This window comes from Glandiceps talaboti, chromosome 7, assembly GCF_964340395.1.
Source record: "Glandiceps talaboti chromosome 7, keGlaTala1.1, whole genome shotgun sequence".
NCBI lineage: Eukaryota > Metazoa > Hemichordata > Enteropneusta > Spengelidae > Glandiceps > Glandiceps talaboti.
This window is the reverse complement of record NC_135555.1, coordinates 16,398,343-16,466,245: the sequence shown is the minus strand read 5'-3', so window position 1 is coordinate 16,466,245 and position 67,903 is coordinate 16,398,343. Positions and strand designations below refer to the sequence as shown.

The 67,903-nt window shown below is 34.1% G+C and overlaps 1 protein-coding gene across 1 annotated transcript; it reads right to left on the bottom strand.

The window, feature by feature from the left end:
* Positions 1 to 8,167: 8,167 nt before the first annotated feature.
* LOC144437156 (dynein regulatory complex subunit 4-like) lies at positions 8,168 to 35,187 on the bottom strand. Its single transcript, XM_078126020.1, has 10 exons — positions 35,120 to 35,187; positions 33,070 to 33,189; positions 31,550 to 31,747; positions 30,637 to 30,843; positions 29,802 to 30,062; positions 28,929 to 29,096; positions 28,018 to 28,104; positions 27,472 to 27,681; positions 17,640 to 17,705; positions 8,168 to 9,212 (listed from the first exon to the last, which is right to left on the bottom strand). Exons 1-10 carry the CDS (start codon positions 35,120 to 35,122, stop codon positions 9,063 to 9,065), a joined length of 1,470 nt encoding a protein of 489 aa, XP_077982146.1. The 5' UTR covers positions 35,123 to 35,187; the 3' UTR covers positions 8,168 to 9,062.
* Positions 35,188 to 67,903: the final 32,716 nt, after the last annotated feature.

Genomic DNA, 67,903 nt, shown 5'->3' with positions numbered 1-67,903 from the left:
CAATAAATCCAGCTTCATCCCCATTACATTAATCACATATTAATTACCACTTTTAAAAATTCGGAATTTTGTTTTTTTTTATAAATGATTTCATTTTTGTGTCAAATAACATTAATTCTTTACAATATAAATATGAAATTAAATGAACATGTATGTGATACATTGATTAAAAAAAACATGAAGCTCTATATCCTCGACAAAAGCTATAGTAGACCTAATTCTCTTTTTTGTTTCCCATTTTTATAATGAAAAATAGCGACTGTGATCTGAGGTAAGTTTCAAAGCTAACAATCATATAATGTGATGTTGACAACTTCCATTCCACAGCAGGTGAACTCTCTATACAATTGGCGATTTTAACGGGATAAAGAAAACTCCACAAAAACAGAGATGACGATAATATTGCTATCAATATTGCTTACTCATAACATTAAATAGATGTTTGTTTACTATTTCATCGACTCAGATTTCCAATATTGGAGATTTGGTCAAATAAAATATCACAAAATCTCTATACAATTGGCGATTTGAACGCGATAAAGAATACGCCACAAAAACAGGGCTGACGAAATTATATTGCTATCAATATTGCTTACTCATAACATTAAAATAGATGTTTGTTTATTATTTCATCAACACAGATTTTCAATATTGAGATTTAACTGGTCAAATAAAATATTACAAAAAACAAACATGGTTAGTTTATAGTTTTTTCTTCATCAATATTAGACTTCTAAAACGATTGCCAGACGGAACGCAAACACAGCAACGATTTCACGGCTCCGTCCCGGCATTGTTACTGCCTGCAATAAGCGGCGCCGCCACTTGGATATTGTTTGCACGTTATCTATATCGCGTTAATTGTATAGTGCCGACAAACCATGGCCTCTCTCGCGATACAAAAGGCGTAACAGTTGTCGCTTCTCAACGGCCTTGTGGATGCAACTTGAACGGGTGCATAACGTTAGAAAGATAGCGCTGAACCCTTTTGGAAATGCCGTCATAGAGAAATACCGACGAAATAAAAATGTCGGTAAAAAGAAAAAAAATAGCTGATAGAGCGATAAGAACTCCAATGACTCAATATTCATGATGGTATGTGTATTAAAATACTTCATTTTATTTCCTGTTCCTGTACTACACTGATTTCTGAGACACTAGAGAACCTTTTCGTTTTATTGGTGATTTTCATTGTCGACAATTTCAATCAGGGCGTTATTTGTCCATCAACAACTCATACACTCTTTCGAAGCAGTATTATGTGTGCGAGTGGAAAGAGGAGTCGGTGGGGGTCTGGGGGATGGGGAATGGGGGAGGGAGGACGGCATGGGTTTGAATGAAGGAGTGATGCGCATCTGTTTGGCATGCATTGACGAATGGTTCACAACAATTTGAAAAGCTTAGTGTAATAATGGAGAAATAGTAGAACCGTCCGCACAATAATGATATACATGTACGGTGAATGGACGCACGAATTTAAAAAAAGAAAATGAAAGATAGTGAATATATGAAGATAACGTAGTACGGAATACGATCCGTCGGGAACTTGACTATAAAAGTCATATCTGAATAGATAGAATACATGTATTGATTTTGTTGTTGTCAAAATGCAAGGATTATAGAAAAATAATTACATATATTTCTAAGACTCTGTGGGTGGTTTATTTCAATAGAGCAGTCCAATTGATGAGATCATGTCAGTAATATCATAACATGACAGTGAAATGTAGTGAATTAACTGTTAGTTGTGGTGTGAGGAGAGGAGCAGGTCTCACAGTAGTAAAGGGAGAACTGAGTGTGGCAAGGTGTTGGGGATGATGATATGGTAGAGTGGAAATGTTTGCCTCAATCCATGGGGGTTGTCATTTGTGTGCTCATCTCGTCTTTGGCGTTCTAACCTTCAGCGCAGCCAGTAGATTCAAACACATGCATTGATTTAATATTACAAACATAAACTCACTGTGGTGGTAATAGTGGGAAACAAAATTTGATCAATTTGATTACTACATAAACATTCCTAGTCTCTGGTTGGATTTGAACCTAGGACCTCCTGACTACTAATCTTGACTGAGCTCTAATAACTATGCCGCTGGAGATGTTAAAATGTTTTTGTTAAAATGTTTTTTCCCCATAAGAAATATTTGAACGGGGGGGGGGGCATATTTCAGACAGAGGGAAATTGAGAGAGGGTCGTTTTTTAGCACAGTGGACTAGGGGGATGGTCACATTTTATTCCATAGAGTGACCGGGCTTGATTTCACCTGGCCCTCTCCCTTGTAATTACTGAAGGCTCCCTTAGGAAAGGAAATGTTCATCGGGTTAAATATGTACTATACAGTATATTGTGTATGTTCCACTGTTGTGGGTGATCACAGTCCACCCGTCTCAACCCCCCCCCCCCACTCCACAACCATCAATGGATATTTTAACACACAAGGTGAATATACGATGGACTACTAGGCTACGATCGGACGCTTCCGAAATAAAATACAACGCAAATTAAATAATAATAATAATAAAAATAATAATAATGTGCTTTATTCATTTTACCGTGACCACTGGCCTAACGCACAGAAATCAAATATATACATGCAAATGTAGAGGTTTGTTGTGACAACTTGAACAGGAATGGCACATACAAATCCACATAATAATAGTAAATACAACCAAAATTAGTCTATCATACTTTGACGTAGACGAAAAGCAAAAAAATACAAACTTTGCTAAATTATTCTGAGTATGAACATGATTTGTTCTCATTACAGAATAAAATTTAAATTGCGAAGGAGGCCGAAAGAACTTGAATATTGTGGGATACGCGAATTACATGACCGGGAGATACAATAAAACGAGAAGTCATGCATGGCCTGGATATCATGGAATAAAGGACTTACTGACTATGGTGGTTGAATATGGTGGTTGAATACAGTTCACTAAAAGTGACATATGTCGTGGTTTTCATCAACTTTGAATGAACTTTGAACGCACGCATGGTATATCAAACCTGTTTAAAGTGAAATGGTCACGTGGTCAAATATGACGGCTGACAGGTTGAAAAGTTTAAAGAGATGGTTTCCATGGAAATAACAGTACACGTGGCTTTATATAACACTGTAATTAAGTGATGGCGAATGGATGTTGTATATTATAAAATGAATATATGTGGGGAAAAGTTATTTCCACAAACACTTTGTGATGATATAGTACGAGTGAGCTGCGATCTTTACATCTATGGCAAAGCACGGGTAATATAATATGCAGTCGCAACGAATCACCCTCGTTATGCTCCGTGGTGTAACGAGGTCAACCTACCCAACTACCCATCCATTCATACCCCTCATGTTTGTACCCTGTAAAACGGGCGAAATAAATTACTTCGCTTCCACGTGGTTTAAAGAGGGCAAAGCATAATAACCACCACTATTATTCACCCCTGTAAATCACGCCAACCTGGGTATTTTTTATTGCCTTGTTTTTTTTTTCTTCAGATGAACAGCAAGCCAACACCACGATGATTAACGAGATAGTTGCTTAAGCGAGGTGAACCATTGAAAGAAGCCAAATGAAAGTGGGTAAAAAACAAGCTGGAGGGAGGAGTGAATTTATTGCGGTAGTGAACACCCAGTGAAGAGCGCAATAAAACTAAAACACGAAATCAATATATCGGGGCCTTCACATATCCCAAGGGATGAGTGCGTCAATCAAAATTAAACCTGTAAGAGGAGATGAATCAATATGTACCGTGCTCAAGTAATCAAAACAAGGAGTTTGTGGAGTGGAAGCCTGTATTCATGAAGTTGGATGGCAGAAATTAATTCAAAATGCCTAAAGGCCATGCGACAACAATTCTGTCGTTTCGATTACCGGACTTTACGTACGTAGTTTCCACTGCTGCGCCTGTATCATCGTCGCAAACCACGGCCTGTTTTACGGCACCGTTCATATAACGCGCCGTCCTACATGCACGGGTTATTTCGTAGTAAGGCTAAAGAAATAATAGCTCGGGTTGATGGTTTGCGAGAATGTAAAGCAATACTATATAGATGAAGGAATGTAAAACAGATGACAGCGTGAATCTTACTAGTAACTCAATTTATTTGACTATCAAAATATCCACTAGATATTGTCAGATGCCCCCAGAATACATTAGCAGGAACATCTATCTCACAGCACAGCAAAAACATATGTCGTTCCGATTCAGAGCTCTGGTTCCGATACATACACACACACATCGTTCAAAAATAGGCAGGGCTCAGGTGACATTTTATATTACCATTTTTGTTTACTTTTGTTTTTTTGCGTTTATTCTTGCCGTTTTTGAGATAATTTTTGTGTGTATACCAATGTATGTATGTATGTATGTATGTATGTATGTATGTATGTATGTATGTATGTATGTATGTATGTATGTATGTATGTATGTATGTATGTATGTATGTGTGTGTGTATGTATGTATGTATGTATGTGTGTGTGTGTGTTTGTGTGTATGTGTGTATGTATGTATGTATGTATGTATGTATGTATGTATGTATGTATGTATGTGTATGTATGTATGTATGTATGTATGTATGTATGTATGTATGTATGTATGTATGTATGTATGTGTATGTATGTAAGTATGTATGTATGTATGTATGTATGTATGTATGTACACAAACGTTGGTTGTCATGTTTCCATGTATTTGTTTACATTTATATCTGTTTTTCACATTTTCAGATCTTTACGATTGGATCTCAAAAGGCGTTGAAATGGTGCAGTATATCATATAATATTGTTTAACTCTTAATAATAGTGACATAATAGTCAGTTCCTTGTACCATAAAAAACACGTTACAAAGTATAAACCACTATTGTTTGCATTATCCACCTACCTCGTTAAAGTGTCATGCAAGCAAGATCAAGATCAATACCCAATTTTAGTATGCATAATATAGTTACAATTCAATGTCATACCTTTGTTATTTGTGTTCTAAATGTATATACAAGCGATCCATCACTTTTTATTACCAAATAAACCAGAAACAGTTATTTAATAGAAACCATTCATCTTAAGTTTTATTTATATGCCCACTTTTTTGAAAACACGGCGTCTTTAACTCATTACTATTCACAATAACACTATATATTATAATTAGCTGGTGTCGATTTTCATTTCAATGTATTAGAAGTACGTTTATTGTGGTATTAAATCACCCAGTGCCTTATTGGTTCTCACTCTCTCTTAATTTACGCCCCATATTCTCTCTCTCTCTCTCTCTCTCTCTCTCTCTCTCTCTCTCTCTCTCTCTCTCTCTCTCTCTCTCTCCTCTCTCTCTCTCTCTCTCTCTCTCTCTCTCTCTCTCTCTCTCTCTCTCTCTCTCTCTCTCAAAAATAAAATAAATAGATAAATAAATAAATGTCAGTTAGGATAGCGGAATAGTGTAAGTAGCCATAGTCCATGAAGTTTACAGGTAGGTTAGGAAGTTGTGAACGAGATGCTAATGGTCTCCCTCTGTGACCGTACTCAATCAAGAGAAATATCGAATCCCCATTGGTTATCAGCATCATAATCTTCAAAATATCAAGGGGAGGGAGGGAAGAGAGAGAGAGAGAGAGAGAGAGAGAGAGAGAGAGAGAGAGAGAGAGAGAGAGAGAGAGAGAGAGAGAGAGAGAGAGAGAGAGAGAGAGAGACTGACTCAAGGCCTTCTCACTTTCAGCTATAACGTAACCTACTCATGTATGTAATACGCACATGTACTTGTGTGACCTTGTTCAAAATGTTGTATGCGATCGATAACTACTTTCGAGGAGAACTAGATATTTCCGATCACGATGTGTATCTGGGTAGTTTCTACAAATGTGTACATAAGCAATGCAATGCAGACGATTTCAATAATACGAACACATTGATGATTTAAGAAAAGGCGGCCTAGAAAATCAAACGCAAAGCTCATTAATATGGTCCTTTCGAAAACACCATACAGATCTTCACGGGCTATATCGAGTAACGATTGAATCTGGGGGTCCCACATATGCATGGCGGTGCATGCGCATCATTGGGACGAAGTCTTGCTTTAGCAGAAACTAGGTTATACAGCATTGCCAGTCCCCAAGTGAGTTGTCACGTTCCAAAAACAACAACAGAACTAACACCTTTTATGAGGCAAGTGTCCACACTTTCGCCATCATCATTGCTTATGTCCATTGGGACTAATTTCACTTCTGCATGCTTAGGACCCTTGGGCTATGTGCATGTGGCCTTACAACCTAACGTGCCAACACCTCACGGTCATTGGGCGGAAATAATAATGATATTCCGTATCTCTTATCGATCAATATTGTTATGTCCTCGCCAACGACATTGTAATATCAATAATTTAATATTAATAATTGAAAACGATTTTTGTCTAACTGTCCTTGAGAATATAATAACGTAACTTAAAAGCTGGCTGTATTGTCCGAAGCGATCGATCTTTGTGAAATGGGGACGCATTGATTCGTGACACCAGTCACGTACTGTACGTGTAACTGACAGCTAGTAATGAGTCATTTCTTGACCGCCCGTCCACGTTCCAGGTCCCCTATAGATTCCACACTTTAGAATAAACAGTAGTACTCGAATGAACAATTGATATACAAAACAGGCAAACAGAAAACAACAATTTATCATTGGTAAAAGGCGCCTTAGAGTCTCAGATAATTTTAGTAATACATGCATTCACTCACTCACTCACTCACTCACTCACTCACTCACTCACTCATTTCGCAAACATGTAAGAGAGAGAGAGAGAGAGAGATAGAGAGAGAGAGAGAGAGAGAGAGAGAGAGAGAGAGAGAGAGAGAGAGAGAGAGAGAGAGAGAGAGAGAGAGAGAGAGAGAGAGAGAGAGAGAGAGAGAGACTGTACGGTGTCAAGAAAGATAAACTCAAAGGGTTTCAAAAATTCCTGACTAGTTTTCGTCGTTTTTTTTATTTAATTTTCACTCATTAATTTACAAAATTACCCTCCCCACCCCATATCTCTCTCTCTCTCTCTCTCTCTCTCTCTCTCTCTCTCTCTCTCTCTCTCTCTCTCTCTCTCTCTCTCTCTCTCTCTCTCTCTCTCTCTCTCTCTCTCTCGCGTTGACTTGCTTGTGTTTTTTGACACATCCTTCTGTATAGTTCTTGGAAATGTGACGTAATGTAACATTTCTTTATCATTTAGTATTCATCGGCAGATACTTAAGTATACATAATTCATATCCGTTAGTTAGCATGGCAATGTTGGAATGATAGAGTTTACCTTGAAACATTTGATGGTAGCATTTATCTGTTCAAACATATTGGATGTATATGCACATAGTTAGATATGAAATTGGTTTAGTATGCAAATTGTGAGACTGAATTGTGTGAAGTGAAATTCCCGGTTAGTGCTTTTGTTACGTTGTTGTCGTTGTTGGAGGAGGTAACAAACACTATGCACCGTGGCGACTGGTGTGGCTGCTACGACACAACATCTAACAGTATAGTGACATGGTAGAGTACTACTACTAATAGTCAAGAGTTTACAAATCATGTCATCTCTTCTCTGATACTTCTATCACAAACTTGTCAGATTCAAATCCTTACACCACTCAGACTGTTGTAACACAGTTTATTCAAACTGCAGTATCACATTAAAAAGCAGCTTTACAACGTATACTTAATTTCGTTGTACGTCCGATTCCAATGTGGGCTCTAACAAAGTCTGAACATATCGCTACCACCAGAATTGCATTTAACTGGCCAACCATCCAAGAGCGACACAACCACATCTGCAATAATCTTGTCCAAAAAAATGTGTGACTAACAAAGTATCATCATACCTTTCTGAACTTGTATCAACCAATGATACCGTTCATCAATACAACACAAGGACCAAATTCCACATTCCGAAAGCCCACCCCCGATCCTTCAGATATAGGGCATTCACCATTGCAAATAGTTCATCAGTCTAATGACTAGTGCATTCTCCCACTCCTCTCGGTGTTCAATATTGTTGCATAATTTGTATCTGTCATATATATATATTTGTATTTGTAATATTTTGCATGAAAACCCATATTACCGATGCATTGCCCTTTATAAACAAATAAATAACAGTCATACCCTATAGAGGATCTCACATTCACAAACCAACCAGACATGACACTACCTTTCTCTTTCTTCAAACAAATGTTCATCTTTATTCAGGGAGAGTCACCTTTCAACAATCAAAAGTTGCTTACATTTAAAACAAGAAATATCCCAAGAGTAAAAATCCACGCAAGTTACGGAAGGAAAATCCAGATGTGTAAACTTATCAATGGTGAGTTTGTATTCTGAACACAACTTCTACTAATATAATAATATATATACAGGTAGGTATTTGAACATCACATATTTCATACTAGTATAAATAGTATTTAAAATTTGTTTCATAAACTTGCACGCCCTGATTTTACAGCTTCTAATATTAGTATATGCAGGTGATTAACTATTTCGGGTTCTGGCTTTGTTATCCCGCAAACTGTACAAAAAAAAATTGATGGTTTTATATAATATCATAATATTTTTTATACCCTCATCTTTTCTTGTTTTGTAAGTTACCATTTCTCCTTCTGTTTCAGCTCAATTATTCGGCTTCAAGTTTGAGGGTATCAGTCTTTTTTTTAAAGTGTTATGTAAGAAGTGATTTACATCAAGAATGTATGGGTACAATATATAGGACGGATATGATTACAAAACACTAAAATCACAACAACAAAAAATCATGAAAAGATCAAGTTGGAGGAAAACTACTTTACTTGGAAATAAAAATGTACAAAGAATGATTTTCTAGCTTTTTTTCAAGTTTCAGTATTTACACTTTGGGGGAAAAAAATGCGGAATGTATTTTTCTTCAAAATTTGCTTTCAACAGCATTAAGTTCGAAAATAGATAAAACTGGGACAAAGCATAAGCTGAAATACAGGTTCTGTTTTTTTGGGGGTGTAAATTTGACAAAATATTTACTGCGGAAGGTGGACATCTAACTGTACAACTCCAAATGGGAAATCTTCATTATCATTTGGTACGGAATGTTCCTATGTTGGAGCTGCCACCAGCCCAGCGGGTCCCTGTCCTAGCTGCTGACCACCCACCGTACTCTCAAGAGGTTTGAAACCAAGCTCGTCTGTGGGCACACCGAACTGTTGTAGTTTGGACTCGTATGTACGCATCAAATCATTGTGAGCCTGTAATGGACGGAAAGAAAGAAAAACATTAACTTTTTTAGTGAACTGGGTCTTTAAGTCATCTCTTTTGAAAACTATCATCATATAAATAATCCTGGTCTATTTGAAATTCATGTACCTATTTTAAGTTATTAATTGCTACATGTCTCTTTTGACATACAAGTATGCTGGTCGTGAGAAGAGAACAATACACGGAAGCCTATGAGCAGGCAGAAGCGAGATAAGTATCAACATATTGCAGTATTGCTATAATCCTGCCCCTTTGTTAATAATATTCACAACTCTAAATAAGTCAAGGTCATCAAAGATTTGCTTACTTTTTTTTGTATTCGTACTAAAACTCTTAACACTAAAAGTGTCAAATGCGATTTATTTTTGAAGACTAAGGTGATATAAATACACGTATTAGTATACATGTATGTGAAATCCTACTCATTTGAAAATACTCTCGGATCCCCACCCCCTCATTTTTTGAGATTAAGATTAAATACAATATTTCAAAATAGCGGCAAAGCTTAAAGTATTAAGTGATGACTGACTTTTGAAAGTGAATCTTTTATACAAACTGGCTGAGCTTAAATAAATCTTAACACATTCCTGAATACAATTTCTATATTGATAATACATTAATTATAATCCATGGTAGATTTCCAGAAATATGTTCTCAAGGAAAATGAGCTCTTTTGATTTTCAGTTCACAATGACTTGCATTCAGTTAGGTACAGAATAATCAATGAAGAGTTCTTGAATTCTCTGGAATTTAACTTAGATTATATAGTACTTTGGTGATGACCCATTTTTCAGAATATTATAATTTGCTTTTGCTCCGTTTTATATTCATTTTCTACATAACCTACTCAAGGTCTCCTGTAAAACTTATGCACTATGTCTATCACATCAGTGTTCAAGATTACATCTAAGATTTAGACGCTTCAATTATGAAATTGGTTTTTATTTTTAGAACCAGTTATTTTCACTGGCGGAAATATCCAGATAGGCTTCTTGTTCTTAAACATATAATAATTTGAACCCACAGATGATATACGTGAACTGACAAGATGCAAATGTTAATCCTGTTGTTTTCCTTAGCCCTAAAAAAAAAAATTGTTTGGTTTCTGTTACCCAATCAACCTAGTTTTTCACTGCCGACCCTAACCTTTTTAAAAATGTATCCGAGAAAAAAATATATTAAAATCGCAATCTCGAAATAGTAGATGCGGAAACTGACATCAACTTAAAAGGACAATATAAAACTGTTCTTCCAATCTGTAATGGCTATACATCTGAAGAGAAGAAACCAGTAACACAGAGACCATATGGAAAACAACAGAAAACCTAACTACCTGAACTAGACACTCACATTTGACCCCCCCCCAAAAAAAAAAAACCCTACCAAACCTATTCTAAAATTGAGCTTAATCGGAACCATACAATTTTTATTTGTTAGGCCTCATAACTACATTAACCATGCACCAGACCCATCCAACTACATGTATCGTTAATATTTAATATACTGAAACTGTGGTGACGTAATAGTATATCAACCATATCAAATTTCCATCCACTATTTTTTCCTCATAATCAACATGATAATTATCAAACAATTTTCACATTTATTTTTTTGAACCAGTAGATGATATACATTCGAACTACATGAATATGCAATTTCGTATCCACTTTTTTCGCTTACTACCAACCCAGGAATATTCAAACAATTTTGAATTTTTTTTTTAAACAAAAAGATCATAAAATTAAACTATATGCAAATATTAATCAAGACTTTTCCTTATAACAGAAACGGCAAACATTCAAACGACGTTAACATTTAATTTTTTGAATCATTAGCTATATAGATCACATATACTTGAACCCACGATATGCAAATTTTTGTCCACTTATTCCTCATAATTAACACCACAAATACTATAATAACTTTGACATTTACTTTTTTGACACATCCAAGCTAACAAGATACAAATGTTCATTCACAGTTTTTCCCTTATGACAAACACCAGGAACATAAAAATAACTTTTAGTTTTTTGAGCCAGTAGATGACATACATGAACTAACATTATACTAATTTCTATCCCCCCCCCCCCCATAGTCAGCATCAGAAATATTGAAATAAACTTCGATATTTAATCATTTGAATCAGTAGATGAGAAAAGTGAATATGATCTAAAATCTTTACTTAAAGCTCTTTCCTTTTCAACCACTGCAATAATTATCCAAACATCTTCAATATATTTAATTTTTGAACAAGCAGATGCCATATTTGAACTCACTAGGTACACATTTTAACACAGTTATTTTCTTATAATTGACATTAGATATATCCAAATTACTGCAAAGATTAATGATTCTGATGAAATTTAATATAAATATGTACATTATGAGGAAATAAGTGGGCTTACATTTACATCGAATGATGGGAGTTATGTTTACACACTATCTAAACAATTTGACAAAAAAGACAACTAGAGAAAAAAAAATTTGATGACTCCCATCCTGTTAAGATTTCGAAATCTTAAAATGGCAAATAAGTGACTCCAGTTGCCAGATGGTTAATAACAGTGGGTCAAAAAAACCCCAAAAACAAATTTAATGCGGAGACTGAAATGTCATAGCATTTAAACGATAATTGTTGTAGGTTTTGTTCCCACTGAGTTCAGGCTGATACTTGGGGAAACTAAACAAGGTATGTGATATCTCCATTAAACAAATTCCATTTTGCTTAACTCCCACGCAGGATAGATTTCACCTAATGAATGTTCTTATGTCAGGGAAGAAAAGTGCGATGTATTACTGTTGAACTATCGTAGTGTATTTCTTAGGAAAAGGGAATACTGGGTTATTAAACTGCTTTATCAGAGTTCGGCTGAGAATATAGGTTTGTGGGATGTAACAGGAAGTTTTTCTTACAAATACAACAGTGATGTCATCGAATTCACTAACTTATACTTTTATCATAAAAAGGTATGTGTAATGCTGATAGTGAGTGTGTGTGTGTATCTCTCTCTCTCTCTCTCTCTCTCTCTCTCTCTCTCTCTTTCTCTCTCTCTCAATATACACACACATATATATATAACTTTACACTGAGGTTCTGTCTATAAATAATAATGTAGAGATCCATCAATGAAGAGGAGCTCAGTGTCTGAAAATGTGGGCTAGAAATGTATTGTTTACAGTATTATATTTATTAGACTTAATTCCAAGGTGTAAGGATGTTGTGTCATTACTCAGGGTTTCACGCTTCTTCTCCGATAATCAGATGACTATTAAATTGAGATTGTTAAGGTCCATATGTACTGTACATTTATTTTATAACAACGACTATACAGACACTTTACGTGTACATTATTATACTTTGACAATCTCAATTTAACAGTCATCTGGTGATTGCAAAAGAAGTGTGAAACTCCAAGTAACAACAGACTTATACCTTGGATTATATCTATTATGCTTCTAATAATTGCATTGAGCACTTTCTCTCAGCGAGACAAATGATATGAAAACATACAACCAGTTGTATATGGAGAGAGGAGAGAGTGTGGGAGTGTTCGATAGAGCGACATGATGAAAGACAGAGGGACAGCTACAGAGACAAAGAGGGAGTGAGAGACATTGGGACAGACTGTTAATCACAGACACATACCCTGTGGGGAAAAACCTCACATATTTTTTTAGTCTATGATTTACTGTGAGATTACAGAACAACGGTATCTCTAAGTATCTCTTTCACTGACCCATAAATAAAAATCCAAAGTACAACTGTCTGTACTAATTTATCTCATAATAAAGGCCTAACCATGCTTCTTTTAGTCTGTTTACAAGTCGACTTGACATCTATTAACCCTAACTGCTAACCACCCTATCTCTATTAAGACCTTGACTTGTTCCTAGGGCTCTGCATGGTAGGATCAGCCCATTTCATACAGAAATAGGGGTGAGGAGGTTAATTAACTGGAAGTCTGTCTCTCTGCATCAGTTAATAGTGGGAATAGAAACTATAATGAATGTTAACAGTTGGGTATAAATCTGTCTTAGCGTTTTGGTACTCGACAGGACTTTCTTATTTGAGAGCAGTTTCCACCAAGCTAAAAATTTCATTAACCTTTGGTGTGAACTTTGCTCGGAATACATGCTTCTTATATATATATACAAGTGTTTGAATGTTTATCTTACAGCAGAGTAAGTTCTATATTAACATAATTTCGTTCCGCAAGTTATATTTGAGAAGACTTTTAGATGTCATTCACCATTATTTTTCTTCGTTCAGCCAAGGAAAATATGAGTGACCTAAGGGGCCTTGTCACTACATGTCACTTGATGAGTAGTGACAACCATTAGGTTATAAGTATTTTCTGGCTGGACGAAGAAAAATATTGGTGAATAACATAATTATACAAGAATCAGTAATATCGAAGAAAAATCATGGGAAGTAATGGCAATTTTGAAAGTTTTGAATATTTCGAACACAGTAGAACTTCTGACATAGACACGCACTGTCGTTACATTGAATGACCAGGGTATACATTCTATATTTTTGGCTTATGCATGATATAAATATCAGTATCGGTTTATAAAAAATAAATGTTTGTGATAAGTTTACCACTGAGTAGCTCTCAGGTTATCTGCTGATAGTTACTTTACCTTCACATAAATAATATTATTTGAAAAATATGTGATTTTGTTAATTTTTTCAGGAACTATGTTATCTAAATGTTTGCATACTATAAATTCTTATGTCCTGGTGTGCTAAGACTCATTCACATGACATATTTTCAATATCGTGACTTTTCATCCCTGAAGACCTGATGACTGAGGTTGAAAGCTACGATTTACTCAAGCATTTTGGTGCAGGACACCAGACCTTTACATTACAAGCTGCTAGACTATGCTATAAAACCCCCTTTTACCTTCTACCAACTTATCACATCTTTACCGATCTAGTGTTATGGGATGTGAGATCAGTGAATCTGTGATAAGTTGGTAGAACAAGCGACCTATCGGTCAGAATAGCTCCGCTGTTTTTTTTTTAATTTAATTTTTTATTTTGGTGACATGTAGAAGTGGTTCAGGTCTTCAGCTCTTCGAGTCACTATGCAGTTTTGTTTTAGCGATGCAATAAAGTGGTTAGTGGTTTCATATGATGTCTCACTATAAAACACATTTTACACAGAAGTTGGTAATGTATTGTACTTTTATACCATAGTCACCATTTTATAACAAAAATCTACTCTTATGAAAAATTGCACAAAATCTCAGAAAAAAATGACTGGGAAATGCACACAAGAAAAAGAAAAAAAGAGGATTTTGAGGTTGGCTATAAGTAATTCCAGTGTCTTACAGCTGTAACCCTGGAAAATTTTAATGAAGAATGAAATAAACTAGGGATCTAAAATAATTTTGAGGCAATTTGAATTTCAATTTTCTAACAAATTTACAAAGTCAACAACATTCAACTTGTTCTAGTTGTGGTAGATATATATAGGGAAGAAATGTATTAATCGCCATCTTAGTTTCCGTACGGCGACAATCTCAAGTACCCGGAAGAGAGTCATTCTCAGCCATACGTTACAGTGGTAACACTCGTTCATGTTCGGTTACCTTTCACAAAGAAAACACAACGAAATGGTTGAAATGATCTTTTTTTAATTTCTTTTCATCACAACAACAAAATCTGCGTGATCAAAAGTGTTGTAAACTAAACCAGAAAGAATTATCGGACTGGCTAAACTTCCCGATGAACTGGAAGGTCCTACTACTTCCAAATCTCTCTCTATTGTCTATGTTCCAAGTAAGCCTCGATAGTACTATAGTACGTGAGAAAATCGTCTCAAACTAGCGATACAACTTTCAAAATATAACTTGACATGTCTTCATTTGTTAGAGTTATACAATTCAAGACGGGTTTTCACTCGAAAACAACAATTCTGTGAATAATGACACTCTGAACGCAGCGATTTCTCGGACGATGTTACCACTGTAACGTATGGCTGACAACGACTTGCTTCCGGGTTAGTCCCTCGTGCATACGGGTGGATTGTCGGCGATTAATACATACATGTACATCGTCTGATATTTTAATTCACAGTGTTTTTTGTGACCGGCGCCTGTCAGCAGACTCTGCCATTTTTTTCATCATTCCATTGTATTTAAACCTTGTACTTGACATTTCGCAATATTTATAATTCTCAACAAAATAACTCAACATGCCTCACTTCGCTCGTACTCAAAGCAGCCCCGCACGTAGTCCTGCTTGCATACAGAGGAATTCGGGACTCGATTCTGACAATTGTCCCTCCCCCTCCGGTGTTTAGAGTCAAGTCAGTAATACAGACTCGTGCACCCGAGGACTACATGTACCCCGCGCGGTATGATCACTGACACTGATGACATGATGAGAGAGAACCTTTTCGGATTTACATGTAAAACGGGGAAAGATACGCAAAACATAATGCAAAGTCTGAAGCCAAATTAAAGTTGTAATTATTTTAATTATTTTTACTTGCCAAATATTTGCATTTTGGAAAGGCAAGACACGTTCATGTCGTTTAACTTTACATGTGAACTGTCGGCCATATTTAAACTTCAACCGCATGCCTGGCATGCCCTTCCTTACGCAAGTTGTCTGAATTCTGGTTCACTGTCATTCCAAATTGCACGACAATATAGAATTAACCACAAGTTACATGTTATCTGAAAACATCACACTTTTATAGTGGGTCTGAAGTGTGATTTTAGTGAGTACTAAGAACGTCCTGTGTTGATACTCAAGATACTTGCTGTGGGAAATCGCTCGGTCGAATGAGGTCACCTTCAGCTTCTGGTCGAATCAGGATAGAGTATGCAAATGAGGATGTTGCGGATTGGCTGATAATGTAGAAGGGTGCAGAATTGGATTTGAAGTTTACAACCCTGTTTCGAACAAACGCTTGTCATTTGGGCGCCCAATGCGTAGAATTATGACTATAGCACATATTACATTGCTTGTTTGACGTCAATAGTGTCTTTTGAAAAGTGGCAGTTTACTTAAAGTCTCGTCGACTGATTTCCAATATGGCGTCGGTCATTATGCTCATTAACATATTCATTTTTTTTTCAAATTACAAAAAAAAAATCATAAAAAATAAAAATGAGGATGTGCTGACTTGAAATTAACAAATCTGAGTAAGCTACCCCCTGCGCATCAACACGCCAGATATCAAAGCAATCTAATAAGAGGTTTTCAAGGAGTTGATGAAAATGACATTTTATGAAAAAAAATCATAAAAAATTGAAAATGGCACAGATCAACTTGGCATGAACAAATCTGAATAGCCTCCCCCCAGGGAACATGCACACCAAATATCGAAGAATTCCGACTGTCACTTATGGAGTAGATAGTAAAAATATAAAAGTTTGACGGACACCTATGATTCACTCTACTCTCTATACCTCAATACCCACCTATACCTAAAGCTACGCTTTCAGCTTTCGCTGACAGCGGAGCTAAAAATTGGGAATTTTGTAGCATAGCCTAATGACGCATTATGTAACAAAGTACTAAGTTGTTTGTAAATATTTTCAAAACATTTCTCAATACAAACTGTAGTAATGTTAGAATGTACAGTGAACTCTTTGATCGACCAGAATCTATCTGTCACTGTAATACTGTATCAAACCTAACCCAGAGGAAGCTCTTCAATCACTTTGACAACTTTGAGGAGAATAATATAAACGATCGAGAAAATGGAGTACTTTTTGTCACCAGAGTTCAAATAAACAAACATGTATGTCAGAGAGTTTTGTAAGGTACCATAGAAAAGTGACAGTTTGTTGTGTTATCGCTCATTGTCAAAGATTATATGATAGGTGTCACCTGGTTTAGAAAAAGGGTCGGGGATATGTCTTTTAAGTATGAATTTTGACTGCTTGAATTTAGGTTATTTGACATCTTTCTAAAATATTTATGTGTATGTTTCTGTGTGTGAATTGAGCAAATCCACAGAACCGCACATTATTAAAATATTGAATTTAACTAAATGCACTTTTACCGTCTATTCTCATACAGAAAATAACAATATATAATTTATGTATGTTTGTGAATTTGGACTGACATGATTTAGGAAACCCAGTACTGGGAAGAGAAACATCATCATGGGTACAAAGTAAGAAGAATCAATTTATGTGTATATGAAAATAAATTTCCTATCAACTTTATGATTAAGTTTTAAAGTATCAGTCAGCAGTTGGACAAATTTAAAATCAAAGGTATTGATATTTTACTATTTTTTCAGGCACCAATATTGGCACCATTATTATTGCATTGCACTATACAATGTTACAGGTTACCCAGGACACGTGCCTGTCAATGGTGTGGTGCTAATAAAAAAAAATAAAAAAAAAATAAAAATAAAAAAATAAAAAAAGTTTCTTCTTACCTTGCATACTCTGGCTAATTCATACTGTAGATCCTTGATAGCGCTGTTCTTAGAGTCTAAGACATCCTGCAAATAATAAAAGATATGCACAGATGAATAAATAAGTAACTACTGGACATGCATATCATTATATTTCTACAAATTCATTATTCAAATTGCCCTCTGGTCAAGTAGGTAACGACTGCTTTATATCAACATACCATGGTATATCCATATTACACCAGAAGAGTACATGCTGAATATATTTAAATATACAGCTGGGGCTAATACCCTCATTTTGTTAATTTATGCACCCCTGTAAAACATGAATGGTTTCACCCAGCGCTACTTATGCAAACTATGGAACAGTCACCTACATTTTAACAGTCCTGACACACTTTCCATACTGGACATTCTGACCCGACATAGTTTTTCGTCATCACTATTTAGGGTTGTCAGCGATGACAAACAGAGCATGAAACAAGATAGCTTTTCTCTTAAATACCAGAGGATCTTTTTTACTCAGGAACTCAGAAACATGTATGTACAATTGTTGAATCTGCATGATATCAACTGATGAAATTTCCAATTCCAAAAATAAAATCCTTTAAAATCCAGGCCTTGTAAAGTTTACATACTCAAACATTTTGCATACGTAAATTGAAGTCATTGATGCGCCATCTCTAATCATAGGGGGCTTTATGAACTCGAATATGTATATTTCTGGGGGTGACACAACGAAGGACAGCCTGGCGGTAATCTGTCTTTGCAACGCTCTAAATCCGATGACATATGTATGTCTGGTATATTGAATGAATTGTATGCACAATCATAAGCCTTAAATCTAATGAATTTCAACCAATATCATTTACTTAGTTCTTGCCTATAACGTGTTCTATTGAATTACTCAATTTGCATCCTGCATTTTGATGTCGTGTCATGCAGACTAGATTTTCTTTTCATACCGAGAACATAATACAAGCGCTCTTTTAAAGCCATAATTATATAGATATTAATATATTCAGTATTCTGTTTACTTTGTTATATCTGGGGAGGCATATTTGAATAACAAAGAGATTTTTTATCTGACACGCCATATCTAGCTTATTTCTAAAAGTATTTATTAATATTGTTAATTAATTCACACCCTTTATTCTAATCTCTGTATGCATTATTAAAATGTTTGTATAGCAATGCATGTTATCACATATATTCTGATGTGTTCTATAATCAAATATGATGAAATATCGTTAATAGGATATGTGTATACAGCATTTTGTAAAAATATACATCAGTTACATATTATGGAATTCAAAATGTGAAGCAACAGTTACCCCCCCCCCCCCCCCAAAAAAAAAAAAAAAAAAAAAAAAAAAAAAAATTAAAATAAATAAAATTTGCATATTGTTACACAAACTGATGAACTGCATCTCAAAAAAACAACATCTGCCAGTGTTTTGATTTGATCTTGTCACTTGACCTTCAGGTTAACATTTAGGGTCATAACATCGGATGAAGTCATGCACATATTTGGTTAATGTCTGTATGACAATCAGATGCATTTTTAGTGAACACAACAACAAATGTCTCCTTTCTTTAGAGACACTGTAAGTACTGTGCTCTAGATGTAAATGAAGAAAATAGAGGATGGCTGTAGAATAGTGCGTCAACCCACCGGCTGTTCAATGAAGATATATGGCCTGGCACAGCCCCTGGGCAAATGGATTGCAGAGAGAAAGTGATATTCTGGTGCACTAGAAATGAAGACAACTAGAGCTAGCTGTATATATTGGGATTATATTGCAGATTGTAATGAAGCCCACATGTTAGGCACATGTTTTCAAACATCTATTTCAGCTCAGGAGCCCTAATTTTCGAGACTACTACGTTATGCATTTTAGACATAAATCACAGTCCATCACTTTGCTTCCATCAATTAGCATACATTGACCTTCTTTTATATTCATTCTTGGTGCTGTGTTATGTGTATTGAGTACTGAATTCAGCTTGATGTATTTAAACACACGCTATTCTGTGAATCTCCATAAATACATACATTGTAATACAAGTAATATTTCACCAACAATCCAAAGTTAGATCAAGTATACAGCAAACTGGTAAAAATGTCAGGGTGAACTTTTTAGCACTATTAACCTAAATTCAGTTCCAGGGGTAATTTAAAAGCTACTCTACACTGCATAAAAATATCTCTTCTCCTATTTCATACTGCTATGTATTAAATAATCAAGTGTGTTTGTTCCGCCGCATGAGGTCTGACTTCAGCCCTTAAAAAAAATGCATTAACCTATATATTTGCAACAAGATAGTTGGTCTCGTGAGTCCGTGTAATATTTGCTACTACTGTTAATTGTAGCTGTATACCATACTGTGCGTGTACTGGGAGGTTTTATTATATCACAGTGTCCTATTAAATTCTACCATGCATATACCCTGGCAAACCTTGAAAACGACTTAGCGTTGCAATTAATATGTACAGTTGAAAATTTTGACAGACTGACAATCATCATAATAGTAGAATATATGCTTTCAGATTTTCAACAGGATACTGTTATTTTCAAGTTTGTTTCCATTGTCATGACAACATTATGGATTGAGGACAAGTACATGACTGAATGAATTCTCTGTACAAAAAGTCACGCATCTATCTCAGCTAGCAGTTGATTACTCCACATTTTCATACCCAAGCGGGCATTCATTTTGAAGATAAACGCCCCCTTTTTTTGGAATGACCCTGCCAGGTGTGATCACTTGACCTCTCCAGGACACGACTGATAACCAACCCACTCAGCTATTTAAGAGTATTTTTTAGTCAAGTGAGGTTTTCCTGATTCCTATCTCAAATATCACTTGTATCCAAGCAACCACTGACAAGCCTTCAAAAACCAAATATATTTATAATGTAATATTGACAGGCCAACAACATAGTCTGACCGTGAGTAAATGGGGACTCCCCGTTCTGACAGGGCAACAGTTTTGTTGTAACACACATAAACTACAAAGCCCAGACATTTCGTAAACAAACTTAGGGTATTTCCATTAGGGCAGAGCATCTGTGATTTTTTAAAATGATTCTGAGTCACTACTGCTACATGATATGTCAAAATGTCATATTTAAATGATGTGGTGACAATCTTCCCACAGGGTAGCCTAGAAGGGATGCGGGCCTTAAGTAAAGCCCCTACTATGTTTTCTGAGCGAAGTTCAGAAAGTATAAATTCAACTTTTGGGTGATGTCAGTGTGGTTCTCAAGTCAAAACAATTCCTGCACTCCGGAAGCATTCACAAAACCAACATTTTGAAGCTCTAAATTTATTAGGGACCCCATGTAGCCCAGCATCTACAAATGTAGTCCCCTACACCATGGATGGAAGAGTTCTTACACACACACACACACACACACACACACACACACACACACACACACACACACACACACACAGTCAGACACACACACACAGACACACAGACAAAGACAGACACAGACAACCTTGCAGTTTGCAATGAACCAGATTGCATGTATTTGTAATGAACCTTATAATATAATTATTTAGACTAGCCAGGACATTTGCATAATTCAAGTGTTGAGAGTAAAAGTCTAACACCCCATACTGATATCCCACCAGTGATACACTGACTAGAGTTTAACCGGATGAAGATTACAGTTGCCATAGCAACAGAGTGTTTACTTCACTTCTTGCAATTAGCTGGGTCTGCTACCTGGGAGTCTATACAATTAGTAAAACCACAGGGTGTCTGACTCCCATATCTGCTTCTACACTTTATTTACCTAGGGCAATTTGCATTTAGTCTTCTGGTAAAATGAAGGACACTGTGATGTAGGATGTACTGTATACGCTTATTAACATAATTAATGAGAGAATCATTTGAATATAAGACATTGTTCATTTCACAATTGAAATATGTATCATGTAGAAACTCAAAGACGATTTACACATAGTTCTAGACAGTGGTTAATGAAAGTTCAAAGTGTCACTTTTCAGGGGTTTTTTTTTGATGAATTTTGCCCCATTGAAAAATATACCCAATCTTTGCATAACATGGTTCACTATATTCTGAATTAGTCTGATATCAAATCATCTCTAACTTAAAAAGAGGAGAATTATCAAAAGATTCAACACATCCACTACATACAGAATATGAATATCTCCCAAGTGGCCGTAGCCTCAGAGTACCACATAAACGTACAAACAGGTTTAAAGTTTACTTTCGTGCCAAGATCAATTCAACTCATAAATAACATGTCATCGCTGCTAAATGTATTTATTTGTATGTATTGTAATCTTTTACTTTTCATGGATTTTTTCATATTATTTGTCATTGAGTAAATGTAATCTATGTGGCTAGTATGCAGTTCTGGTCAATGCAAAGGAACTTTCATGTTTTTCATGATAAATAAAGTAATTATTATATTTATAATTATTATTATTAAGATTCGATGAAGGATAGCACAAGACTAATGTTGAATTATATCTCTACATTGTGGTGATGTCACTGTGTACACTGGCTTGTTGTCTGTGTGTAAACAGCCATGAAAGAGCTACTATAGTTTGTCAACTATTAAACTACACACATTTGTGGTATGCTAATGGATTTGATCACAAGGTCATCGTCCGTCATACAGGCTTCAGAGACAACAACAACGACAACATAACAGTCTCGAAAATAAGAATGAGTATGAAAACATCACTTCCAGTTATAGATACTGATGCATTTGAAGTTTTACCATCCCGTCACCACTATAGAATCCCAAAGACAAAAACACCAACAGAGCTAAAGAGTCATTCATTCTGAAAGCAATTTCCTTCCTGAACCGTGTCAGGAATGATAAGTAACGTATCCGTTCATTGTTTTAATATATCTGTCTGTGTTTTAATTTGTGGTTGTCTTTGAATTTTGACCGTACCTATTTGTGCACATTTCTTTGTATATTGTGACCTTGTTTTAAAATATTTTTTTCACGTATGGTTTTATTCTCTACTGTCGCACAAAGAATTGTCCATGTTGGGATATAAATAAAGATAATTAGAGGTTACTCCTCAATATTTTTTCTTTTCTTTCAGCCGAGGAAAATACGAGTGACCCATGATGCTTTTGTCACTATGAGTCGCTAGATGAGTAGTGACACCCCTTAGTTTAAGGTCACAAGTATTTTCCGGCTGAATGAAGACAAATATTGGAGAATAACATAATTATACCAGTGCCAGTAATACAAAAGGAAAAAAAAAAAAAAAAATCGGGGGGGGGGGGGGGGGGAAGTAATGGCAATATTGAAGGTTTTGACTCATATTTCGAACACAACAGAGTTAGTGACGCACTGAGACACATATTTTGAGAAACATTATAAAGTATACATCAACAAGAAATCAAATTCCGGGTATGTAAGGAAAATGAGGTAAAAACATTCGGATTGATCAGAAGGATAAGAAGTGTGAAATACATATCAAATGAATGGGATTCCGGGGATTTCAAAATAGATGAAAAAAGATACTAAATACACCCCTGGCTGGATTAATGCCATAGGAAAATATCAACAAGGGAGGCAATGTACTTTATATGTTAATGACATGAAAGGAACAATGTCTTATATTCAAATGACTCATATTATGTTAATGGGCTTTATAATACAAATCTATTTACAATGTATTTCCTGTACAGAACAGTGCAGTACAGCTGATAAGCTCAAATTAGCTATGGTGGCGAAAATGTTAGTGTGTAATATTTCCTCTGCGGTTTTCTATTATTAGGGTGTGTTTTTTTTCTTCTATTATTGGGGTAGGTACGACTTCGGTTGACATTTTAGCAGATAGGATCTTGTAAAGGCAGGTAGCTATGATGTGAGTCATAGATAAAGAGGTAAAAAATGACTCCAAACTGATAAGAGGTTTTTTTTTTCAGATAAATAATTTTTTTTTTTGGTGGCGCAAACACAGCAGGAAAGAGAATGATTTATACACATCTACTTATGGAGGGCAAAGGACCAACAAACTCAAACAAATCAAAATGTGAATAATATATACATGCATTGATGATCGTATTTGTATGACTTACAAAATATTGCAATGTTTCTGTGTGATTTCCGGACTCAAATTTAACGCACACAGGTTTGCTAGTCATATTTGTGGACTGCTTCAACTACAGTTTTCTATTGATTTCCACTGGTTTTAACAGACTATACCACCTTAGATGTCTAGATACATTGTTTAGTAGTCTACGTGCCCTGGACTACTGCTAATTGGGTAGTCTAGATACAATGTTTAGTAGTGTATGTGTCCTGGACTACTGCTATAATGTGGTAGTCCTGATACAATGTTTAGTAGTCTATGTGCCCTGGACTACTGCTAATGTGGTAGTCTAGATACAATATTTAGTAGTCTATGTACCCTGGACTACTGCTAACGTGGTAGTCCAGATACAATGTTTAGTAGTCTATGTACCCTGGACTACTGCTAATTTGGTAGTCTAGATATAATGTTTAGTAGTCTATGTACCCTGGACTACTGCTAATTTGGTAGTCTAGATACAATGTTTAGTAGTCTATGTGTCCTGGACTACTGCTAATTTGGTAGTCTAGATACAATATTTAGTAGTCTATGTGCCCTGGACTGTAGCTAGCTACAACCAGTAACACTGAAGTAAAGCACTTCCCCTATGTGCTACACTCGTTTATAGCATTCATATGTGTAAAAGTATACTGTTTCAATTGGTTTATTTACAAGCCCAGCATGTGGCCTTTCTAATGTGGTCAATTAGCAAATGAAACTGTATACTTTAACACTTGATATGGATGCTATAAATGATTGTGGTACATACAGAAAACACTTTACTTTGGTGTTATGGGTTGTATTAAATTTTGAATCCAGGATTTCAATATTGAAATCCTTTAATGAAAATTATAAAATTTCACACGCGTCCAATATTACTGAGGATAGGACTCAAAAAATGATACAGTGTATTTTTATGACCGAACATTAAAAAGCAAGTGACACAATTGAAAATTGAATGAAGAGTTGTTTTTCGAATGTGACTTAAACCATATTGTATATATAGTGACCTGTATTGCATCAGATAACATGCAGTCGATGACTGTGTGTATTATTGTTCACGCTTCAACAATTATTTTTTTTGACTCATTTTTGCAGTAAAAATCAAGTAAAATTCATCTATTAAGGTAACATTAATTATGTCCAACCAGTGTATTAATTTAGTAAAAGAATTAGCATTAAAAAAGAAATCTATGTGCTGCTATGCAGTACAGTGTGCCCCAATTTGACGCATAACTGATGCATACAATTCTAGTGACTGCACCAAACTTTGGTGTTCCCCTATCTCTTACTATATATGGTGACTCACAGGAAATGCCAATTCTATCATACTGATCAAAATTAGGCTATCATTAGAGGGCACACTGGTGACATATATAAGTAAAGATTATAGTTGTAGATTAACACTGTCTACTTTCCCACGCCAAACTACCGATACTACCCGGTATTACTATCCAATGTGTTGATAAATCGAGTATTACACCCTCAAAGCCAAAGTGATGTACTAGTGAGTCGTACTTTCTTTGTAATCCACTAAAATCTGGTGTTCCCAAATCTCAATTGTATGCCACCACGTTGAGAAAAACCCATATTGAATCATTTCGAACCCCAGCAATGTTTGTCATTTCATAGTGTATGCCCTGACATGCAGTGAGTGAGCCCTCTATGTCAATTAGGTGCATTGCATGATGTACAGCAATAATTTCTTGTCAATAATGTGACTAACCAAATTGGGTGTTCTGCTATATCTCTTCCAATGCAAGTCACAAAAAAACCCACACTTTTTATCTTTTGTTGAACAATTGCCAGGCTGCCATAACAAAAATGTTGTCTTCCATTACAGCCCCCCCCCCCTCCCCCACTCCTGTAGTAGGTTTGTATATACCCCAGTATCACAATATCAACCCCACCCCTACAACTGACCTCTGTACAATCTTAATAATTATGCACCCAATCTCAAACAATCTAGCTCGAGTCGTGTCCCCCATGTTCATTTCACTTACCATATTTACAATATTCATATCCTACCCATAACTTTAGAAACTGATAACCATTGCATCATATTTTCTGTGAGGGTCAACATAGTTCAAACTATGTATAGTAATGCACAAAAGGTTGTGAATGACATGATACCTATTTCATCATTTTTTTTTTTGCAAATGACAAATATGTCATCATCCTAAATAAATTGTGTGTACCATATTTTATATCTCAATTGTTCTATTTTGTCACTTTTCAATGTAACATAAGGGTGGTTCAACTTTAAAGTATTTGTGCAAAACAATTTATTGGCAGTTACAATTGAAGACTGAGCCCATAAAACTACAATCAAGTAAGGACTTAGGTCAAAATATTTTATTTGTAATGCAGAGGTTTTTTATTCATGATGTATATAATATAGGAGAATGAATGAATGGTTGTACATGGATGTTCATGGACTCACTGTGGGTTCATAGTACTATGTTACACAAAGGAAAATTTCAATTCACAGACAGTGACTCACAGGGATGTACTATGGTACAATGGACTGTCATCACGTGTCTTGCCCATATGCATGATATATTATGCACACATATGTTATAGTTTTCCTAGACTAGAAATTTGTAGCAACTTAAACCCTTTTGTACAATTTTCGTACGAATCTTTGGATGTAAAATGAGCAGGGAAACATGGTATAGATTAGAGCCAGTACAGTAGCTGCAGATATAATAACACATTTTCTTTATCTTGCAGTACTTTACCAATTACTTTTTTAGTATTTCTCTACTGACGACTTGTATAGTGTATTTCTGCCTACTTTTTTCATACAATCTCCAACGCAACATATCCAAAAATTTAGTTATGCCTCCAGGGAAATGGTTGCCTAGTTTTGTCAAAATCCATTCTACTGTAATGATATTAATTATGAAGTGTTTCCTTTGTACACAGTTCTTATCATCTCAACACATGATGATGATGTGAACTTTATTACTCCATCATTCAGATAGGAAAACCATGACGATTCGAAGCAGAGATCTTTTTCGGTTATGATCATTTCATCTTCAGAAATCAACACAGAAAAAAGATATTGAAGAATTGGTAGTACAGTAGACATATAGACGAGAATTCTCATTTCTTGAAACAAAATTTCACCATCTTTGCATGTCATCAAATTAATAATAATTTGATTACTTCATCAAAAACCACGACTGCCAAAACATGCAAATTACTATATGTATGCATGAGGAAAAGTTGACCCTCTTATATGCTATTTTGACCCTATAGGTCAAATGCCATAGGTGGTACATGTACCAAAATTTAGTAGTACATGTATAGTGGTAAAGATTTTCCTGATGCTAAGTTACTTTGATTCCAGACATAATTGTTATAATTAAATTTGTGTGATTTTTATACATACAGGTACTGGTTTGTGGTCTCAACTATTCTATCGCAAGGTAACTCTCACGAGTATGAAGAAGCAAAAGTTGCTAACAAAGTATGATTTAACACCTTTGTAACTTTGTAAGTCTTATAGTAGAATGAAGTTTTGTATACAGTATTAAACGTTGTAAGGTTCGTTTACATCTGCATTGAACTATACAACTTTTTGTGTTCTTCGATCGCTCTATATTCATTGTACGTTTATTCTCCTCCTCATGTGCGATATTTGTTCATTATTGAAGTCTGTCAAAAGAAGTCCAAACATCTCCTTGTTGTCGCCTCTATTTACTGACCCGGTCACAAGTGAAAGATAAACAGCACTACAATGAGACAAGAGTAAAGTGACTTACCTCCAGTTTTCTTGTGACAACTGTAAGTGCTGTTGGATCTAGGTTAGATGCTGATAAGACTTCGTTCAACTGTGCTTCTTTCTTTTCTAGTGTGTCAGCGAGTGCTGTTAGTTTCTTCTCAAGAAGTAGGTTCTTGAAATTGCTCTTCTGTTGCACCTCATGGATAGCTTTGACAAACTTGGCATACAAATCATCACGCTCCTTTTGCAGCTATATATAGATAAATAAAGAACAAAAATTGAAATTAGCTTCACTGAAATTTTCTAACCAAACCAAACCATAACTGTCATTCCAGTTATCAATCTTATAACATTTAGTTCCAAATCCAACTTTTGAAATCCTCAAAAGGTCTGTATTGTTGTACAAATGACATTAAAAATCAAATGGAAGAGAATATTTGGCTCCAGTACACTATTAATTGTGACTGTGAGCAGAGTAGAAACAAACGCTGTCACAACACTGCCCTCTATAGCTTACCCAATTATTCTTTTGTTTTATTTTGTAACACTTGAGGGCAGTATACTACTACACTATATGATATCTCACCTGTTCAAATCTCTGCTCCAACACTTCATGTTCCCATTGAAGGTCTTTGTAATCTTGGTCCATGACCCTGAGACGTGCCTTTGCACTCTACAACAACAACAAATTCAAACGTTAAAGTGTGTCAGAGAACATAATAATATGTGAGAAATTTCATTTTGGGGCAAAAAAAAAGGTAACCTGTAAATTCTAATTCTAGTGTAATACTCTGTGAAAAGGGAAATGACTATGGGGGTGGGGGTGGGAGTAACTTTCGTATATGTACAATATAAAACAAGATATGAAATAATCAGAAATAACAGATGAAGCTGTTCGGTACATGTATATATATGAAACACTTGCAGAATGAAAATACTATACCTTTGAATACAATTGTATCTACTAAGATTACCATACAATGGTGTAAGCTGAGAGAAGCAATTATGCCATTCTGGCAAGTCAGAGCACATATTTTTCAACTGAAGCAATGAAATATGGAACTCTGGCATCTTCCATCGTACTTTTCAATATTTTACAGAAATTATAAATATTCATGAGCAATGGCATCATGGCAATCCAACGGGTACGTTTTGGAGCGATTCGTAAGGAGGCCCTGTGGTTTACAACAACATTGAATTATGCAGATTCGTGGTCCCTTCACTTGACTTAGAATCGATTTTTATTTTCACAAACACTAAAACTGGGCAAAAGCCTAAAAGGCACGTACGTGGTTGATATCTCGTTTAGGATCTGGATTTTAGTGGAGCCATGTTATTACTAGCATCAGCCATTGAACACCAATCCTTGAGGGCTCCCTTTGTTTTTTTTATAGTATGACGTAACTGGCTTAAAAGAAGAGTTGCTTTGCATTAGCAAAGGGGAGGGGCGTGGAAGAGGAGGGGGGGGGGGGCATTACTTTGTGATATTTGACTCACAGCTAAAGATGCTTTGTCTTTGTCATAATTAGCTAGTTGTCGTTGAAGTTCTGCTACTTCTTCTCTGGCCTTCTCTAATGGTTCTTTTAGTCTCCTATTTTCAGCCTGGATTTCATTCATTTGTTTCTCCATCCTCTCTTCCTTCTTCTTCATTTCTTCCACTTGTTCCTAGCAAATTGAAAAAAAATATATAGGAATGAATGTTTTTAATATGTAGTAATGAGTGATTGACAGTAATATTATCAGTATGATTATTCTGACATGTTAGGGGTATACGTACTACACTTAGCAGTGGTCAAGACAGGAATAATTTACTATAATTATGTCATAGCGGCATTGTATGAACACACATATTTGACATACAATCTTTCTCATTATGATTTCATTATTAAATACTCAATGTACAAACATACAAGATGTTTCACTACAACCCACTAACAACTGCACGCAAAACAGATTACCAAATGAAATTTGTACTCTCATGCCCCCCCCCCCCCATAAATAATCACATGTGACAAGAAACCTAACTTTTTTTTCTTCAACTATTTTTTTGTGTCAAGGATTTTAATAGCTCCCAGTGATTTTTTAAACAGACAAATACACAGGTAAATACAACCACACAGCCACTCATTTCTACAGACATCCATTCAAGTTTTAGGCTATGTGACAGAGCTATAATATTACATGCTTGCTATCACGTCACAGTGGAACTATCAAGGCTTTTCCACTCAGACAATCATCTATCCCAAGTCACCCAGGCCCAGCAATACATAGCATCTGCAAGTGCCATGTGAATAATCAACCCTGACTGTTCAAGTCATTACTTTAAGAGATCCACCCAAAGTTGCACTTATAAAAAGAAAGCTAACTTACCTTGAGTGAATTAATAAGTGCCAAGTTATTAAGTGTAATATCATTATAATAATTCTTGATATCACTAAATGCCTTCTCATGATTTTTCATCAAAGTGTTGATTTGACCGTTCTTTCTTTCTTCAATTTCATGAATTTCTGTTTTCCTCCTCAGCTCCAGTTCATCTCTCAACATTCTCATCTTCTTCTCGTACTTGGCTTCAATTTCACGGGCCTCCCTCTCAAAGTCGTTGCGAAGCTGTGTCACCTCCTCATCTTGTTTCTATGTATAACAAATTCAAGTTCAGTGTCATTATTGTAAATGGAAGACTGACTCTTCTGGGAGATGCATAATATGGTTTCTATCTACTCTACCTTGATACCATTTTCTGCAAAACGTCTTTCAGGGTTCACCCCACAAAATGATAGAGAGTCGCAGGATGTTTCACAAAAATAGTACAATTTGATGCAAATTAAAAATGAACAAAGCCCAGTATGATTTTATCCTAGCTACAATTTTTCATGCTTAGGGAACCCAGAAAAAGTCATTTTCACCAACCCTGCATTGTGTGACCTCTTGAAATTAGAGTTATAAAAATTGGTAAGCTGACTTACATTTGTAGAAGAGGCTTGCTGTATACAAGGGTGAGGTATAATGCGAAATACACAAATGCTAGGAGTTTCTTTGATCTCACAACAGGCCTTTCGTTGAAAGAATACTTCAGAAATATTTTGCTTAAACAGTTTTGATTCTAAATTTTATATTTTATATCTTATTTCACAATGGTTCCTGCGTATTACTGAAATCATTTTATTTCAAATCTAAAAATAAATTTTCGATAAAGTTGCGTACTCACCATTTTCAAATTCTTGACAACGTCTTCATGTGAAAGTTCGTGTTCTTTTAGCGTTACTTTGAGACTGCGCTTATCTTTTCTCAAATCAGATTCATTGCCTCTGTGTTCGTCTTGCGCCAGTTTCAAAGCAACAGCACTTTCTGCTTTGAGTTCTGAAATATTATTCTGGTGTTCATACAGCAAATGTTTGACTTTCTGTTTGTAGACCTGTAAGAGAGAGAGAGTAATAGTTTTTTTGTTTTTGTTAGAGAAGTCTTTTAAAAAGTCATTAATTTTCATTAAAAATTTTTTCTTCTTACAAATACATTATTTTTTCTTGTTTTCTATGTAAGTAGTTGTACTTGCTGTGTGTGTATGTAACATGGCTCATCATGCTAAAAACTAGGATTTCTCATGACTCACCACCAGATGTATAGCATGGAATTGGGGAATATTACATTTTTGTTTATCAGACACAAGAAATTGCTGTGCATGGTGCCACCAGTGAAGCATCAAATTAAAGGCACACAGCTTGTGATCAAATCTATCAACATTCCACAACCAACAACACTACATGCATTGCTCCTAAATCTTCCATTTGGTGGAATTTTAGCATAAGGCCCTTGGCAATTCATACTCTGTTCAAGTACATGAAATGTAGTTTACCGCATACTGGGTTCACTATTCTTATGGTGTTGGTGAAATTGTCCTCAAGTTTCATTTAAATGATAAGTAACATGTTGTTGGTACATACAAACACAAACTAACCTAAGGTAAGTAGCAATTCAAAAGGTCAAAGTTGACTCAATCTAGTTATTCAAAAGGTCAACATTGAACTAATCTGACAGCTATCCAAAAGGTCAAAGCTGAACTAATCTTTCTGCTATCCAAAAGGTCAAAGTTAAGTCAATCTCATTACTATTCAAAAACCAACCTTAATTTCAACTTGATGTCTTTCCTCTGCGTCTTCCATCTCTCTGTCTTTGTTTCGGAGTTCAGCCCTGCTTTCCTCAAGTTGTCTCTTAGTGATCTCCCAGAATGTATTCACTTTATCTCTCTCCAACTGAAAGTAGTTTCTCTCTTCTCTCTCACGATCTAATTCTTCACGTAACCTGACAATATGCTCCTCAAGCTACACAAAAAAACAGAAAGAAGAACATGTAAGTTGTAAGGTATTGAAGATACTGGTACAACAGATGGTAAAAAGACTGCAGATTGGTAGACCCCAGAGTTAATTATATGCAATTACAAATACAACAACAAGCTAGTGAGTCAGAAAGTATAGACCCATACAGGGCTTGAAGTTAACTCTCTTTTTTTTTGGTAGTTCTAGTGGACTACCCGTAACCGATTTCAGAAATTGGTAGTCCAAGGATGGTGACCAATAGTCCTATATTTCTGAACTGAAAATAGAGTTCCTCTATTGGAAATATGTATGCTATTAAAAGACTTTCATATCAGTAAATCTCCCAGCCTTTAAACCATCCCATAATCAATACTACATAGCAGCCTGAGTGGGCTACCAGCTGCAAATTATGGTAGCCCCATGACAAGAATTGGTAGTCTGTGGATACAGGACTACTGTTAATTTTGAACTCGTAGAACTTAGAAGGACTCTAAGACTTTCTACTGTAGACTGAGCCAATAGACTCATAGAAAATCCTATAATTTGTATTGCTGACAGGGCCACTATATTGAGATTCAGCTAGGTATTCTTCAAATCTCAGATGGATGGACCCCCAAAATACAATGACATATATGAACCCAAGCTCTTTTTTTTTCTTGGGGGGGGGGGGGGGAGTGTTAATAGAATGTATGGACCCTGGTCCTGCCACAGCTACATATACATCTTTTTAACGGTACTTGATCCTGATGAGGGCAGTATACTGAAAGGTGTGTTATTGTATTGTAAACACTCTTGTTAATTGCTCATTGCCAGCAATGATTGCACCACTACATACATATAGTGGACACTGAACACATTGCTTGCACCAAGTGAATTCTACAGCTTGGAAAAAAATAAGGTGGCAATACAGGTCAGCATAAAATGATAAAACAGTCTATCATTAAAGGGGCACAAGCTGAGTTTACATCTTGTTTTTTTGGCATATAGTTTATGCTGCATATTTATAAGATTACTCATAGTATTGTACTTACTGGAGTACACTTAGCCACAACTTGCAATTAACTGAACTCAAACCAAGTATCAAGAATTAGATATAATTTATAAAGGATCCATAGATATAATAATTCATCATACATATCGAAAAATGTTCAAGAAATCTATGCAATCATCTGTTTTCATAACAACAGAAGACAAGTGCAATGTTATAGAAAGCATACATAGACATTAAAATCAGTTTATAAAATCAACTGAGGTTGATATAATGTACACATTTTTCACTCAGCTTCTGTCACTTTGAAGGGATCCTTATATACAAAAGTTCAACTTACTTGCTCTTTACTCATCTCTTCTGTTGAAATGCCATCAATAACTGTTGGGGTTTTAGACTTCGCTGACTTCTTTTTTCCTTTACCCTTCTTCCCTTTCCCACTCTTCTTCTTTTTGGGCGGCTAGAGAAATGGAAATAACAGTTGACATTTTTGTTATTCTCCTTCTATATTTATAAATATTTATATATTTATGAATAGTGTGAATAATTCTCGGTACCTGCAACAGCATTTTAACTCATCCTAGAGGGGTCAAAATAGAACAAGAAGGTTGACTTCTTCTCACATGTGCCTATAGTAACGCATGTGAAGCACGTGGAGTGGACGTTATGGTGTCTGTCAACCAAGAAACCGAATGTTCATTATTTTTATGATGCGCCTAGGTAGTAATATTTTATTGCAGGTACCAAGAATTCTCAGTTAGGATTGTTGTACTGTAAGGAAAAGATTTGTAAATAGTGAACAGTATAAATCATGTTCTAAAGACTTCTACACATATCATTTTCAAATGTGATTGTCTCACACATGACAGTACAAGGGTTTATCTTGTTCATACTCCTTCAGAACAAATCTAAGTTGTCATGATACACAGAAATGAGACTATTTTCTAAATCTGTGCACAGCCTATTTGAAAATGATGTTATACACCATGTATACAATATACATTGTATATATAATAATATATTAACATGTACATGTATTCAATTTACCAACTACTGGTATAAGTCTCCAGGCATTATTGTAGTAACTGGTCGTTTTGGCACCTGACCATTTCGGCGTCGTCCCTAGACTTTTCAGCACCACTTACTTACTACCCAAGACATTTTTACCTACCTACCTACCCAAGATGGTTAAGTTACCATGTAGGTTAGTTTATGAAAGAAGGACCACAACATTTAATTAATAGTGCCGATTTGTCTTGGGAAGTGACATGCAGAATCATCTTGGTATGGGGCGCTGAAACATCTTGGGGCACTAGTGCTGAAATGACTAGGGCCAAAACAGTCAGGTGCCAAAACATCTAGAATGCCATTACAGCGCAGCATGAAAATATTTTTTGGGCACTTGTGTACCACTTCACATAATGGGGGTGAATAGCACAACATGTAAATTTTTCACTATCCGGAATATTTTTTATTGAATTGAATATTTTTGATATAATTATAATGATGACAATTGAGTTATCTTTAGTAACAACACATGTGTATTGTGTTACATGTTGTACACATTACGAATGTTATCTTGTGTTGCCACTTTTATTCTACATGTATCATGTAGTTGTGTAATTGGTACCTGTGGCACCACAAGTACACTGTAGGTAAAATATACCTTAGTTTGGTGCTTCCACTGGTATTTTATTGCAGTTCCTCACCAAAATGATAATACATGGTATGGGAATTCATACAAGTTTAGTAAGATTCACTCAGTCTGTCTGACATTCCAAAATCTTAGCAACTTGAACAACATAAATATACTTGTCTGTACAAACGACCTTTTCGAAAAATGGTGATTTTTTTTTTTAATGTGACGTGTTCCCTCTTTATTAGATTTTTAGTGAATATATTTTACATTCGCATACTTTTATTTTGAAGGGAGGGTAGATCTATATTTTGGAGACAATTGGTTAATCAACGACTCGATGTATCGTATCGATGCAGTGTCCATCGTCGACTCACTCAGTCAATGCCAATGACAACAAAATATGCCATTGAAATATATGCAAGCAACGGTGAAAAAATGCAAAAATACAAGAATGTACAGTTACGAAAATTTACCAGTTAAAAAGTGTGATTCCTTTAATAGTAGCAAAAAATAGCTGTTGTCGTTACATTCCAAAATGTTTGTAAACATACCAAACTTCAGCTGGTAACTACACACACGTATGGTCGCCGCCATCTTTGAATGGAAAATGTACACTCAAGTTTGTTTCGATACAAGACAAATTTAGTCAGATATTGCACATTCTGTGCTAAACCATGAGGATATTTCATTAGTTTATGAACCTCTTTCACGCCAGTTTACACATCTTCCAAAATTAAGATAAAATACTTACCATTTTGGCTAGTTTTCGGGACAGTCACTCACTAGCTATGGGTCTATCGAACGCTTGGTAACACAATGGCGAACGTTGTTTTGGAAACGAGATGTCAACACAGTACCCGGATGAACACTGACGTCACAGTACTTTTTTCTCTCCATATTTTACCATTGGGGGCGCTCTTTACCAAGACTCAATACCCAGGATCGGATCTGCCCCATGGAAAAAGAAGCCCCGCCGGCCAAAGTTATGTAAATGTTGTCGTTCTATTTTGTCAATATAATTTCTTGGAATAAGTGTAGTATTTTACTGAGAGTTTTAATTATATTTCAGCAAGTGATTTCTGTTCTATTTTTCACCATTTTCCTTACTTTCCATTGCTTCTTTCCTGTCATCCTTCTTATTATTTTTCCGTTCATACCTTATTTAACGTTTCTATTGGTGTGTTTGATAGTTAGTAGTTTATCTATCTATCTATCTATCTATCTATCTATCTATCTATCTATCTATCTATCTATCTATCTATCTATCTACCTACCTACCTACCTCTCCCCCCTCTCTCTCTCCCTACCTACCTCCCCCTCCCTCCCTATCTATCTATCTATCTATCTATCTATCTATCTATCTATCTATCTACCTACCTATCTACCTACCAACCTACCTCTCTCCCCCCTCTCTCTCTCTCCCTACCTACCCCCCCTCCCTATCTATCTATCTATCTATCTATCTATCTATCTATCTATCTATCTATCTATCTATCTATCTATCTATCTATCTTTCGCGGTGAGTGAATTTCTTTCGCAGTGAGTGAACCTGCGCGATCACAGAAACAAGTGTAATTTTATCCCTTTCATATATAGTTGGCTACATACGTCAATATTAACGATATTATCGACATTTTATTGTATTCTGATAGAAATATTCTGAGACATAACTCGGGAAACAAATGCCTGTGCACTAGCGGTACGCCTACACGCAGTAACCATGGAAGTACAATAGTTCCATGCAGTAACAGAGCAGAAAGTTGTGCTCCGTAACTCCAACTCTCAGTTACGGAACGAAGTGTACTTCCGATGTAACTCTCTACACTGAGTAACTCGGCAGAGTGTACTTCTGAAAAATCTAGGTATATCGTTGTACCAGAGAAGCGAGTAACAGCGAAGCTACACGGGAGTACATCTAGAGTTACGCGCGCTTGTGGGGATTTTGCTTTGTGTCCTTCCGTTTGTGCCATTCTCAACACAGAGGGCGCTTTCCTCTACTTTCCATTCTCGAATTCTACGTTTCGATTCGGAGGTATTTGACCTAAACCCTACTCTAAGGCCGTAGTACAGAGACAACATCAGTCTGCAATACGCATATGTCATTGGCATAGTCAGGGATTTTTTCGCATTTAAAAAGTCTATTTCTCGTACGCACAAATTGTAAGAGTTGCGGCCATTGGTTGGGAGATGTAGTGTTTTTGAATAACCTGCCCGATACACTTTTTAACAAGGCCATAACAATCTTACTACGGTGTTTCAACTTTCTGCAATTTTATGGAAATGGTGTCAAGATGCGCAAAAGACCGCTGCACAGCTAGTGTTTACGTGACATGCTATCGAACAGAACTCATCCTTTGCGGGAGCAATAGTTCTGCGATATGTTTGCTTGCAAATAGTGAGTGAGTGAGTGAGTGAGTGAGTGAGTGAGTGAGTGAGTGAGTGAGTGAGTGAGTGAATGAGTGAGTGAATGAATAAGTGAGAGAGAAAGTGAGTGAGTGAGTGAGTGAGAGAGAGAGAAAGTGAGAAAGAAGGGGTAAGGACAGTGAGAGGCAGAGGGACAGAGGGTAAAAGAGAGAGAGAGACAGACAGACAGACACACACACACACACATAGATGGGGGAGGGAGATGCAATGCCATTCGTATGTTTTATTTGTGAACCTTTTCATCTGCCTATATAATCAAGACATCGCGCCCTCCTCAGACACAGACACAGACACAGACACAGACACAGACACTTTACATTCCATTTACATTTATTCCTACAATATGGTGGGCTTACACGTAAGGATTAATAACACAACATAGGAAATCGACTTCAGTATTTGTATGACGTGTCGGCGGTACAGTGTTGACAAATCCTCTTATCACACTAGTGGGGTATTTCCCAATCTTTCTTGTCGATACAATCCCAATAAATCGACACAAATTAATCGATTTCATATCTTTTCATTTTCACATGCTACACGTATACAAACTAAATCTCTGTGTCGTACAATATTTTACTTCTATATGATATATGTTAAAGAGAGAGATGGGGTTATTCGTGGACAGTGAGGGGTGTTCAGAAATAGTGAGGGGTATTCACATATACTTAGGGGTGTTCATATATAGTGAGGGGTATACACAAATAATCGGGTAGTCATTGATAGTAAGAGAGGGGGGGGTTTCTGAAATATCTGGGAGTATTTATTAATAGTGGGGTGTATCAATAAATATTGAGGGGTATCCAGAAATACTAAAAGGTATAAATAGCGACAGGAATTTAGAAATAGTGAGGGTATTCTGAACTGATGTGGGGGTATTCATAAATAGTGAGCAGTATTCATGAATATAAGAAATAGTGAGGGGTAACAAAGGTTATTGAAGGGTATCATGAAGTAGTGGTGGTTGGTATTCATAAATAGTGAAGGGTATTCCTAAATAATGAGAGGTGTCCAGAAAATGAGGGGTTTTCAGAAATAGTGAGGGGTATTCTAAAATTTTGAGGAGTATTTATAAATAATGGGATGTTCATAGGTAATGAGGGGGTATTCAGAAATGAGGTGCATCCACACCAGAAATAGTGAGGGGTAGCCAGAAATGATGAATGGCATTCAGTAAGTGGGTGAGGGGGAGGGGAGGGGGAAGGGGGGGATTTCAGATATGCTTTCGCGTGTCATATTAACACCTTTGATTAACGGCAGAGATGAAAGGAATTGAAATGTGGAAATGTTGATAATACTTTGTGGTACATAAAGAAAGACTTCTGCCTAGAGTTTTATCTTTAAAAGTAAGCAAATACATGACAGATGGTTTAAATCGCCGTAAATCATTAACTGCTTTTATGACATTTTATTTGAAAACCAAGCGGATTAAAATGGTCTGCACTGAAACGTAAGATATTATGAAAATATGAGCGTATTCAGTAATATTGAAGGATATTCAGAATGCGTGAGGGGGGAGGGGTTTCAGAAATGAGGGGTATCCAGAAATAGTGAGGGGTATTCAGAAATAGCGAGGGGTGTTCGGAAATTATGGGCTACTCTTTGATAGCAAGAGGTATTCATACTTATTCAAGGGGAATTCTGTTGAAATATTTTTAGGATGATAACAGGGTATTTATTGACAGTGAGGGTATTCATTAAGCGTGAGGGGCAATCATTATGCATGAGGGGTATTCATTAAGAGTGAGGGGCAATCATTAAAAGTCAGGGTATTCATTAAGAGTGAGGGGTATTCATTAAGAGTGAGGGGTATTCATTGAGAGTGAGGGGTATTCATTAAGAGTGAGGGGTATTCATTGACAGTGAGGAGTATTCATGAAGTGTGAGGGGTATTCATGAAGTGTGAGGGGTATTCATGAAGTGTGAGGGGTATTCATTAAGACAGGGGTATTCATTGACAGTGAGGGGTATTCATGAAGTGTGAGGGGTATTCATTAAGACAGGGGTATTCATTGATAGTGAGGGGTATTCATGAAGCGTGAGGGGTATTCATGAAGTGTGAGGGGTATTCATGAAGTGTGAGGGGTATTCGTTAAGACTGAGGGGTATTCATGAAGAGTGAGGGGTATTCGTTGATAAAAAAGGGGTGTTATAAATAGTGAGGGTTATTCATAAGTAGTAAGGGGTGTCCAGAAAAATTAAGGGGTATTCATAAATATTGAGGGTTTTTCATAAACATTGAGGGGTATTCATAAATAATGGATTCGAGTATTCATACAAATTGAGGGGTATTCAAAGATAGTGGGGGTATTCATAAATAGTGGGGGGGGGTTTCATTTATAGTAGAAGGGGACTTTGGAAATTAGGAGCGCTATTAATAAACAGTGGAGTATTCATAAACATTGAGGGACATTCATAAATGGTAGCGGTATTCATTGATAGTAAGGGGTGTTCAGAAATAGTGAGGGGTATTCAGAAATGATGAGAGGTGTCCAGAAATCGCAAGGCGTTTCCAGAAATAATGAAGGGAATTTAGAAATGGGAAGGGGGTGTTCAGAGAAAGTAGGGGTTTTCATGAATAATGTGGATATTCATAAGTACTGAGAGAAATCCTGAAATAGTGAGGGGCATTCAGAAATGGGGTGCATCCACACCAGAAATAGGGAGGGGGATCCAGAAATGATGAGTGGTGTTCAGTAAGGGGGGGGGGGTGCTGGGGGGGGGGGAATTTTAGACATGATATCGCGTGTTGTATTGACACCTTTGATTAACTGCAGAGATGAAAGGAATTTAAATTTGGAAAAGCTGATAACACTTTTTAATACTTAAAGTATGATTTCTGGCGAGAGTTTTATCTAAAAGTAAACAAATGTCGCAGGAAATTGAACAAAGCTGAACATGTGGTCCGGGTACTTTAAATCGCCGTATATACCGTGTCTTTTGAAACCAATAACTGTTTGTATGAAAATTCTAATAGGAAACCGGGTGGATTAAAATGAATCGGCACTACAAACAGATAATATGCAGAAACAAATAATATCACAAAATCTAACGCATTGGATGTATGAAAAGGACAAACAATTAAATAAACAGGGGGGTATAATTTCAGAACTACTACGCAAAGTAATTCTCCATAAAGTATACTAAATTGTACTAAAACTGAAAAGACAGACACGTGGAACTTTTGAGGAAAACACCCCCGGACTTCTTCACCCTCAATAAAAAGGGAACGATTTCTGATGAACTGCATACTCGGCGGAGGAAGATCTCGGTTGTTTTTTCAGAGAAGAGAAATATAACCAAGGTAAGTACAAAACTATTGATTTCTGTTGCTGCCAATATATCAAAACATATTATGCTACGCTGAGTTTGTTCAAGCCATGGACTTGTCTCGTGTTCCTAACACTTCATTGCTGTGATTAACAACTTTTCATGATGGGAAACATTTTGCTTGTCTCTACTAACTGGATAAGACTTGAAGTTGCAAATCTATACTGTATAGGTGGTATGTTTACATAGCGAAATGTCCATCGCTTATTCCGCGGTCGTCCCGTCGCTTTTACTGAATCTTAAACAACTGATTTTGTTAGTGCTTTGCCGCAAACCTTCGTTATTCATGCGCTGTGCTTCGTTACATCTCCGAACGAGCGATCTGATTGTCGCCACGCCACGCTACGCGCTATTGGAAGAGAAGTGTCTCCGGCCATGGGCTTATTGTATGTGAATCGTTTACCCTAACATGAATGGCAAATATATAGGTACAATTACTTGTCGTGGTAAACAGCTCTGGTTTAATCGTTAACCACTACAAAGAATGAACTCTGTTTTAAGATTTAACATGAACAGTATTTCGACTTTAAAAAAATGATATCTTTTGTGAAGACCGTCCCCGTATTGTCGTCTTTGGCAGTTGTCGCCCCTCTCTCCCGACGGACATTAGTCATTATATTACGAAGGTGTAGCTTGGTTATCGTTTTGAAATTGAAACAATTCAGTGAAAACAAAGTCTAATAAATCATTTAACTTAGTGTTTGAAAGACCCATTTCTCCGACCACGACCCATACTGTCTTCGTGTCTGTCGACCACATTACCGGCAAGGGAGCAGACGTCAGCGACACCCGAGACGTACAGTATGTTCTTGATACCAGCTGAACGTAACTGGTCACTGGAACCACACTTTTATCGTTTTGAAAAAGTGATAAAACTGGTGGCGAATGTCGTCAATTAGAAAGTGTTAGACTTTAATTTGTCCGAATTTGTTGTACAAGAATCTCTTTTCGTGGCTAGACCATATATATATACTCTTTTGGATCGTAGCCTTTGAAACAAATTCAATTTGCGCTTGTTTGCGTGTGTGTACTGTGTCTGTGAGTGAGTGAGTGAGTGAGTGAGTGAGTGAGTGAGTGAGTGAGTGAGTGAGTGAGTGAGTGAGTGTGTGTGTGTGTGTGTGTGTGTGTGTGTCTGTCTGTCTGTCTGTCTGTGTGTGTGTGTGTGTGTGTGTCTGTCTGTGTCTGTCTGTCTGTCTGTCTGTCTGTCTGTCTGTCTGTCTGTGTATACGTGCGTCAACATTTCAAGTCATTTGGAAGAATTAAAAAAACACTTGTCAACAAAGATACTGTGTTCAACTTCTTCCTCTTTCAAACGGTTGTTACATACATACTGTAATATATGTATATTTAACGCACTAATTTATTTATCACTGGCACGGCATGGCGCGCCAGACTTCGATGAGCATCTAAAGTAATATTGTATAACATCTTGTTGCCACACCTCGTTATCTACGCATGTGCTGTGCTGGCAATTTATCCCGTCAAATGTAGAAGTACAGTTTACTTCATTACAAGGAAGTGTTGGTTTCCCTCTCCTCATCAGAGCCGCGTCGTGGAGGGCTCTCTACTCCAGACATGTACTACTCGAGTACCAGATCTATGCGTTGCGAGTATCATTAGCAACTCCTGTGTCTGGTACAGTCATGAGCGTTACCAGTTCTGTCATGCGCTGTCGTGTGCAAGTAAAGGTCAAACCCCACTGCGTAATCTTCCTACGTCGACTGACTGACAGTTATATATTATGTATATAGCGTTTGATTACGTAATTATTGTTTGTGCCACCCCACCCCCGTGCACCCCACCCCACTCGTACGTCCATGCAGAGACCACGGTGACGAACAGTAAAACTTAAAAAGTCTTTACACAGAAAGATAGACAGGGAAAGGGAATTTCCTAGTATATTGTGTTGACATGTATCATGGATGTATTAGTGAGACCTAATACATCCATGCATGTATTAACGTTTGATTAATAAATGCAATGTATCCTCTGTTTATTGTTTATTTGCATGGTGGTCTTTATGTGCGTCTTGCGTTTAATGTTTGCCGCAACTTGGTAATTACGCATCCAGATACATTGTACACAAAATTATATTACCAAGATGTTTTATACGTACGTTCATGCGTTCTCAGTAGTATAGCGCCACCAACATTCACGTTAACTTAAAAAGTCTTATAGTTCACTAACTGACATCTACCAATCCGACTAACGGTTGGTGTATTACCATTTGTCAGTTAGTAGATATTTACACTGGTTATGGAAATATGTTACTAGTAATTTGCCAAATAGCCTACCAGTTTGATCAAGGATATTAGCTGTGCACTAATTAATTCAAAGTTGGTAAGCTACAAAGAGACAGAGAAGACGATAGTTTTGATTTAAAACTTTATCAACTAGAGATGTTATCTGATAAAAACATGAATAACATTATAAAGCTAAGAAATCGCAAAGACACCCACTATTATTTATTCGACCTGGTGTCACCAAGGTTGGTGTGTAGGGGTGATCCTAATGTTTAAAAATGTTTTTGTTTTTTTCCATGGAAAATTTTGGTCGGTCGGTCGATTTAAAAAAGTATATAAATAAAAAATCATCTTTGAATTCATGTTTCTTTGCCTCTCCTTTTCCTCCTTTCAATCATCTTTTCATTGGATTCCTAGAAACAAGCCCTTCTCAGCTTTTCATAGGGACCGGTCAGTTTCTCCAGCCTGGGGGGGGGGGGCGGTGGATTCTTAAATCGGGCCGACAAAAAGTCACTGACCCCCCCCCCCCCTATCTGTAAAACCCAAAACAGGCTGACCCCCCTATCACTTAATTCTAAAACATGATGACCCCCCCCCCCCCCATATATGATATTCGCATTAGTGACAGGTATTTTTTGATCGTGACTCAGTGTGGACTGCTTGACTGTCTTGCATCTACTTTATAAGATCCCGGGTTAGCACTATCATAATTATAATTATTGACTACACAGGGTAAATATATTTGGAAAGGAGTTTAATAGCATCTTGACAGTGAAAGGTAGGGGGAAAGCTTTGAGAAGGGAATATGTACAGCTGTCATGGGGGGTCCTAGGGGGTCTCCCCCTAGAAGCCCAGGAGGTTTTTAACTCTGAAAAGTCAATATTGAGACTATTCAGACATTTTTAGAAAATCATTTCCAAGCTTTACAAGACAGCACCAACATGTAAAAAGCAACTACATAAGGTTGAAATATTTTTGAAATATACTAGTAGTTTGATAGGATCTTGACAGTAAGAGGTAGGGGGAGATCTTGAGACTGGGATGTGTACACCTCATGGGGGGGGAGGAAGGTTCCAAGGGGGTCTCCCCCTAGAACCCCTGGAGGTTTTTTTCCCTCAATTTTGAGACTATTCAGACCCTTTCAGACAATAATTTCCAAGCCTTACAAGACAACACCAACATGTAAAAAACAACTACATAGGGTTGAAATACTTTTGAAATATACTTTAATAGCATCTTGACAGTAAGAGCGGAAGAGCTTGAGACTGGGATATGTCCACCTCATGTGGGGGGGGGGGGGGGTCTGAGGGGGTCTCCCTCTAGAAGCCCTGGAGGAATTTTACTCTTATAGCCAATATTTACACTATTTAGACCCTTCAAGCAATAACTTAATCCATGCTTTACAAGACAGCAAGTATCAGAAACTATTCTCTATAACTTACACTAAGGGTTGAAATATGTTCTTAAAAAGTTAAATGGCATCATTATATACATGTAATAAAGGTCAGCACATCTAATGGTAGTATCATTGGTAGGGGAGATTTGGAGATTAAGGCAATTTTAGACTATCTTGGCAAACATTTCACATCTTGAAAAGACAATATCATCTCAAATTAGAATAGGGTGAACATATTTAAGAAAAGTTTAATACCATTATGACAGTAAAAAGGTTGTTGGTGCATCTGATTGTTGGTTGAATGCATGAGTGACCTCTGGGGGTGAGGAAGTCCTTGGGGTTTTCCCCCTGGCAGATATGGAGTTTTTTGCTTGAGATACTAAGGCAATGTTTAGGTTATTCATAACCTTTGAGGTAATATTTCCAAGCTTCGAAAAGCTAACGTAAATGTACGTTTTAAATGAGTTTCCTATATCACATAAAATAGACATGTAACATTAGTATAGGGGCATTAATATATGTATAATAAAGTCACCGGTATGTTAGAGAACTTTAGGTGGATATTGTGTTTTATTGTGTTTTTGTGTGGTCATTGTGTTTTAAATTGTGATTGAAGAAAAACATCCTTTCTACAATGGCATATAGCCTTGTCTGAAATGTGGTACATGTCAATATTTGTTCTTGTCCCTGTTTCTTACATGAATTCTTTAATATTACTTATAACTTCAAACATAACTATACATATACATATACATGTATTACCTAGCTACCACACTAGTTACAGAACATGTTATGTAAATGCTTGGCTGTTTCACAATCAATGCTTTACTTATATTGCAGTTTGGGGCAAACTTGAAGGTTTCGTAATGGCAATTTTCATAGATAGTTTATAAATGAAATTAATCTAAATTGTTCTACTCGTCATGTTATTGACACTACAAATCACCACATCTCATCAGATTCCAGTTTCTGTTATACCCTAGGTATGACCACCTAAAGTTCTCTGACATACCGGTGACTATACTATACATGCAATATTAATAATGTCCCTGTACCAATTTTACGGGCCCATTTTTATGTGACATGGGAAACTCATTTAAAACTTACATTTACGTTAGCTTTTCAAAGCTGGGAATTATTACCTCAAAGGTTATGAATAACCTAAAAGTTGCCTTAATAGAAACAAAAAACCTCCCGATCTGTCAGGACGACAACCCCCAAGGACTCCCTCAGCGCCAGAGGTCAAAGGGGGGAGGTCAGTGAGTTTTTGTCGACCCGATCGTATTTTTCTAATTCAAAAATTGGTCTTCTAGTTCAAGTGTCGGTCTTTTAATTCAAGTGTTGGTCTTCTAATTCAAGTGTCGGTCTTCTAATTCAAGTGTCGGTCTTCTAATTCAAAAATCGGTCTCCTATACTATACTATACTATACTATACTATACTATACTATACTATACTATACTATACTATACTATACTATACTATACTATACTATACTATACTATACTATACTATACTATACTATACTATACTTTACTATACTATACTATACTATACTATACTATACTATACTATACTATACTATACTATACTATACTATACTATACTATACTATACTATACTATACAATACTACACTATACTTTACTATACTATACTATACTATACTATACTACTAGTATACTATACTATACTATACTATACTATACTATACTATACTATACTATACTATACTATACTATACTATACTATACTATACTATACTATACTATACTATACTATACTATACTATACTATACTATACTATACATTGCTATACTATACTTTACTATACTATACTATACTATACTATACTATACTATACTATACTATACTATACTATACTATACTATACTATACTATACTATACTATACTATACTATACTATACTATACTATACTATACTATATTATACTATACTATACTATACTATAGTATATACTATACTACATTATAGTGTAGTGTAGTGTATTGTAGTGTAGTGTAGTATAGTATTGAGGAGTGTTGTATTTCCGTATTTGTTTGCCCAGAGTTTACTTGTATTGTTCATCAAATAGAGATGCCAGTATTATGATAGTGGACTCGGGTTACTAGTATTTATTTCTGTTTCATTATAGCCACTTTTCGCCAGTTTCCAGGTGAAGAATTTAATTTTCTTTTGAAATTCTTTTTCGTTACTACATGTTCGTATGTATCTGATCGTTTGACCCTTAATGGACCCTTTGAAGACTGAGTTCGGGCGGCAGTATTACCTGTGTAAATATTGGAATGAGTTTTGATATCCAATACTTTGTGTTATTGGTGCCGTTGACATTTGTGGATTGTGATATGTTACTTCCGTATCTGAGCTTTCCAACGAAAATTTGAAAGTTGGATGTATTTGGTTTATTTTTTCACTCAGATTATTTAGTTCAACTTGGGTGCCACAAAATATCATGAAAACGCCACCCCTGAAATGTGTCCAGAGTGATATTTTATCCGTGTAGATTTCAATAATGCGACTTTCCAGTTCATGGAATGTCGGCTATTTCGGGTGATGCCCAAGAGCCAATGCACATGCATGTTTGTGTGTAGAATTCTCCTTTAAATTTAAATGTGTTTTTCGTGAGAATCACATAATAGTTTTAGGAGATGCACAGGTGGTGGTTTTGGAATGCTATAGTCGATTGTTTGTGTAACTGGCGAGTCAAGTGCTTCGACAACTGACTGCATTGCGCCAGACTGCAAAGTATGTGTGTACATACCACATGTAAAGTGACTAGTATCCAATTTTCAGGAACTACATACAGTAGCTTCTGATGCCATGTGACGATACACTTTGTGCAAGTGTGAGACATATCTCGCTGGACACCCACAAATGAGATCCCATTGGTCTTCAACACAACATACAGTCTCTATATTAACGGATCTCATCTACGAGATGCAATAACTAAACACTGGGACGTAATAGCAGACAATGACATATGAAATCAATTATATCCAAAAAGACCAATCATAGCACAGAAGCGAAACATAAACTTAAAAGACAAATAGGTCAACACTCAATTGCAGCATTCCGAATTTAAAAATCTAGCGGAAATAAAACGAGATAATATTATAATATAGTATAGTATAGTATATAGTACAATATATAGTATATAGCACAGTCTAGTATATAGTATATTATAGTATAGTATAGTATATAGTATAGTATAGTATATAGTAAAGTATAGTATAGTATAGTATGGTATAGTAGAGTATAGTATAGTATAGTATGATATAGTATAGTATACTATATAGTACAGTATATAGTTTAGTATATTATAGTATAGTATGGTACATAGTATAGAGCATAGTATAGTGTATAGTGTAGTCTAGTATATAGTATAGTATAGTATAGTATAGTATAGTATAGTATAGTATATAGTACAGTATAGTATAGAATAGTCTAGAATATAGTATATAGTATAGTATATAGTAAAGACAAGTATATAGTACAGTATATAGTACAGTATGTAGCATAGTCTAGTATATAGTATAATATAGTATAGAATAGTATAGTATAGTATAGTATATAGTACAGGATATAGCATAGTCTAGTATATAGTGCAGTATAGTATAATATAGTATAGTATAGTATAGTATAGTATAGTATAGTATAGTATAGTATAGTATAGTATAGTATAGTATAGTACAGTATAGTATAGTATAGTATATAGTAAAGAATATATTATATAGCATAGTCTAGTATATAGTATAGTATAGCATAGTACAGTATAGTATAGTATAGTATATAGTACAGAATATATTATATAGCATAGTCTAGTATATAGTGCAGTATAGTATAGTATAGTATAGTATATAGTATAGTATAGTATAGTATAGTATAGTATAGCATAATATATTATAGCATAGTATAGTATAATATAGTATAGTATAATATATAGTACAGAATATAGTATAGTCTAGTATATAGTATAGTACAGTATTGTATAGTATATAGTATATAGTATAGTATAGTATAGCATAATATAGTATAGTATAGTATTGTATAATATAGTATAGTATAATATATAGTACAGAATATAGTATAGTCTAGTATAGTATAGTATAATACAGTATAGTATTGTATACTATACTATATAGTATAGTCTAGTCTAGTATAGTATAGTACAGTATAATATAGTATAGTATAGTACAGTAGAGTACAGTACAGTATAATATAGTATAGTACAATGTATAGTATATGGTATATAGCATAGTATAGTATATAATGTAGTCTAGTATATAGTATAGTATAGTATATAGTATAGTACAATACAGTATAGTATAGTATATAGTACAGAATATAGTATATAACATAGTCTAGTATATAGCATTGTATAGTATAGTGTATAGTATAATATAGTTTATAGTATATAGTATAGTATAATATATAGTACAGTATACAGTATATAGCATAGTCTAGTATATAGTAGAGTATAGTATGGTATAGTATAGTATAGTATAGTATAGTGTAGTATATAGTACAGTATATAGCATAGTCTAGTATATAGCTTAGTATACTATAGTATAGTATGGTACATAGTATAGAGCATAGTATAGTATATACTGAGTCTAGTATATAGTATAGTATAGTATAGTATAGTATAGTATAGTATAGTCTAGTCTAGTATATAGTATAGTATAGTATATAGAAAAAGACAAGTATATAGTACAGTATAAAGTATAGTATATATAGTAAAGTATACAGCATAGTCTAGTATATAGTATAATATAGTATAGAATAGTATAGTATAGTGTAGTATATAGTCCAGTATATAGCATAGTCTAGTATATAGTGCAGTATAGTATAGTATAGTATAGTATATAGTACAGAATATATTATATATCATAGTCTAGTATATAGTGCAGTATAGTATAGTATAGTATATAGTATAGTATAGTCTAGTATAGTATAGCATAGCATAATATAGTATAGCATAGTATAGTATAATATAGAATAGTATAATATATAGTACAGAATATAGTATAGTCTAGTATATAGTATAATACAGTATTGTATACTATACTATATAGTATAGTATAGTATAGTACAGTATAATATAGTATAGTACAGTAGAGTACAGTACAGTACAGAATAGTATAGTATATAGTACATAACATATTATATAGCATAGTCTAGTATATAGTATAGCATAGTACAGTATAGTATAGTATAGTATAGTATATAGTACATAATATTTTATATAGCATAGTCTAGTATATAGTACAGTATAGTTTAGTATAGTATATAGTATAGTATAGTCTAGTATAGTATAGTATAGCATAATATAGTATAGCATAGTATAGTATAATATAGTATAGTATAATATATAGTACAGAATATAGTATAGTCTAGTATATAGTATAGTACAGTATTGTATACTATACTATATAGTATAGTATAGTATAGTACAGTATAATATAGTATAGTATAGTATAGTACAGTAGAGTACAGTACAGTACAGTACAGTATAGTATAGTATAGTACAATGTATACTATATAGTATATAGCATAATATAGTATATAGTGTAGTCTAGTATAGTATAGTATAGTATATAGTATAGTATAGCATAGCATAATATAATATAGCATAGTATAGTATAATATAGTATAGTATAATATATAGTACAGAATATAGTATAGTCTAGTATAGTATAGTATAATACAGTATAGTATTGTATACTATACTATATAGTATGGTATAGTATAGTATATATTACAATATATAGTATATAGCACAGTCTATTATATAGTATAGTCTAGTATAGTATAGTATATAGTATAGTATAGTATATAGAAAAGTATAGTATAGAATAGTATAGTATAGTAGAGTATAGTATAGTATAGTATGATATAGCATAGTATACTATATAGTACAGTATATAGCTTAGTATAGTATAGTATAGTATGGTATATAGTATAGAGCATAGTATAGTATATAGTGTAGTCTAGTATTTAGTATAGTATAGTATAGTATAGTATAGTATAGTATAGTATAGTATAGTATATAGTACAGTACAGTATAGAATGGTCTAGTATATAGTATATAGTATAGTATATAGTAAAGACAAGTATACAGTACAGTATATAGTACAGTATATAGCATAGTCTAGTATATAGTATAATATAGTATAGAATAGTATAGTATAGTGTATAGTATAGTATATAGCATAGTCTAGTATATAGTGCAGTATAGTATAGTATATTATAGTATAGTATAGTATAGTATAGTATATAGTACAATATATAGTATATAGCACAGTCTAGTGTATAGTATAGTATAGTATAGTACAGTATAGTATAGTATAGTATATAGTAAAGAATATATTATATAGCATAGTCTAGTATATAGTATAGTATAGCATAATACAGTATAGTATAGTATAGTATAGTATAGTATAGTATATAGTATAGTCTAGTATAGTATAGTATAGCATAATATAGTATAGCATAGTATAGTATAATATATAGTACAGAATATAGTATAGTCTAGTATATAGTATAGTACAGTATTGTATACTATACTATATAGTATAGTATAGTATAGTATAATATAGTATAATATAGTATAGTACAGTAGAGTACAGTACAGTACAGTATAGTATAGTATAGTATAATGTGTAGTATATAGTATATAGCATAGTATAGTATATAGCATTGTATAGTATAGTGTATAGTATAATATAGTTTATAGTATATAGTATAGTATAATATATAGTACAGTATACAGTATATAGCATAGTTTAGTATAAAGTAGAGTATAGCATGGTATAGTATAGTAAAGTATAGTGTAGTATATAGTACAGTATATAGCATAGTCTAGTATATAGTATAGTATAGAATAGCATAGTATATTAGAGTAGAGTATATAGTATAGTGCAGTGTAGTATATAGTATAGTATAGCATAGTATATAGTACATTAGATAGTATAGTCTAGTATATAGTACAGTATATAGTATATAGCGTAGTCTAGTATATATCATAGTATAGTATAGTATAGTACAGTGTATATTGTACAGTATAGTGTATAGTATAATATAGTATAGTATATAGTATAGTATAGTATAGCATAGTATAGTATAGCATAGTACAGTATAGTATAGTATAGTCTAGTATATAGCATAGTATAGTATAGTATAGTACAGTGTATATTGTATAGTATAGTGTATAGCATAATATAGTTTATCATATATAGTATATTAAAATATATAGTACAGTATACAGTATATAGCATCGTCTAGTATATAGTACAGTATAGCATAGTATAGTCTAGTATATAGTATAGTATTGTATAGTATAGTATATATTTTATAGTAAAGACAAGTATATAGTACAGTATATAGTATAGTATATAGTACACGAGTATATAGCATAGTGTAGTATATAGTATAGTATAGTATAGTATAGAATAGTATAGTATAGTGTAGTATATAGTACAGTATATGGCATAGTCTAGTATATAGTATAGTATAGAATAGTATAGTATAGAATATTAGAGTAGAGTATATAGTATAGTGTAGTGTAGTATATAGTATAGTATAGCATAGCATAGTATAGTCTAGTATAGTATAGTCTAGTATAGTATATAGTACAGTCTAGTATAGTATATAGTATAGCATAGTCTAGTTTAGTATATTATAGTATATAGTATATAGCATAGTTAAATACATAGTTAATAGCATAGTGTAGTATATAGTACAATACAGTATAGTTTAATATATAGTATATAGCATAGTATAATATATAGTATAGTATAGTATACTATAGTATATAGTATAGTATATAATATAGTATAATATAGTGTAGTATACTATATAGTAGTGTATAGTATATATCATAGTCTACTGTATAGTACAGTATAGTATAATATACCATATACTATACAATACTATCCTATGCTATAATATATACGATACACTATACTATACTATATACTCTACTATATAATATACTATATTATACTATATACTACACTTGCCTATATACTATACTATGCAACACTACACTATGCTATATTCAATATACTCTACTATACACTACTATATTATACCATACTATACTATACTAGAATATACTATCCTATACTATACTATACTATACTATACTATACTATACTATACTATACTATACTATACTAATTTTATACGATACTATACTTGACTATACTATACTATACTATACTATACTAATTTTATATGATACTATGCTTGACTATATACTATATACAATAGTATAGGTATGCTATAGTATGCTATACTATAACCTACACTATACTATACTATATTCCATATACTAGTATATCATACCATACTATACTATACTATACTACACGACACTATACCATATACCATATACTCTACTATACTCTATTATACTATAGTATACTTAAGCAATAAACCACACCTTGGGGATGGTATACCACTCGGTTTTGAGCAGTGAACTCAATATATTTCGTTCACTGGTCAAAACAGAGTGGTATACCATTCCCACGGGGGTGGTTTATCGCTATTATATTATACCAGTATATTGAAACTGATATGACGCAACATTTTCTGGTTTCATTTGTGCCCCCATCCCTGCGCGGACTATACTGTTCGTAGACGAACAGTGAGAGAACATCAAAATTTGGACACGTGCCAACTGTGCATTATCGCTCAGTTTAGACGCGCTAGTTCGATGCCTAGATCAATCAGATCTCTCGATTTGCGCCATCAATATACTGGACTGTATACTATACTATATACCACATACTCTACTATACTATAATCTACTACACTATACTATACTATACTATACTAGATTATACTAGACTCTATACTATATACGATAGTGTAGGAATAGAATAATATTATAGTATATTATTGTACAGTATATAGTAGAGTATATTATACAGTACTGTATGGTATAGTATGCTATACTATACACTACACTATAATATACACTATACACTATATTCCATATATTCTACTATACTATAATCTACTACACTATACTATACTATACTATACTATGCTATACTAGACTCTATACTGTATACAATAGTGTAGGTATAGAATAATATTATAGTATATTATTGTACTGTATATAGTAGAGTATATTATATAGTACTGTATGGTATAGTATGCTATACTATACACTACACTATAATATACACTATACACTATATTCCGTATACTCTACTATACTCTAGTATATTATACTATACTATACTAGACTATACTATACTTTGCTATGCTATACTATATACCATATGCTCTACTATACTCTACTATACTATACTATGCTAGACTATATATGATAGTATAGGTATAGAATAATATTATAGTATTGTATTGTACAGTATATAGTATAGTACGGTATGGTATAGTATGCTATACTATACACTAAACTATACTATATTCCACATACTCTACTATACTCTAGTATATTATACCATAATATACTATACTATTATATACTATAATATACAATACTATACTATGATATGCTATACTATATACCATATACTATACTTTACTATATACCATACTATATGATATACTATGCTATACTACACTACACTACACTATACTATATACTCTACTATATTATACTATACTATACTATTCTATACTATATAATATACTATATTATAATATATACTACACTATACTATGTACTATACTATACTACACAAAATAACATATACTCTACTATACTATACTATGTACTATACTATACTACCAGTATACTATACTATATATTATACTATATAATGTACTATACTAGACTATATATAATATGTACTATATATTATAGTATAGGTATCAAATAATATAGTATAGTATTGTACAGTATATAGTATACTATACTATGTAGTATGGTATATAGTATAGTATATAGTATACTAGTAGTATAGAATAGTATAGTATAGTATAGTATAGTATAGTATAGTATGGTATAGTATAGTATACAGTATAATATAGTATAGTATATAGTACAGTATATAGCATAGTCTAGTATATAGTATAGTATAAAATAGTATAGTTTATGGTATATAGCATAGCATAGTATAGTATAATATAGTATAGTACATTGTACAGTACAGTGTAGTATATTATAGTATAGTATAGTGTAGTATAGTACAGTATAGTATAGTGCAGAATAGTAAAGTATAGTATATAGTATATAGCATAATAAAATACATAGTATATAGTATAGTTTAATATATAGTACAGTACATAGCATTATAGCAATATAGCATTATAGTCTGGTATATAGTACAGTATAGTATAGTATAGTTAAGTATAGTATAGTTTAGTATATACATGCAGTATAGTATAGTATACTATATAGTATAGTATAATATAGTATAGTATACTATATAGTACAGTATATAGTATAGTCTGGTATATAGTATACTATACTATATAGTAGAGTATACTATACTATATACCATATACTATACTATACTATACACTATAATTTACTATATACCATACTATATGATATACTATACTATACTTGATTTAATACTATACTATACTACACTACACTACACTATACTATATTCCATATACTCTACTCTACTATATTATACCACACTATACTATATTATATTATACTATGCTATCATGCTATACACCATATACTATACTATATTATATAATATACTATATTATACTATATACTATACTTGACTATATACGATACTATACTATACTATGCTATATACCATATACTATACTATACTCTACTATACACCATATACTATACTCTACTATACTACACGACTATATACCATATAGTATACATTACTATACTCTACTATACTATACTATACTAGACTACCATTCTAGACTATATACTATATAATATAGTATAGGTATAGAATATTATAGTATAGTATTGTACAGTATATTTTATAGTACAGTATATAGTATAGTATAATATAGTATATAGTATATAGCATAGCATAGTATATAGACTTGTATAGTTTATAGTATAGTACCATACACTATTATAAGCCCAGTGGATGTATTTGTATTGAACAAAATGTTCACTTGGTAAGCCCACATAGGGCAAGTAAATAAATAAAACAAACTATACTATACTTTGTACTTGATCTTTTTTTCATTATCATTTGTGTCAATATGACTTGAAATGATTTAAACTTTTGAAACCCTAAAATTAGTGATACTTTTATGATATAACTAAGTTGTGTTTTACTTATGAATGGTGCTCTAAATGGCCTCCAAAAGGTGTTCATTTTTCAAAAGATCTTACCATGGGAGGGGGACACCCCCTCCCACTTGTATAGCATGCACGCATGGGCATAGCATGCACTTCTCCCGACACTTTTTCAAGTTCTCTCCCTACTTTGAAACTTACTGAAACCCCTAGGTTTACAATTATGTTAATTTCATTTCTAATAATGTACTTTATAATTAGCTGAATTAATCTATAATGATAATAGTTCACTCAATGTAAGAGATATCCTAGAACTTTTGGTTACTAAAACCATGAATATTTTGCACAGCTATGAACAGACAATCATACTTCTCATAGGGTTCCTGCCTAAAGAGCTTTATATATTGCAAGAAAGAACAAGAATATTTCTTGTCAACAGATGTGGGGGGGGGGGGGCAGTGTTTTTTTATTTGTCAGCAGGGGTGGGGTGAACAAACAGTCAGCGTAAAATCTGATCGCTCCCTAAAATCAGTCTCATTCAACAACAAAAAATAAAACTGAATCAAATAAAATGAAATCATTCACCACTTACATGCTAGCTTCACTCTGTGTATAACATGTAAAATTGTCAGATATATAGAAGTCCACACTGGTTTTCTGTTCATTTTACATTTTATTACTTATTAATATTATCCGTGATTTAAGTTATATGACTATATCTCTTTGCAATATCCAAAATTTTTCTAATGACAAAAGATTGTGTCTTTTAACATTCTCATTTAACAAGTGCTTGAAGTACAAATTACAAAAACACATGTGTGTTTACACCAACGAAGAGAGCCAAGAGACAAGATTAAACAAAATTCACATTTTTATACCTAATTTTCATGTCACTGATGAGATCATCATATGCTTAACACTTCTTCATCTATATACCCCAAGAGCCATTCAAATTAATTTCCAGCTCATTACTTTTGGAATTAAAGATTATTTTACCAAAAAGACACATTTTAGCCATAATTTGCATATCAATAATGGAATCATCATGTTCTGAATAATTCTTAAAGCAATAAAAAAAATAATTGTTTGATTCCGGTTATCTGACCCTGCCTAGTTTTTCACTGCCGACCCTAACCTTTTTATTAACAAGTTCAAGAAAAAAATTGTAACATCACAAAAATTATGAAGTCTCGCAAGAATTGGTGGATGCACAAACTGACATCAATTTAATAAGACAATATAAAACTTTTCTTCCAAAATGTAATGACTGTACATCTGATGAGAAGAAACCAAAAACAGAGAGCATATGGAGAACAATGAAAAACATAACTACCTCAGATATGAAAAAAAATATTTAGAAAAAAAGAAATATAAAATGGCATTGTAGCACAACTATTGTTTTCCAAAATACTGCCAATGGCGATGTAGCACAACTGTAGTTTTTTAAAATATTTATCCATATGCTAGTCCATTCTAAAAATAGGTGTTCATTTGTTGAATGACTATCCAGTTGCCTATCCAACCATGTTATGTTTGTCACATATGTGATTATTGGGCTGTTGCCATGGGCGGGGCCACTATTGCTAGGGATATTTGCATACATTTTTTGAATGTTTACTAACTGCCTAAGAGATGGTGTTCTTATTTAACCAAAATATACTGCCATTTGGTTGTTGCTAAGGCCATGGTCATGGTTGCTAGGGCCAATTGTATCAAACTATTCTAAACGAAATCTGCAGAACAACACTTCTAGAACCAGCTCACCAAATTTCAGTTTCCCTGACCAAGTACTTTTTGAGATATAAATTTTTGACCAATTTACATGTTTACACCTAATTTGGATGTTACTGATGAGATCATTATATGCTTAATATTTCTTCATCTATACACCGGCAGATACATCCCTGTTAAAAGTTCAGCCCAATCTACTGAGTAGTTTTGGAATTGTAGGTTTTTAACCAAAAAGCCCTACTTTGCATATTACACATGGAAACATCATGTCATGAACAAATCTTAATTTACACACCCCTGAGAATCTTCCCACCAAATTTCAGGCCAATCTGCCCAGTAGTTTTGTAGTTTAAATTCTTTGACAAAAATCACATTTTTGACCCAAAACCCATATATCTGATGTGATCATTTTCATTTGAACAATTTCACTACTAGACATCCAATATAACATGACCACCAAGTATCAAAGAAATCGGACTGCAGTTTTCGACTAAGTTGTTTACACACACACACACACACACACACACACACACACACACACACACACACACACACACACACACACACTCTTCATTTCAATTGTATTAAAAATGTTCAAAATAGAGCTCATGTCCTTGTGCACAACTAATTGATTTAAGATCTAAATTTCTGTTTTACTACACATAGAGTCTGAAGTTATTTTTTTTCTCTTAGAGACGAGCAAAACAACAGCTTCTTTGAATAGGACATCTGTTATGTACTGTGTAACAAACCTGTAAGAGATAAGAAAGTTAACAAAGGATTAATACATTTATTGTTCAACTCTAAAACTTGCAAATATTTATGGTCAAAGTATTGGTGTAGTATTTGATCATGATTTCTTTTGCTAGTTATGTTTCTGTTAAATGAGATTTGGAAAAGAGCAAAGTTTGCAAGGCTAGGTACATGTAACTCTGGTGTCCGGTCTCAGTTACATGTACATGCTAAAAATCAAAATGGCTGACATTTTTCTTATTAATTTTAGTAGTTTAATCTAAGATGGGTAGAAGTAGGTGAAAAACAGTGACAGTGTTGTTGTAGCATGAATCAATTTGGAAAAGAGTATAGTTTGTAAGGCTAGGTAACTCTGGTGTCTGGTCTCCTAGTTACATGTTAAATATCAAAATGGCTGACATTTTTCTAACAAAATTTAGTAGTTTAGTCTAAGATGGATAGAAATAGGTGAAAAACAGTGACAGTGTTATTGTAGCATGAATGAATTTGGAAAGGAGTATAGTTTGTAAGGTTAGGTAACTCTGGTGTCTGGTCTCCTAGTTACATGCTAAAAATCAAAATGGCTGACATTTTTCTAATAAATTTTAGCAGTTTAGTCTAAGATGGATAGAAATAGGTGAAAAACAGTGACAGTGTTATTGTAGCATGATTCAATTTGGAAAGGAGTATAGTTTGTAAGGTTAGGTAACTCTGGTGTCTGGTCTCCTAGTTACATGCTAAAAATCAAAATGGCGGACATTTTTCTAATATATTTTAGTAGTTTAGTCTAAGATGGATAGAAATAGTTGAAAAACAGTGACAGTGTTATTGTAGCATGATTCAATTTGGAAAGGAGTATAGTTTGTAAGGTTAGGTAACTCTGGTGTCTGGTCTCCTAGTTACATGCTAAAAATCAAAATGGCTGACATTTTTCTAATAAATTTTAGTAGTTTAGTCTAAGATGGATAGAAATAGGTGAAAAACAGTGACAGTGTTATTGTAGCATGAATGAATTTGGAAAGGAGTATAGTTTGTAAGGTTAGGTAACTCTGGTGTCTGGTCTCCTAGTTACATGCTAAAAATCAAAATGGCGGACATTTTTCTAATAAATTTTAGTAGTTTAGTCTAAGATGGATAGAAATAGGTGAAAAACAGTGACAGTGTTATTGTAGCATGATTCAATTTGGAAAGGAGTATAGTTTGTAAGGCTAGGTCACTCTGGTGTCTGGTCTCCTAGTTACATGCTAAAAATCAAAATGGCGGACATTTTTCTATCAAATTTTAGTAGTTTAGTCTAAGATGGATAGAAATAGGTAAAAAACAGTGACAGTGTTATTGTAGCATGATTCAATTTGGAAAGGAGTATAGTTTGTAAGGTTAGGTAACTCTGGTGTCTGGTCTCCTAGTTACATGCTAAAAATCAAAATGGCTGACATTTTTCTAATAAATTTTAGTAGTTTAGTCTAAGATGGATAGAAATAGGTGAAAAACAGTGACAGTGTTATTGTAGCATGAATGAATTTGGAAAAGAGTATAGTTTGTAAGGCTAGGTCACTCTGGTGTCTGGTCTCCTAGTTACATGCTAAAAATCAAAATGGCTGACATTTTTCTAATAAATTTTAGTAGTTTAGTCTAAGATGGATAGAAATAGGTGAAAAACAGTGACAGTGTTATTGTAGCATGAATGAATTTGGAAAGGAGTATAGTTTGTAAGGTTAGGTAACTCTGGTGTCTGGTCTCCTAGTTACATGCTAAAAATCAAAATGGCGGACATTTTTCTAATATATTTTAGTAGTTTAGTCTAAGATGGATAGAAATAGTTGAAAAACAGTGACAGTGTTATTGTAGCATGATTCAATTTGGAAAGGAGTATAGTTTGTAAGGTTAGGTAACTCTGGTGTCTGGTCTCCTAGTTACATGCTAAAAATCAAAATGGCTGACATTTTTCTAATAAATTTTAGTAGTTTAGTCTAAGATGGATAGAAATAGGTGAAAAACAGTGACAGTGTTATTGTAGCATGAATGAATTTGGAAAGGAGTATAGTTTGTAAGGTTAGGTAACTCTGGTGTCTGGTCTCCTAGTTACATGCTAAAAATCAAAATGGCTGACATTTTTCTGTCAAATTTTAGTAGTTTAGTCTAAGATGGATAGAAATAGTTGAAAAACAGTGACAGTGTTATTGTAGCATGATTCAATTTGGAAAGGAGTATAGTTTGTAAGGTTAGGTAACTCTGGTGTCTGGTCTCCTAGTTACATGCTAAAAATCAAAATGGCTGACATTTTTCTAATAAATTTTAGTAGTTTAGTCTAAGATGGATAGAAATAGGTGAAAAACAGTGACAGTGTTATTGTAGCATGATTCAATTTGGAAAGGAGTATAGTTTGTAAGGTTAGGTAACTCTGGTGTCTGGTCTCCTAGTTACATGCTAAAAATCAAAATGGCGGACATTTTTCTAATAAATTTTAGTAGTTTAGTCTAAGATGGATAGAAATACGTGAAAATCAGTGACAGTGTTATTGTAGCATGAATGAATTTGGAAAAGAGTATAGTTTGTAAGGCTAGGTAACTCTGGTGTCTGGTCTCCTAGTTACATGCTAAAAATCAAAATGGCTGACATTTTTCTGTCAAATTTTAGTAGTTTAGTCTAAGATGGATAGAAATAGTTGAAAAACAGTGACAGTGTTATTGTAGCATGATTCAATTTGGAAAGGAGTATAGTTTGTAAGGTTAGGTAACTCTGGTGTCTGGTCTCCTAGTTACATGCTAAAAATCAAAATGGCGGACATTTTTCTAATAAATTTTAGTAGTTTAGTCTAAGATGGATAGAAATACGTGAAAATCAGTGACAGTGTTATTGTAGCATGAATGAATTTGGAAAAGAGTATAGTTTGTAAGGCTAGGTAACTCTGGTGTCTGGTCTCCTAGTTACATGCTAAAAATCAAAATGGCTGACATTTTTCTGTCAAATTTTAGTAGTTTAGTCTAAGATGGATAGAAATAGTTGAAAAACAGTGACAGTGTTATTGTAGCATGATTCAATTTGGAAAGGAGTATAGTTTGTAAGGTTAGGTAACTCTGGTGTCTGGTCTCCTAGTTACATGCTAAAAATCAAAATGGCGGACATTTTTCTAATAAATTTTAGTAGTTTAGTCTAAGATGGATAGAAATACGTGAAAAACAGTGACAGTGTTATTGTAGCATGATTCAATTTGGAAAGGAGTATAGTTTGTAAGGTTAGGTAACTCTGGTGTCTGGTCTCCTAGTTACATGCTAAAAATCAAAATGGCGGACATTTTTCTAATAAATTTTAGTAGTTTAGTCTAAGATGGATAGAAATACGTGAAAATCAGTGACAGTGTTATTGTAGCATGAATGAATTTGGAAAAGAGTATAGTTTGTAAGGCTAGGTAACTCTGGTGTCTGGTCTCCTAGTTACATGCTAAAAATCAAAATGGCTGACATTTTTCTAATAAATTTTAGTAGTTTAGTCTAAGATGGATAGAAATAGGTGAAAAACAGTGACAGTGTTATTGTAGCATGATTCAATTTGGAAAGGAGTATAGTTTGTAAGGCTAGGTCACTCTGGTGTCTGGTCTCCTAGTTACATGCTAAAAATCAAAATGGCGGACATTTTTCTATCAAATTTTAGTAGTTTAGTCTAAGATGGATAGAAATAGGTAAAAAACAGTGACAGTGTTATTGTAGCATGATTCAATTTGGAAAGGAGTATAGTTTGTAAGGTTAGGTAACTCTGGTGTCTGGTCTCCTAGTTACATGCTAAAAATCAAAATGGCGGACATTTTTCTAATAAATTTTAGTAGTTTAGTCTAAGATGGATAGAAATACGTGAAAATCAGTGACAGTGTTATTGTAGCATGAATGAATTTGGAAAAGAGTATAGTTTGTAAGGCTAGGTAACTCTGGTGTCTGGTCTCCTAGTTACATGCTAAAAATCAAAATGGCTGACATTTTTCTGTCAAATTTTAGTAGTTTAGTCTAAGATGGATAGAAATAGTTGAAAAACAGTGACAGTGTTATTGTAGCATGATTCAATTTGGAAAGGAGTATAGTTTGTAAGGTTAGGTAACTCTGGTGTCTGGTCTCCTAGTTACATGCTAAAAATCAAAATGGCGGACATTTTTCTAATAAATTTTAGTAGTTTAGTCTAAGATGGATAGAAATACGTGAAAATCAGTGACAGTGTTATTGTAGCATGAATGAATTTGGAAAAGAGTATAGTTTGTAAGGCTAGGTAACTCTGGTGTCTGGTCTCCTAGTTACATGCTAAAAATCAAAATGGCTGACATTTTTCTAATAAATTTTAGTAGTTTAGTCTAAGATGGATAGAAATAGGTGAAAAACAGTGACAGTGTTATTGTAGCATGATTCAATTTGGAAAGGAGTATAGTTTGTAAGGCTAGGTCACTCTGGTGTCTGGTCTCCTAGTTACATGCTAAAAATCAAAATGGCGGACATTTTTCTATCAAATTTTAGTAGTTTAGTCTAAGATGGATAGAAATAGGTAAAAAACAGTGACAGTGTTATTGTAGCATGATTCAATTTGGAAAGGAGTATAGTTTGTAAGGTTAGGTAACTCTGGTGTCTGGTCTCCTAGTTACATGCTAAAAATCAAAATGGCGGACATTTTTCTAATAAATTTTAGTAGTTTAGTCTAAGATGGATAGAAATACGTGAAAATCAGTGACAGTGTTATTGTAGCATGAATGAATTTGGAAAAGAGTATAGTTTGTAAGGCTAGGTAACTCTGGTGTCTGGTCTCCTAGTTACATGCTAAAAATCAAAATGGCTGACATTTTTCTAATAAATTTTAGTAGTTTAGTCTAAGATGGATAGAAATAGGTGAAAAACAGTGACAGTGTTATTGTAGCATGATTCAATTTGGAAAGGAGTATAGTTTGTAAGGCTAGGTCACTCTGGTGTCTGGTCTCCTAGTTACATGCTAAAAATCAAAATGGCGGACATTTTTCTATCAAATTTTAGTAGTTTAGTCTAAGATGGATAGAAATAGGTAAAAAACAGTGACAGTGTTATTGTAGCATGATTCAATTTGGAAAGGAGTATAGTTTGTAAGGTTAGGTAACTCTGGTGTCTGGTCTCCTAGTTACATGCTAAAAATCAAAATGGCGGACATTTTTCTAATAAATTTTAGTAGTTTAGTCTAAGATGGATAGAAATACGTGAAAATCAGTGACAGTGTTATTGTAGCATGAATGAATTTGGAAAAGAGTATAGTTTGTAAGGCTAGGTAACTCTGGTGTCTGGTCTCCTAGTTACATGCTAAAAATCAAAATGGCTGACATTTTTCTGTCAAATTTTAGTAGTTTAGTCTAAGATGGATAGAAATAGTTGAAAAACAGTGACAGTGTTATTGTAGCATGATTCAATTTGGAAAGGAGTATAGTTTGTAAGGTTAGGTAACTCTGGTGTCTGGTCTCCTAGTTACATGCTAAAAATCAAAATGGCGGACATTTTTCTAATAAATTTTAGTAGTTTAGTCTAAGATGGATAGAAATACGTGAAAATCAGTGACAGTGTTATTGTAGCATGAATGAATTTGGAAAAGAGTATAGTTTGTAAGGCTAGGTAACTCTGGTGTCTGGTCTCCTAGTTACATGCTAAAAATCAAAATGGCTGACATTTTTCTAATAAATTTTAGTAGTTTAGTCTAAGATGGATAGAAATAGGTGAAAAACAGTGACAGTGTTATTGTAGCATGATTCAATTTGGAAAGGAGTATAGTTTGTAAGGCTAGGTCACTCTGGTGTCTGGTCTCCTAGTTACATGCTAAAAATCAAAATGGCGGACATTTTTCTATCAAATTTTAGTAGTTTAGTCTAAGATGGATAGAAATAGGTAAAAAACAGTGACAGTGTTATTGTAGCATGATTCAATTTGGAAAGGAGTATAGTTTGTAAGGTTAGGTAACTCTGGTGTCTGGTCTCCTAGTTACATGCTAAAAATCAAAATGGCGGACATTTTTCTAATAAATTTTAGTAGTTTAGTCTAAGATGGATAGAAATACGTGAAAATCAGTGACAGTGTTATTGTAGCATGAATGAATTTGGAAAAGAGTATAGTTTGTAAGGCTAGGTAACTCTGGTGTCTGGTCTCCTAGTTACATGCTAAAAATCAAAATGGCTGACATTTTTCTGTCAAATTTTAGTAGTTTAGTCTAAGATGGATAGAAATAGTTGAAAAACAGTGACAGTGTTATTGTAGCATGATTCAATTTGGAAAGGAGTATAGTTTGTAAGGTTAGGTAACTCTGGTGTCTGGTCTCCTAGTTACATGCTAAAAATCAAAATGGCGGACATTTTTCTAATAAATTTTAGTAGTTTAGTCTAAGATGGATAGAAATACGTGAAAAACAGTGACAGTGTTATTGTAGCATGATTCAATTTGGAAAGGAGTATAGTTTGTAAGGTTAGGTAACTCTGGTGTCTGGTCTCCTAGTTACATGCTAAAAATCAAAATGGCGGACATTTTTCTAATAAATTTTAGTAGTTTAGTCTAAGATGGATAGAAATACGTGAAAATCAGTGACAGTGTTATTGTAGCATGAATGAATTTGGAAAAGAGTATAGTTTGTAAGGCTAGGTAACTCTGGTGTCTGGTCTCCTAGTTACATGCTAAAAATCAAAATGGCTGACATTTTTCTAATAAATTTTAGTAGTTTAGTCTAAGATGGATAGAAATAGGTGAAAAACAGTGACAGTGTTATTGTAGCATGATTCAATTTGGAAAGGAGTATAGTTTGTAAGGCTAGGTCACTCTGGTGTCTGGTCTCCTAGTTACATGCTAAAAATCAAAATGGCGGACATTTTTCTATCAAATTTTAGTAGTTTAGTCTAAGATGGATAGAAATAGGTAAAAAACAGTGACAGTGTTATTGTAGCATGATTCAATTTGGAAAGGAGTATAGTTTGTAAGGTTAGGTAACTCTGGTGTCTGGTCTCCTAGTTACATGCTAAAAATCAAAATGGCGGACATTTTTCTAATAAATTTTAGTAGTTTAGTCTAAGATGGATAGAAATACGTGAAAATCAGTGACAGTGTTATTGTAGCATGAATGAATTTGGAAAAGAGTATAGTTTGTAAGGCTAGGTAACTCTGGTGTCTGGTCTCCTAGTTACATGCTAAAAATCAAAATGGCTGACATTTTTCTGTCAAATTTTAGTAGTTTAGTCTAAGATGGATAGAAATAGTTGAAAAACAGTGACAGTGTTATTGTAGCATGATTCAATTTGGAAAGGAGTATAGTTTGTAAGGTTAGGTAACTCTGGTGTCTGGTCTCCTAGTTACATGCTAAAAATCAAAATGGCGGACATTTTTCTAATAAATTTTAGTAGTTTAGTCTAAGATGGATAGAAATACGTGAAAATCAGTGACAGTGTTATTGTAGCATGAATGAATTTGGAAAAGAGTATAGTTTGTAAGGCTAGGTAACTCTGGTGTCTGGTCTCCTAGTTACATGCTAAAAATCAAAATGGCTGACATTTTTCTAATAAATTTTAGTAGTTTAGTCTAAGATGGATAGAAATAGGTGAAAAACAGTGACAGTGTTATTGTAGCATGATTCAATTTGGAAAGGAGTATAGTTTGTAAGGCTAGGTCACTCTGGTGTCTGGTCTCCTAGTTACATGCTAAAAATCAAAATGGCGGACATTTTTCTATCAAATTTTAGTAGTTTAGTCTAAGATGGATAGAAATAGGTAAAAAACAGTGACAGTGTTATTGTAGCATGATTCAATTTGGAAAGGAGTATAGTTTGTAAGGTTAGGTAACTCTGGTGTCTGGTCTCCTAGTTACATGCTAAAAATCAAAATGGCGGACATTTTTCTAATAAATTTTAGTAGTTTAGTCTAAGATGGATAGAAATAGGTAAAAAACAGTGACAGTGTTATTGTAGCATGATTCAATTTGGAAAGGAGTATAGTTTGTAAGGTTAGGTAACTCTGGTGTCTGGTCTCCTAGTTACATGCTAAAAATCAAAATGGCGGACATTTTTCTAATAAATTTTAGTAGTTTAGTCTAAGATGGATAGAAATACGTGAAAAACAGTGACAGTGTTATTGTAGCATGATTCAATTTGGAAAAGAGTATAGTTTGTAAGGCTAGGTAACTCTGGTGTCTGGTCTCCTAGTTACATGCTAAAAATCAAAATGGCGGACATTTTTCTAACAAATTTTAGTAGTTTAGTCTAAGATGGATAGAAATAGGTGAAAAACAGTGACAGTGTTATTGTAGCATGATTCAATTTGGAAAGGAGTATAGTTTGTAAGGTTAGGTAACTCTGGTGTCTGGTCTCCTAGTTACATGCTAAAAATCAAAATGGCGGACATTTTTCTAATATATTTTAGTAGTTTAGTCTAAGATGGATAGAAATAGTTGAAAAACAGTGACAGTGTTATTGTAGCATGATTCAATTTGGAAAGGAGTATAGTTTGTAAGGTTAGGTAACTCTGGTGTCTGGTCTCCTAGTTACATGCTAAAAATCAAAATGGCTGACATTTTTCTAATAAATTTTAGTAGTTTAGTCTAAGATGGATAGAAATAGGTGAAAAACAGTGACAGTGTTATTGTAGCATGATTCAATTTGGAAAGGAGTATAGTTTGTAAGGTTAGGTAACTCTGGTGTCTGGTCTCCTAGTTACATGCTAAAAATCAAAATGGCTGACATTTTTCTAATAAATTTTAGTAGTTTAGTCTAAGATGGATAGAAATAGGTGAAAAACAGTGACAGTGTTATTGTAGCATGATTCAATTTGGAAAGGAGTATAGTTTGTAAGGCTAGGTAACTCTGGTGTCTGGTCTCCTAGTTACATGCTAAAAATCAAAATGACTGACATTTTTCTAACAAATTTTAGTAGTTTAGTCTAAGATGGATAGAAATAGGTAAAAAACAGTGACAGTGTTATTGTAGCATGAATGAATTTGGAAAAGAGTATAGTTTGTAAGGCTAGGTAACTCTGGTGTCTGGTCTCCTAGTTACATGCTAAAAATCAAAATGGCTGACATTTTTCTAATAAATTTTAGTAGTTTAGTCTAAGATGGATAGAAATAGTTGAAAAACAGTGACAGTGTTATTGTAGCATGATTCAATTTGGAAAGGAGTATAGTTTGTAAGGTTAGGTAACTCTGGTGTCTGGTCTCCTAGTTACATGCTAAAAATCAAAATGGCTGACATTTTTCTAATAAATTTTAGTAGTTTAGTCTAAGATGGGTAGAAATACGTGAAAAACAGTGACAGTGTTATTGTAGCATGAATGAATTTGGAAAGGAGTATAGTTTGTAAGGTTAGGTAACTCTGGTGTCTGGTCTCCTAGTTACATGCTAAAAATCAAAATGGCTGACATTTTTCTAATAAATTTTAGTAGTTTAGTCTAAGATGGATAGAAATAGTTGAAAAACAGTGACAGTGTTATTGTAGCATGATTCAATTTGGAAAGGAGTATAGTTTGTAAGGTTAGGTAACTCTGGTGTCTGGTCTCCTAGTTACATGCTAAAAATCAAAATGGCTGACATTTTTCTAATAAATTTTAGTAGTTTAGTCTAAGATGGATAGAAATAGGTGAAAAACAGTGACAGTGTTATTGTAGCATGAATCAATTTGGAAAAGAGTATAGTTTGTAAGGCTAGGTAACTCTGGTGTCTGGTCTCCTAGTTACATGCTAAAAATCAAAATGGCTGACATTTTTCTAATAAATTTTAATAGTTTAGACTAAGATGGATAAAAGTAGGTGAGAAACAGTGACAGTGTTGTTGTAGCATGAATGAATTTGGAATAGAGCATAGTTTGTAAGGCTAGGTATAACTCTGGTGTCTGGCCTCATACAAAAATGTAGTTACATTTGTACATGTTTAAAACGAAAATTGCTAACATTTTTGTAATAAATTTTAGTACTTTAGTCTAAGATTGGTAAAGGAAGGTCAAAAACAAGGAAAGAGTTGATTTAGAATCCACCAGTTTGGAAAGAGCTTGTTTTGTCAAGAATGATAGCCCTGTGAAACTTACAAGTGTGTCTCTGAATTGTCTTTTATATCCTGATGAGTCTCTACCACTAGAAATTAAAGTTGAGTTGCAAAGTTGTTTATTTAAATTACATTATTTTGTACAAAGTAGAAAATAATAATCAACATTAAGAAATCAAGGTCATATGTAAATACAGGAAATCCAAATTTTATTTTTTATAATTTTACTCTCGACAATGTAAGCCTAAGAGAATACTGTTTTCTTGGTATCATTATTTCTTCTAACAGTAAATTTAAACAAAACCTCAATAACTTGAAGTTTAAATCCACGAGAGCTCTCTTAAGTTCATGTATAACTATTTCTTCTAACTAGAGTATTTCTATTGATGTGGCTTTAGATCTCTTTGATTGTTTAATTGTTGCTATTGTGACTTACAGATGTGAAGTTTGGGG

Coding starts and splice junctions, on each gene's coding strand:
- LOC144437156 (XM_078126020.1), bottom strand. Junction 30,063..30,636: donor TTGTCAAGAATTTGAAAATG/GTGAGTACGCAA, acceptor TGTTATACATAG/AAACAAGATGAGGAGGTGAC. Junction 9,213..17,639: donor AATTAGCCAGAGTATGCAAG/GTAAGAAGAAAC, acceptor CGTCCATTACAG/GCTCACAATGATTTGATGCG.